The sequence below is a fragment of the Peromyscus eremicus genome, chromosome 2, assembly GCF_949786415.1.
Source record: "Peromyscus eremicus chromosome 2, PerEre_H2_v1, whole genome shotgun sequence".
In the NCBI taxonomy this organism is placed as follows: domain Eukaryota; kingdom Metazoa; phylum Chordata; class Mammalia; order Rodentia; family Cricetidae; genus Peromyscus; species Peromyscus eremicus.
Window position 1 is genome coordinate 88,732,229 of NC_081417.1, and position 72,089 is coordinate 88,804,317.

The 72,089-nt window shown below is 39.7% G+C and overlaps 1 pseudogene; it reads right to left on the reverse strand.

Annotated features, from left to right (window-relative positions):
* Positions 1-24,375: 24,375 nt before the first annotated feature.
* Positions 24,376-25,288, reverse strand: LOC131904789 (bifunctional phosphoribosylaminoimidazole carboxylase/phosphoribosylaminoimidazole succinocarboxamide synthetase-like; annotated as a pseudogene).
* Between the last annotated feature and the right edge of the window lie 46,801 nt (positions 25,289-72,089).

The following is a 72,089-nucleotide window of genomic DNA, read 5'->3' on the forward strand; positions in this document are numbered from 1 at the left end:
GGATGACAGAGTACATCTTGAGAGAACAAGATCCAGTGAGTAGTGACAGTCCATCTAGCAGTAGGGTCATTCACCTGCTCACCAGCTGGTTGGGATCACTGTAGTTGGAGTTTTCTCCAGTCCTGCCTGGCCCAGGGTCAGGACAAATCTCTCTCACCCGCCAGTCCCACAGCTGCTCAGACCCAACCGAGTAAACACACAGAGACTTATATTGCTTACAAACTGTATGGCTGCAGCAGGCTTCTTGTTATCTAGTTCTTATATCTTAAATTAACCCATATCTATTAGTCTATAAGTTGCCACAAGGCTTGTGGCTTACTGGTACCTTACATCTTGTTTTCCATGGCGGTAGCTGGCAGTATCTCTCTGCCTCAGCCTTCCACTTCCCAGAATTCTCTTCTCTCCTTGTCCTGCCAATACTTCCTGCCTGGCTACTGGCCAATCAGTGTTTTATTTATTAACCAATCAGAGCAACACATTTAACATACAGAACATCTCACAGCACTTCCCCTTTTCTTTTTCAAAAAGGAAGGTTTTAACTTTCACATAAATTACAGTTTACATAAATAAAGTAAAATTACAGATAACAAAACAATTATTAAGCAAGAATTACAGTTATAATATCTAGTCTATTTATAATAACTAGTCTATTTGTATTTGGCAAAATTAAAGAAGATATCCTATCTTTCTTATATTTGTGAGTCTAAGGTTTCATATCTAACTTACCTTTTATCATAAAGAAAATTATAACTATCTAGTCTTCAAATACATCAAAGACCTCAGAAGGATATAATATTACCTGAAAAATGGGAGAAGGATGCAAGCAACTTTCGGGAGTCTTGTGAGAGTAGTCAGAGACAGCTGGCAGCCTGGACAGTCACCTAATGTTCCTTTGTAAAGTTGGGGCATCTGTCTTCAGCCCACAGGCCTAGAGTCTCTCAGTCACTTCTCTCTGTGTCCTGTAGAATGTCTGGCAGTTTCCTCTGCGAAGCAGGAACCTGAAGGACCATTTTGCCAAGCACAGTTCAGTGATCACCTTCCTATGGGTCCTGCATGTCCAGTTGATCAAGCAGTCCAGGCAAGAACAGTTTCTTGCCCAAATGGCTATTTTTGCCAAGGTAAAGATAAACTTCATACGGAGTGACTTCAATGCCCATCCTCCTCTCTGAAGTAAAACTTTTCTTAAAGCATGAATTTTATATCAAAATTTACAAGATTAATATATATATATATTAAACTTTGTTAAGATATTAATGGTCATATAGAGTACTAACTAATTCTAGAAAAAAGGCTTCAATTAGCTGCCTATACATGTCTTTGTGTTCGAGTCTCTTATCAGTTTTCTGCAGGAAATCATGGCCAGGCCTAACATCAACTGAAGTCTCCAAGAAGAAGATGGGGCCCCACAACAACAATTCCACATGGACAATAATAATACCACTAAGCTGACAAACATCATCTAAAAATCAGCTTTGGACTACAAAGTGCTCAGAGCAATTTTGAGATGGCTAGCTGAGATGATCCAGTTTCAAAGACTACTTGAATAAGGACTTGAGATAAACCCTGAACTTTGGCATTATACACAGACTGGACAACAAAGGATATGGCTACCTTTCTTAGAATTTGACAATTAACCCCAAAATTTTTTTTTCAGAATAAAGATACCTTAGCCCATATCCAACAAGAAGCAATTTTAAGAACACAACTCCCACATTCCCAAAGAGGTGGTGTGGGGCGGGTGGCTTTTTTGGTCTTTTAATGGGTTTTGGGTCTGGGATAATTTTTATTGTTTAGGAGGGTTGGTTACAAGTTGTTGTTAAGGGTGAGGAAAAGGGCTAAGCAAAGGAGATTAGATTTAAGGTTCTTGTTTAAAAAGAAAAGACAATTACTAGTTTTAAATACTTTACATTGGATTGGATTTTTTATATTGTATACAAATTATATATATTGAGGTTGATATTGTTAGAAAATGCCATACATATATTTCTAATATTGTTCAAGATATTGTACTTACATCATTCATTTAACAATGTAATGCAATTTGCTGATCCTTGAATGTTATTATTACCAACTATTAGGATATAAAGAAATGAAAGTTAGTAGTTAGACATTACAATAGAACTTGTAGTCATATTAGGTATGTTTTCAGGATTGAGCAGATATATTTTAGATAGACAGGTCATTTTCTAACCCTTCAGAGAGCTACAGAATATGGCATTTAAAATGTTTTAATAACTTAGAAAATGTTTCTTTTTTTGTTAGGGCTATGAGACATGTCGGCTCCTGGCCGTACCGATCTACTTCAGAGAAAATATGGGCATTGAAGAAACTGCATATGGAGTTAACTTTCATTGTGGCAAAAGTTAGCCACTGGACAACAAATTATCCTCGAATCAACCGCTGAGAAACAGGACAAAATGGACAGACAGGACACGAAACAAAGGATTACCGATTCTTGCCAAGACAAGTGTGGTTGTGGCTTTATCAAAAGGCATCTTCTGAGGCCAGGACAATATGGCACCATCCCTGAAGTGGCCTTTGCAATCCAGAAAAGATACTGTGACCTTTTCTTCGAAGGCAGCTGAACAGGCAGTGGGCTGATGGCTTCTGATGTGCAGTGTAACAGCACATCAGAAGAGTAACTAAGCTCACACCTCTCAATAGTAGATTGGCATTTAAGAGAGGGATGTGGAGAAGAACAGGATGCCGAGATGAAACCACACACACACAGCCAAGAAGAATGGACAGCTGAATTAAAAAAACATCAACAATTTCCAGAATTTAAAATCCTGAATCATGACATGACACTAGTGGAATTCATGTGTTTCTGGTACATGGACTGCTCTCACCCAATGTGAGGTTGAACTGTTGACCTTGTGTACATCCTACTTCACAAATGAGTCTTTCAGATATGCTAAGCCTATAGGTTGAAGATGATGCCCCAACACTGTGGAGAAACCTCAGGTGACAGTCCAGGCAGCTGGCTGTTTCTGTCAACTCACATTTTTTTGGGAAGCTGCTTGTGTGCACTTCCTGTTTTTATTTTTGTTAGGTAATATTTCCTTCTTGGATCTCTGAGGGAGTTGACGATTAGATAGTTATAGTTAAAGTTTAGATAGTTGTAGTTTTCCTTGTTAAGAATTTCAGAAAAGAAACTCACTAAAGAGGTGTAAGTGTATAAATTTGAAAGACATTATAAGACAGTTCTGTTAGTAATATAAGTGAATCAGGTACATTTTGGACTTACCAAAATAGGATAGATAATGGAATTATTTTCTCTGAATTTGTCAAATGCAAATGGACTAGACATTGTTTAGGTATTTATTGCTTGTATATATATACAGGTGGAATTCATGTGTTTCTGGTACATGGACTGCTCTCACCCAATGTGAGGTATATAGTTACTGTACTTTTGTATATAGTTTTTCTTATATTAGTTATAACTTTTTTCCTTTTTCTTTTTATTAGAATAGAAAAGGGGAAATATGGTGATATTTTATTTGTACTGAAATGTGATTTTATTTGTATGTTAATAAATAAAGTTGCCTGGGGGTCAGAGCTAATAGCAAGTCATAGCAGAAGCCAGGCGGTGGTGGAGCACATGTTTAATTCTGATCACATGACAGACAGAGCTCTGTGTCTTCAATGATACAGCCAGTGTGGAGACACACGCCTTTAATCTCAATACCAACCATAGAAGACCTGGAGGTCTGTATAGACAGGCATTGACGAGGAGGTCATGTGGTTGGGTTTAAAGGTGTGCGCCACCACTCCCTGGCTTCTGTTATGACTTGCTATTAGCTCTGACCCCCAGGCAACTTTATTTATTAACATACAAATAAAATCACATTTCAGTACAAATAAAATATTACCATAGATTACTGTGGAATTTTCTATCTATAATTATTTCTTAAATACAGATAGAAAAATCTTGAGAAAATCTATAGTGCGTATGTTGGTTTCACATAAGGAAGCCTTTCTTCTTAGTGTTGGTTTTTTATAGTTATTGTTCTGAGACAATGTGGTATTTAGTCTACCTGGCCTAAGAGCTGGCTAAAACAGAGGATGATCTTGACATGGTGATCTTCCTAGTTTTACCCTTGGGGTTCTGGAATTGCAGGCCTGTTTGCCACTACCCAGCCTAGGTAGGTCTGGAGAACAAAGTAAGGGCCTCTGGTATCCTAGGCAAGAACTCCATTAAGCTATGTGCTGATTCATTTTTTCTTGTTTGTTTGTTTGTTTGTTTTTGATTTGGTTTTTTGTTGGTTTCACTTAAGGTAAGGTCATCTGGGAAGAAGGACCTCCAAATGAGAACATGTTTCCATGAGACTGGCCTGTAAGAAAGTCGATGGGGGCTAATATGTTTTATTTTATGTGTATAGGTGTCTTTGCCTGAATGTATGCTTGCATATCATTTGTGTGCCTGGTGCCTGCAGAGGTGAGAGAGCGCATCTCCTGGAACTGGAATTAGACATGGATGTGAGCCATTATGTGGGTGCAGAGAATCAAATCTGCATCCTCTGAAAAAGCAACAAGTGCTCTTAGCCTCTGAACCATGTATCCAGGCCCCATATTAAAATTTCATCAGGGAAACTGGGCCTAAGAACTTATTGGATACACCAGATCAAAGAAAATGTGTAACTTCCTTACCCAGACTCCACAAAGAGGTGACTGCCTAACACCATAATGTTCATTCAGGGTCCCTGCCAAACTGCCATCTGACCACTGGTATGTACATCTAAGACCAATACTCAGGACGAGCAACTATCCCCACGGCTTCAGCCTGGTTCTGTCCTTGCTGTTGGTGTAGTCCACTTAACTGCCATCTGATTATCCTCTTGTTCACCCTGGGACTGGGTTTTGATTCCTCATCCTTTTCCTGTGTCTGGACCTGGTTATACCCTTTCTCCTCTGCAGCTGGACTCAGCTCTGCAGCTTTGCTCGCAGACCAACTTCATTCATCTTCTTGCCTGAAGCTCAGTTTGAGCTCCTTACCTCATCAATATGTTGGGTATTATTATGTCCTTCTCAGTTTCTGCTTTGGTTTTCAGGCCTCTTAGAAACTTCTTGCCTCTTTAACCCCTTGTAACCTACACACACACAGAGACGCATAGGCATACACACACAGAGACGGAGTTACCATGTGATGTATAGTGTTTATTCTTAATTAAAATTACAATAAAAAGCCCAGCAATGTTGGTTTGCATCAGCTAGGAGTATCAAGGAAAAAAGGAATAGATGGCAGATTTTTGCCACTGAAATTGCTGCATCTAGAGAACATATTGGTATTCTGGAAATTTAGATTCCAGGAAAGATACAAATATGTCTGTCTATGTTTCTAACAGTACATACATAATAAGTCAAGCCCATGGGATGAGTTTATCCACATTCAGGATGGGTCTTACCTCTTCAGTTAAACTTTTCTAGAAGCACCTTCACAGACTGTGGTAATTTGAATGTAATTGGCTCCTATAATCTCATAGAGAGTGACATTATTAGGAGGTTTGGCTTTGTTAGTGTGGGTATGGTCTTGTTAAAGGAAGTGTGTCACTGTTGGGGTGAGCTTTGAGGTTTCCTATGCTCAGGGTACCACCCAGTGTCTTAGTCAACTTCCTGTTGCCTACAAGATATAGCATTCTTGGCTCCAGCACCATGTCTGCCTGCATGCCACCATACATCCTGTAATGACAATAATGGACCAAACTTCTGAAACTGTAAGCAAGCCACCCCAATTAAATGTTTTCTTTATAAGAGTTGCCATGGTCATAGTGTCTCTTCACAGCAATAAAAACCTAACTAAGACACAGACATATCAAATGTGTTTCCGTAGTGATTATGAATGTTTCAAATTGACAATGGATCTTCTTCATCATGCATCTTGAATCACAAAGACCATTTCCAAGTTTCTTCTTTGAAGGGAAAAACAGGTTGTGGTCACAAAAAACAGTAGCTACCACTATACATTAATTGCACAGACACACACACACACACACACACACACACACACACACACACACACACAGAGAGAGAGAGAGAGAGAGAGAGAGAGAGAGAGAGAGAGAGAGAGAGAGAAATATATATGTCTATACATATATATGCATGATGTATAATATGTAATCTGAAGTTTGTTCACAATTAAAGTTGGAATAAAAAAAACAAAAATTCTTGGTTTGCCTCAGCCAGGATTATCAAAGAAAGCAAAAATAGATGACAGATTTTTGCCACAGACATGTGAATAGATATAAATGTGTCTTGTCTGTTTCTGATATAGCACATGCATGACAACTCTAACCCATGTAATGGAATACATACATACATACATATATATATATATACATACATATATATATGTGAATATATCTACACATATATGCCTCATGTACATAGTTTTAATTTTCTATTGCTGTGAAGAGACAACATGACCATGGCAACTTATAAAAGATAGTATTTAATTGGGGACATCCTTAGAGTTTCAGAGGCTGAGTCCATGACCATCATGGTGAGAGCATGGAAGCAATAAGGCAGGCCTGGCACTTGGAGCAGTGGCTGAAAGACTGCATTTTGATCCAAAAGTTGGAGGCAGAAAAATTGAGTGCAGGCCTGCTATGGGCTTTTGTATCTTCAAAGCCCACCCCTCGTGTTACACCTCCTCCAGCAAGGCCACACCTACTCCAACAAGGTCACACCTACTCCAACAAGATCACACCTCCTAATCCCTCCCTAAACTAGGGACCAAGCATTCAAATATATAAGCCTGTAGAGGCCATTCTCATTAAACCAACATACACACATACACATTTTATACATACATGTATATATATATATATATATATATATATATATATATATATATATAAAACAGAACACATAAACCTTTCTGTCTGATCTGATTTTAGCCATCTTGGCAACTACTATTTTGCTAAAAAAAAAATCAGACAAGTCCTGACTTTCTATAAGTTGACAATGATAATATTCATGTATTTATAAATTGAAACTTCAAAAAGGACAAAATATGTTGGTTATACTATACTCAAAAGCAAATAAAAAACATAATAGTTTATGTTCATGTCTTTATAAAGCACCATATAAGGGAAGCTTATATTTTGTTCACTATTAGTTACTCATCAGTAGCATTTCAGTATTGTTTGGACAGGGTTCATGGTTTCTTCTTCTTCTTCTTCTTCTTCTTCTTCTTCTTCTTCTTCTTCTTCTTCTTCTTCTTCTTCTTCTTCTTCTTCTTCCTCTTCCTCCTACTCTTCTTCTCTTTCTCTTCCTCCTCCTCCTCTTTCTTCTTCTTTTCCCTTCCCCTCCCACTCCTCATCCCCAGCTAGATCTGAGCAGAGATGTCTACTTCCTCCCACTCAGTTATATTACCTCTGTCAATTTGCTGGGACAACTGTGCTGCTTTGGCCTTTGTCCTCAGGAAAGAGCCTTTCCCATTCTGCCTTGCCAAGTGCCATGATGGGGTGTGGAGTGTTTAAAGTCCTCTAGTAGAAGTAACCTCCTGGGGACTGAAAGAACACTGTTTGCTCACTCAACACAGTGGCATTGTCTTATGCAAGAGCTTCTAACCCCAGCTAGCTGTGTTGCCAGAAGCCTAGTCATTACTATTCGTTAATACATGCCTAAAATGTTGTGGCATGTAGTTGGTAGGACCGAATGCCTAAGCCTGGAAATGAGAGGCGAAAAGTTTGAAACAGCTGGGTAGGAAAAAAATTATTAGACATAAAGGACATCCTTTTGATAGTTTTCTCTCCAACATTATCCTTATAATCATTTCATGGATAAAATAAGACTAATTTTTACAGCAAACCAAGAACAATTAGTGACACCATGTGTTCCCTGTTTTGTTTTCTGAATCCCTGGTTGGTCTGGAATTTATAATCCTCCTGAATTCATCCACTTTTCCTAGCAGATACATGGCTCTCCCTAGTCTATTTCTGAATTTCCCAGCTGTATTACTAACAGTAGGCTTGCTCTGGATTAGGTTTGTCTGGGTTGAACACGGTGCTTTCTTTATTTGCAATGCATATTTGAGGTTCTAAAGTTTTGTGTTTCCAATTAGGTGACTAGTGTCAGCAGAGATACTTTCATTGACATATGACCACAATCAGGAAATGAGGTTATATTAAAACAAACCCCAAGTTAGTCTGTTTATACATGTCTTGTTTGTACAAATGAGGGCAGAGTCTGTCCATGTCCTAAAAATAGAGCAATTGTGTATTTTAAATTCAGAAGTGTACTCTAGTTTTTCATATTGTATTAAAGCACACCTTGATGATTACAGGACAGCCCATGCTTGCCTGCCTTTATTCCTGTAGCCCATAACAGAACTCTGTACTCTGCATTGGTGTCAGAAGGCACTTTTCTTCCTGTTTCTCAGGAGGTTCAGCTAAGACATAAAGACATTTCCTAACTTACTTTAAGGATAATCCCACAGGGAATTTGATCACTATGAGTTTATTTAATCTTGCTAGTAGGGTTATAAGATAAACATTTCTGGCCCACTCACAATAAATAAAGCTGAGAATAAACCTTGAATTTCTGATCCTCATGTGTTCTCCTTCTGAACGCTGTGCTTATATGAATGTGCCACCATGTCCTTCTTCTAGGGCTGGAATTTTTACTTGAACTTGTTTGTCTTTTTCCCCCTTCATTTTAAATCAGGAACCTCTTTTCATTTACATTTCCTGAAATAGGGCCTAAAGATACTAGAAAATTTGCAGACATTCTCAAGGGTTTTAAAGTCTCTATAAGAATTTAATTATGTGCTTTCATTTTGATGGTAATAACAAATAGCTACATATTTTGGTTCAATAGCTAATCACCCCAAGAGACAGCTGTCCTATCCTTTTAGCCATTGCATACTTGTCATTGTTTAAGATTTTTGTTGGCACTGTGGGCATAGAGAGGAAAAAGAGAGCAAGAGAGACTGACAGAAAGTGGGGAGAGACACATACACACACAGGCAGGAGAGAGGGAGAAGGAGAGAGGAAGGAGAGGAGAGGAATATGAGAATGAACATAGATTAACATTGTGTTCTTAGCAAGCAACAGCCACGTTAGCTCCCCACAGGAGGTACAAAGGAGGGTTCTATGTGATAGAGGTGAGATGAACTGTTGAGTTATTGCGGTCATCACAAAGCTCATGGTTGGCACACTGAAACCAGAAGAGCCTGGTGTGGACAAGCAGTGCCAGTTCATGCCATTGGGCATTTGTCTCACCATCTTGAAATTGTTTATCTGGGAGCTGGAGGGATGGTTCAGCAGTTAAATGTGTTTTCTACTCCTGCAGAGGCCCTCTGTTTGATTTTCAGCCCCTGTAAGTAGCTTACAAGCCCTGAATTCCATTTTCAGGGGGATTTGAAGTCTTTGGTCTCTTTCAGTACCTGCACTCATTGTGTGTGTGTGTGTGTGTGTGTGTGCGCGCGCGTGCGCGTGCATGCGTGTGCGTGCATGCGTACATGCGCGTGCTCACGCACCCATACATGAAATAAAAATAAAAAAAATCAGGCTTTTGAGTCTCCTTCTTCAGCTCATCAGATCACTTCTGTTTTGGGAATAGTTTTTTCTTTTTTTCTAAAATTTCTTACATCAGATTTTATTACAGTGAAGTACAATTTACATTTTTACAAATAGAAATGCTTTGTGAGTAGAATGAATTATTCTGTATAAGCTGGCTGTATTGATTTGTTCACTGAGTCTATACTTTATAGAATTAATCATAACTTTAAAATGTACTGGTTTATGAGGGGGTAGGAAGGAACAGACAGAAATTTACAAGCATAGCTAGCTCTAACAGTGGATCAGAAACATGAAAATACAAACCTGAGCCATGATGCTAATGCTAGCAAAATCTATTTTACAGGTAGAGAGCATTTTGGTTATAGGAAAAGATGAACTCTATTTTAAAGGGCTTTTGTGTGTACATGCATGCTTATATTCTACATACACATGCACATATATTTCATTCTGAATAAATCCAACATTAGAATCAAGATTACAAGACAAGTGAATTTTAACTAACTGGAGATCCCACCATAGGTTTTATTTAAACTACTCATATTCAAAAAAGTTCAATTCAAATAAATTTTAGATATTTACCATGTAAGGATATATGTGTGTGTGTGTGTGTGTGTGTGTGTGTGTATGTACAGTTTAAACTTAGAAAATAATAAACACTATTTGTTGTGAAATATTAATTTACGATGTGTTGCATTTATTTATGCTGTAGAACATTTGTCTAATAATTCAAAGATGTGTTGTATTCTTTTATGTTGCATTTGTAACTGTAAATCTGTGCTGCTTTGCCTGTCTAAAACACCTGATTGGTCTAAGAAAGAGCTGAATGGTCAATAGCAATGCAGGAGAAAGGATAGGTGGAGCTGGCAGGCAAAGAGTAAAAGGAAGAGAAATCTGGGAAGAGAGGATCAAGGAGCAAGAAAATGAGGAGAAGAGGACTCCAGGGGCCAGCCACACAACTACACAGCAAGCCATGGTGTAAGAAGTAAAGAAAGTTATATAGAATAGAGAAAGATAAAAGTCCAGAGGCAAAAGGTAGTCAGGATAATTTAAGTAGAGAAAAGCTGACTAGAAACAAACCAAGCTAAGACTGGGTATTCATAAGAAAGAATAAGACTCCATGTGTGTATTTACTTGGGATCTGGGCGGTGGGCCACCAAAAGAACCAAAGAGTTAAGAAAACCAACTGCAACTATTTTCTAGGACATACACACATGCACACACATGCACACACACACACACACGCACACACACACAGAATGGGAGACAGAGAGTGACAGAGACAGAGACAGAGAGACAGAGAGATGGATGGATAAAGAGAGAAATAAGTAAATGCAATATAAAAATGATGTTGTAATAAAATATTTTTCAGTGGAATCAGGGGCCCATGAGAATGTGTTTTTTCATTAAAATGTCAATATGGGCCAGGCATGGGGTACACACCTTTAACTCCCAGCATTGAAAGAAGCAGGAGGATCTCTGTTGAGTTTGAGCTAGCCAGGTCTACATAGTGCATTCCAGACCAGCCAGGGCTACAGAGTAAAACCCCATTTCAAAGAAGAAGAAAAGATGCCCACATGTTATTAAGTATGAAAAACATCACCACACCATTCACCTTCCAAAGACGTTCGAGACAAAAAGAAAACAGATGAAGGTTTATGTGCTTTCCACTTCACCCCTTTGTTCAGGCTACAGGGCATGTGTGTGACTTGGTTCATTCAGGGCTGGGTGTTTCTTCAGGTTTTTGAGTGATGGTGCCATGAGGTTCACTGAGCTTCACGTTCTTAGGCCTAGGCGGGATAGAGGGGGCACACTCATTGTAGGAGATTAGCTTCCGTGTCATGACTAATCTGTGAAAAGCAGCTAAAGAACAACACAGGAGACCATGCAGGCAACAGACATTTCAAGTACAGATGTCGTTTGTAGGATGCAGGTTCTGTTTATTCACTTGGTAGTAGAGATGGCAAAAGAGGTTCCGCAAACTATGTTGAGCTTCTGAGTGGTAACAGGAAAGTTGCCTCCATTGACAATCTTTTCAGCCAAATGTATGGAGCACAAGGATGCACAAAGATTGCTGGTTTTCTCTCTCTGGTTAAATATTTCTGATTTCTACTGTCCATTTGCCTGGCAGCTATGCCTGAGGAAATCTCACAAACCATCCAAGTTTGTAGGATTTTTCTAGAAGTTTGTGATTCAAGGGATGTAGTTTGCCAACAAAGAAGCACAGAGATAGCTTCCTTTGTCCTGAAAGTTCCACTGACTAGCAAAGTAAACCAGGTATTACACATCAGCCCCAGCAGCTAACTTCAGCTAAATGGTAGATAATATGTTGAGGGATGCAGCAGCTTGTTGTGGATTCCCTGGTCCCCTATTAGCTGACTAACCTCTATGGTTATTTGGTTTGAAACACATATATGTGTTGTGAAATATTCCTTTACACTGTGTGAAGATGTGTCACTGTGATTGGTTTGATAAAGAGCTGAAGAGCCATTAGCTAGGCAGGAAGAGGTTAGGCAGGACTTCTGGGGAGAGAGAGCACTCAGGGAAGAAGAAAATGGGGTTGCCAGGCAGATGGGGAGGAAACAGGATGGGCAGTGCAGTATAAAGGTAACTGAGCATTAGTAAAAGAATGTGGATTAAAAATATGGGTTAATGTAAGTTATAAGAACTAGTTAGGAACAAGCCTAAGCTAAAGCCAAGCTTTCATATTTGTGAGCTGGCAGTTCCAACAAGAAAGTTTGTCTACAGATATGTACAACTTAAAATCTAATATACACATATAAGAGAAAATATGCAATATTTGTTATTTTGGGTTTGTGTTACCTCACTCAAAATGATTTTTTCTACTTTCATCCATTTATCTTCACATTTTATTATTTTATTTTGCTTTTCATATCCTGTTTCATAAATGCACAACATTTTCTTATCCGTTTATCAGTTGATGGACACCCAGGCTATTTCCCATTCCTGGCTATTATGAATAGAGCAGTAATGAGTATGGATGAGCAAGTATCTCTGTAGTAGGACGTAGAGTCTTTGGGGGGTATATATACAAGGTTAAATGGATGTTTTGATGTTAGTTCACATTAATAAGTTACTTTAATAAATGCGTCATTCAAACACCAAAATTTGAAAGTTTTGGAATGCATTTTAGTGGCATTCAAACAGATACTGTGTTTTCATTATTGAGATGATAAGAGGCACAAAAACTAAGTCTGGTTCCTTCTTGGAGCCTTGTTATCTGGTATCAGTGTGGTCAGAGGTAGAGCCATGGAAACAAGAGGGCTATGATAAATGCAAATCAAGCATCTTTTAACTTCTGGTTTTACTTTTAGTAGTGTCTGCTAGGTCATTGTTGTGTCCACAGAGACACAAATAAAGTGTTGGCACTATGGACACTAAGGTAAAGTATAACTAAAAATTCATGACTATCTTTGAAAAGGTTTGCTTTATGTCCTGTCATTCTTTCTCAGGCATTCTGACACTGACACTTTTTGTCTTAGGAGTGGACATGTAATATCTAGGATCTCAACAGTATGTGAAAAGATAGATTTGGTTATTTAATGCTCTGTACATGGGGAAAGATAAACTGTATAAAGAGATTTATCATTCCATTCAATGATTGGTAATATGTAGTTGAAATTTTCTTTGGGCCACCAACCACCTCCCAAATAAAGATATGGAGACTTACTATTAATTATGAATGCTCAGTCTTAGCTTAGGCTTGTCCCACTAGCTCTTTTAACATAATTTAACCTGTTTCTATTCATGTATGTTTTGCCTCAGGGCTTTTTACCTTCTTTTCATTCTGTATGTCTTATTTTCCTACTTCTTCATGTCTGTCTGTCTGGCCCCTGGCATTTCCCTGTCATCTCCTTTTTTTTCCCAAGCTTAAATTCCTCCTCCTCCTTACACTCCTGGCCCAAAAGTTCTGCCTATACCTCTCTCTCACTATTGGCCATTCAGTCTTTTATGAGACCAATCAAGTACCTTAGGCAGGCAAGGTAAAATAACAACACATCTTTACATTAAACAAATGCAACACATTTTTACATAGTTAAATATTCTGCAACATAAACAAATGCAATACATTTTACATAGTTAAACAATTTTCCACAATAGTAATATCCAAGTGCGAAAGACCCTAGTAAGCATAATGATTTGGAAGAAAGAATTCCAATTCTAAATTCTAATTCAAGTAAAGAAATATGTGAATTCTCTAAATTGTGGCCAAGAGAAAAAAAATATTCCAGAGTGTGCCTCTTAAGGGAGGATCACTGGATCCCATACTTTAAAAGCTGAGAAAGCTGAAATATGGGAATATATATATATATATATATATATATATATATATATATATGATATGACATGACATGTTGCTCTGGATGAGGCAGACCTGCTCTATAGCAGGTCAAAAACTATTTCTGAGTGTGCAGAGCTGTAAGTAGAAGTTTAGGTTTGATTAGAGCCCAGAGCCCAGGACTTGGGAATATATATATATATATATATATATATATATATATATATATATATATATTCCCAAAGGCAGGAGCAGGAGAGTAAAATAGAAGAAATCAGTCAGTTGTCTCTAGAAGGAGATAGCTTAAATGAAGAGAGTAAGAAACACTCTCCCCTTCAGTTATGTGCCCTTTGAGTTTTATAGCAGATGAATATTTTATATGTCCAACAATACATTAGTAAAAACAATAGGTGTGTGCTGTGGTTTTCACAGCTGCCCTGGGTTCCTATTTCTCTAATCTTTGCTATCCAACTGGATGACCTTTAGCACTGAGTATTCCACTGAAATCACATTAATCAGTTTACAACTGTTCAACAAATTTTATGATGGAAATAGCAGTGTGAAGAACTGTTTTCAATTACCTTGCAAGCTGCTTTCAATTGATTACATTGAATCCATCTTGAATGACTTTCGTGTCTCAGGTACTGGGAGAGATGATGTTATGGATGAGACAGACCTGGTCTGTGTGGAGTGTGTAGCACGTGAAAAACTATTTCTGAGTGTGTAGAGGTAGGAGGTAGAAGTGTAGGGTGGATTAGAGCCCAGAGACGAGGGGTTTTCACTTCCTTTAGGAAATCAAAAACTTAGGATAAGGTAGTCTGTCATGAGCCTTTTGCAGTAGGATATGAACTTCTTGAGAACTATGGCTTTACTGAATGTCTTTGTTAGGATTAGTATTGCTGATATGAAACACTATTACCAAAAGCAACTTGGGCAGGAAAGAGGTTTCTTTGGTTTACATATCCTGAACCACAGTCTACTAAGGGAAGCCAAGGCAGGAACTCAAACAAGGCACCACAAACAATAACACTATGTTAAGTAGGGTGATTATTGCTATGGTGAAATACCATGACCACAAGCAGGTTGGAGGGAAGGACTTACTTGGCTTGTGCTTCTGTACCACTGTTCATCATTGAAGAAGTGAGGACAGGAATTCAAACAGCTCAGGAACCTGGAGGCAGGAGCTGATGCAGCAGAAACCATGGAGGAGTGTTGCCTACTGGCTTATGCAGCCTGCTTTCTTAGAGAACCCAGAACCAGCAGGTTTGGTGCTTACAGGCTTGCGAGCCCAAAGTCTGATTTTGTGGAGGCATTTTCTCAATAGAGATTCCCTTCTCTCAGATAACTGTGGCATACATGTCTAGTTGACATAAGCCAGTACCTTAGCCTAATTTGCCTTTTTTCTCCCATGAAAATTGGTGCTTTGGAGAGGAAAAGAATCTAGAAAATTCTTTTGAGCAAACAGGGGAGAGTCTGGGTTAGAGTTCCTATCATTGGGAGGAGTTTAGCTGCATGAGCTAGGAGAGGTAAAAGGCCAAGGGAAACCATGAGAGAGCATCTCAAGAAGGGAGTCATTGTCAGTGATGGAACCTAATGTCTAGAAGAGAAGTATTAGAGAAACCATTGGCTATGCTGACTGGACAGCACCTAGCATCTTCCAGGAAGCTCATTTAGGAAGTGACAGGGTGGAAATTCGACTGAAGTGGGCAGAGCATGGGAGCATGAGTAGGAGATATTGAAGTACAGTCTATAGTTGTTAACAACTCAACTTAGTCAAAGACAAATGGCCCTGGATGTGGCTAGCATTTGATGTGGGGTTTATGAAGAAATTTTTGAAAATAAGAGAGAGCTGAGTTGATAGGCTGAGACTGGATGACAGCTTGAAGTTAGACGGAAAGCAGAGATAGGTAATAAAGGTTGCCACAGAGTATATTGAGAGGCAGGAAAGGAAAGGTCAGAGGAGAGAGGCAATGGGTGTGAGGTAGGGGCAGAATGCCACTTCTGCAGCAGAGTGAGATGAGAGCGCTTACTAAGCACTTACTGTTGGCAAACAGCAAGGAGCATGGCCCCATCTGCAGGAGGTTGTAGTCTGTGTGCATGCAAGACATTTGAAAAAGGAGATTAATAACTGTCTGTGGTAAGCCATAGCTAGGAGGTACTAGTTTTCTAGACAGAAACAAAATTAACTCCTGGTGCTGTGGTCAAGGCAGTTTTATGAAAAGTGACATTTGGGACTTGAAAGTAAAATAGGATTTTACTAGCCAAGGGATATAAATGCTAAAAGAAAGTAAAGGGAAGCCATTTCCTGTGGAGGGGACAGCAGGAACAAGAGACTAACACTCTGTATTTCAGTTTATATATCAGCAATGAAGCAGGATTTTTTTTTCTTAAAGTGTATATTCTGACAGAGTATAGTAATTTGGAGAAATACAGAGAGCTGAGAGATGATCTCAATAAATGTTCTGATGTTTCTAGGTATGCAATATGAGATACAGACAAATGGAAATGAGTAATGAGTGGCTATTTAAATTCATGAAGTTAATAAATAACCTAATTGGGCCACAGCTCACCAAAGTTGCTTCTGTGATATGATTATTGTGCACATTGTAAGAATGGCGTGCAGTTCTGGAAAGCCTCACTTGGCTTTGTTGAGTCTAACACCACAGGCTGAGGAGTGATCCTACAGACTGTTGACTGTGAACAGAAAATGCTGTGCAGCCTTACTAAAAGATTTGCACAGAGACTTCATTTGAACCTGCACTGAGGATGCCCACTCTCACTACATTGATCGTTCCCACAGTACACCAGACTTACACCTGTCTCCTGGTCTTGGTGACATTTAATTCCCACCAACCAACATGAATTTGAAGAAAATTCTGTGATAATTCAAAGCATAAATTTAACAACAAATTTGCTGGTTTCCTTTCACTGTTAAAAGAAATTAACATACCACGGTTCAAAACAGCATGGGTTTTAATCACCATATCTTTCGGTCAAAAGTCCAAAACAGATCTTACTGGGCTAAAGTACAGGAGCAAGCAAAACTGTAGCCTCAGTCCCCTCACACCAACCTCTCTGCTACTTAACCCATGCTAATCTGAAACTCACTATATAGCTCAGCCTGGCCTTGAGTTCCTAAAGTTTCTGCCTCAGCCTCTGAGTGTAGTGAATGTCTTGGCACAAGCTACCTACTCAGTTTCTTTCCTGGGGAGCATAGGAAGGAATCTGTTTCTTGCCTTTTCTAGCTTTTAAAGACTGCCTACTTTCTTCAGCTTGTGGAGACTTCCTCCATCTTTAAGGCATCAACACTGTGGCTCTCAGAAACCGCTGTTATTCTCTGGTCATGGGTTGGAAAGGTTCTTGGCTTTTAAGGGCTTGTGTGATTGGATGAGGCCCATTCGGACGATCAAAGAGTTTCCTTTCAATGTTCTTTCCCTTAACAATATCTATAAACTCCTTTTGCCACATAAAGTAACCAATTTATAGGTTCTAAGATTAAAACAAGGACACATTTGGGAGCTTTTACGTTTCCCGCAAAGAAGGAGAAAAGGGCACATTGTGGATGATTAAAAACATGATTTGTAGATAACTAGAAAACAGACACAGAGAGACATAAATTCATTGCATTTCAACAAATTTACTTTCCTTATTTAAAGCGTTACAAGCAAAATAGATTTGAATACAGCCAGAAACAGATTCACTGTTCAATTTTTTTCTCTTAGGCTATTTCTATGGCAAGGTCAAGTGTCAGGTGTTCACATATCAAGTGCCACTCACAACTTAGTACACAACTGATAGAAAGTGGGAATGGACATGAACCTCGATGAAAGTTTCCTGGGGAGGTCATCTTTCTCTGTTCACAGCATCTCCACTGTGACTGGGATGAGGACTGTGAGGTGAGGTATATCAAGTCCGCAGGTGGTACACAGGAGGGTCAAATATCAGAGTAAATTCCAGTCAACTAAAAAATCAAGAGGAAAGCAGTGAACTACCACAAAAGTGAATGAAGTCTTAAAGTCCAAGGAAAAAGTTTTTCAAAGGCAGGACCATGATATCACTGTGTGGGAAAGGGAGAATCTGCATTAGGATACATAAGACTAATGGCAACATTTTCTGAGCAGTCACCATGTGTCACAAGTGGCTTTACACATGTCAGACATTTTCACCATCTTAAAAAAAAAAAAACAATAAATGACCAGGCATGGTGGTGTATCCCTTTGATTCCATTACGTAGGAGGGAGAAGGAGGTGGGTTCTCTGTGAACTCAAGGCCAGCATGATTCATATAGTGAGTTCCAAGCCAGTGATTACTACATAGTGAGAATCTTGTCTCAAAAAACCAAAATAAGTAAATAAATATTGATAAACAAATGTTTTATTTTATACAAATTGTGGTGCAGAGGCATGAAACAACTAACTGGTTAAAGATCACAAAATCAGCTGTCAGTATAGACTGGGTATTCTCAGGCCTGGACCCATTTAATGGAAGAGGGGCATTTCGGAGACAAGGAGTTGTAGCTTTGTTTTTTAAAGTGGAGTGTCACAAAGAGAAAAAAAAGTATGTGGTACCTTTTCCATTTTGGGCTCCTACTTTAAGAAGTGCTTTGTGAGAGAGCTGACTTGTGTGCACAAGCGTGGGGCCAGGCACCTATGCAGACTGCACATAAGGTCATGTACAAGGTAACTGAGCAGACTGAGTACACATACTTGCTATTTTTTTTCAACTAGCTAGATACAAGCTAGAGTCATCTGAGAAGAGGAAATCTCAATTGAGACAATACATCCATATGATCAAATTATAGGCAGACAAGCCTGTAAGGCATATTTTTCTATTAGTGATTGATGGGGGAAGGCCTAGCACATTGTAGGTGGTACTACTCCTGTGCTGGGTGATTCTGAGTGCTATAAGAAAACAGGCTGAGCAAACTGTGAAGAGCAAGTCAGTAAGTAGCACTCCTCCGTGGTCTCTGCATCAACCCCTGCCCCTAGGTTCCTGCCTTATTTGAGTTTCTGTCCTTTGATGAACAGGGATGTGGAAATGTAAGCAAAATAAGTCTTTCCAAGTTATTTTTGGTCATGATGCTTTATCACAGCAACAGAAACCATACATAATATAGAAATTGGTGCCACAATAGTGGGGTATTGCTGTGACAGACCTGATCAAATTCTGTTGGGAGGATTGTGGAAGGACTTTGGAATTTTGGACTGAAAAAGCTATTCAGTGGCTGGTCAATGAGTTCTGCGGATCTGACTGTCTCAGCATAATTTCTTATCCCCAGTGGTGAAGTTATATATGTGTACCTTTTTATGTTCATACTGGTCAAGACTTTTCCTACAGACCTACAGAACACATGTCTACTTACCCCAGATATGGAGCCCATGACAGACCAAAGTATTGATAACATCAAAGTCCAACCTGGTTATCTAATTAGTTTTACTTGGGTTAATTACAGGAATATAGGTCAGGGATAACTAACAGGAACAGAAATGACTCAGAGTCAGTTGCATCACCAAAGCCCATCCTAGCATGGGTGACAGCTCTCAAAAACTGGGAACCTGGAGCACACTTCTTGGCCCATAGGCTGTTCAACAGTTTGGAGAGTGTCCTTTTCAATTTATTCAGTTGATCTAAGCCTTTTCCCGGCAGCTTGGCTAGTTTCTGCTTCTTCCAGGCAGTCAATCTGGCCTCAGAGTCGTCTTTGCAGCTGGGCTCATCTGAGAGTGATTCTCAGCAGTCTTTATTGTTTACTCTTGGGAGGGAGGGGCTTAGTGAACCTGCTCAGTTTCATGGACTTGCTGAAGCTATTTTGAGTTATTTACCTTCTGTCTTAAAGTGCTTCCCTATAGGATGGAATGCTTGAATATGGAAGGAAATGGCTACCCAGTCAGGGATATAATCTCAGGTTCTTATGCTTGTGCTGTAGACAGTTTGCCAACTGAGGCATCTCTCCAGGCCAGAGGAAGATTCTTCACTGCAAAATGTACAGTAAGAAAGAAATGGGAAGTTTTCTAAGTTGGCAGCAACAACTGTGAAAAAAGACAATTATTAAGTATCTTGTTTTATTGTTGCTTGGTTTTAGATATTTTGAAAGGATTGGAAACAATTGGAGCTTCAGGAGAGAGTGGAGCGCTCAACAAGACTGATGAGCAATAGGAGAGTAGAGTGGGAAAGTCTCTTGAACATCCTCACTCACACTGTCTGCAGTGTGAGATCATTGTTATCGGTTAAGACCAAGGCTGGAAAAACTTGCAAATAGGCAACAGTGTTGCCGAGACTGAGTTATTGGCAAGCCTCAAAAGAAAAAGCTCTGAGAGATGGAAGAGAAGAAAATATATTCAATTGAACACAGCATAGAAATGTGATGGCCTTGCTGTTAGGTGTCAGGGATGGACCTGAGTAGGGAAAGGAGAAAGACAGATAGATGGACATATGAACAGAAAAGCTGGGTCAGGTGGACTGGGATCTCTGCTGAAGAAACTGCAGCACCCCAAGAGTTCAGAGTATTTGTTATATATTGTTGAACAGGGAGGCAAATTATTTCATACAGCTGAACAAGGAGGCAGGGTCATTACATACAGATAAGGCCCCAGGGTTTATAGTATACAGCTGGCTCAAAAAGATATATTTAGCTAATCTTAGTAGGAACAGTCTGTATAGGGAAGGGAACAAACAGTCTTCAGGCCTTAAATATCGGATTTGTTGCGGGGAGCTATGGTGGATATTTTCTACACACACTGTCAGCATCCACACATGAACCAGAAGACAAGGCTTTGCCATTCTCCTCTGTATCTGAGGCTAGGGTCCTTGATGTGGTCATGCCCATGTTAATGACACACATTCAGTCAGGACCTTACATACTTGGGTGTTCCTCTGCCCCCCACAGTCATTTATTAGGTCATTATTAATTCCTTAGTCTTCATTAGTTGAGATAGTGTATTTAGGTTATCATTGTCAATGTCTGCCATTTGTCTGTATGCCTGTGTGTCATCTACCTTAGGGATTCCAACTATGATGGACTGAATTGTAGCTGACCTCCAGTAACTCAAACTCTTCAGTTCATCTATTTTTGAGTCTGTATGGAGTGAGTATGGTTAAGTGGAATCATACAAGTGGAACTCTAATCCCACAGAACTACGTCCTCATAGAGTCCTCTTAGAAGATGCATCAAATGGATTCCTTGGCCCCCTCTCTCCTTTCTCCCCCACACATAGGAAGGCCAGAGGAGAATGCAGCAGGGAGAATTGTCATCATGCAGGAAGAGGGATTTACCCAGACTCCCCTCAGTGGCTTCACATTCTTAGATTTCTAGTCCCCGACCTGCATGTAGAGAATGAAGACATTTAAGACAGGACTGAACTACATGGTCAAGGGAGGAAAATCAAAAGAAACAACCCAGAACTAATAGTACATGCCTATAAAACAGCACCGAGGAGGCTGAGTCAGCAAAAATATGAGTTCAAAGCCTGCCTGGGCCTCTTAGCTGCATTCTTCCCCGAAACAAACTGAAACAAATAACACTTCTCGTTGTTTGGCATAATCAAAGCCAAGTGGAAGAACAAGTACTTAGTTGATTGTCATCATTGTGTTGGTGAGTGTTGTGACAACCTGGACTAGGGTGCCATGAAATCAGAGGAACGATGGTCATATTTTGAATGCTGCTCATGGAGGGCAAGAAAGGAGAGGACAATATGGAAACATTGGGCCAGAGCATGGCTGTGGGAAAGCTGAGATGCAAGGACCTCTGGATTGTTGGATTTCCAGAGTCTTTTAGCATGAGAAATGAAGCAAAAATAAATATATTCCAAATAGAGAAACAAACACCTCTGCTGTGGTTTGTATGAAAATGACCCCCGTAAGTTCATAGGGAGTGCCATTACATGAAAGGATTAGGACATGTGGTCTTATGGGGGGAAATATGTCACTGAGGGTGGGCTTTGAGGTTTCAGATGCTCAAGCCAGATCCAGTGGCTCACTCTTTGTTTCTGCTGTCTGTGGATCCAGATGTAGAACTCTCAGCTACACTTCCTGCCCCCGCCTCCCTGCCCAGCACCATTTCCTCCTGAGTGCCACCATGTTTCCTGCCATGACAATACTGAATAATGGACGAAACCTCTAAAACATAATCCAGCCCCAGTTAAATGCTTTCTCTTATAAAAGTTGCTGTGGTCATGCTGTCTCTTCACAGCAGTAGAACACTGACTAAGACACCTCCCTCCAAAAAAAAAAAAAAAAAAAAAAAGATAAAAACCCCAACCAAACAAAGGAGATTCACTTACTCATAGTCTCAGCTTTCCACAAACACTGATACCAGGATGTTTTAAGTTTTTCCTCATGATGAACTGAGCAACTGTTCTGAGGTGCTCATTCAAATCAACGTCAGTGAAACATAACTAAAAGTAAAGTGGGATTTCAGGTAGATGTCTTGTGTGTGCCGAGATGCCTGACCTAGGCAGATGCTCCATGGTTCAGCCTGGAGAGGGTGCACCAACCTTAATCAAAGCAAACTTCCTCCATTGTGCTCTTGTGTTTGTTCTTATGTGCAGATGAACACAAGGCTTGCAGACCTCATTTCAGCCGGGAGCAACAATGCAGTATTGGCCACGGGCTCTACCACTCTGCTTCCTGTGGCCGTGTTTTGTGTAGCCAGAATTCTTTTCCAATAGTTGCTGGGGCAGAGGGAACTTGCCATTCTCCCTGTGGGAGCTGATTGCTGAGTCTGAGAAAATAAAATGGGTGTTGATAGAGTATGAAGAAAGACACACATGTATGAATGTTTAAGCAGCTACATGGGAGTCACATGAGGTGAAACTCAAAGAAGGCCAGATGGCTGACACTTCAAGGTGGGGGGAAGTCAGTCCAGGGCACCCATGGAAGGAGAAAAAACAATTTTTTTTTTTTTTTTTTTTTTTTAGTGGAAAGTGAATAGGTCTGAAAAGCAGACTGCCTGGGACAGAATCTGCCACTCTCCTTGGTGTGTTTTCAGCTTCCTTCTTGCAAGTGCCTCTCTGGAGCTACTAAGAGAGCCCTGTCTTGCTCTTTAGAAAGAGATGGGGGCAGGTCAGTGAGATCTTGTGGCAGCTTTTTAACTCAGCTTCTTTAAATTGCTTTACTTCAAAGTGCTACTTGTAGGGCTCTCATTTTCCGGGTCCCAGCCTAGTCAGTAACACGCACTTGCTGTCTGAGTCTACTAAGGCTGTTACAATAAAATACCACAGAGTGGGAAGTGGCTTCAACAACAGAAATGTATTTTCTCAGAGTCTGGGGGGACAGTCCCCGGTGAAACCAGCTTTGGTTTCTTCCAAGGCCTGTCTCCTTGGCTTACACAGGAGTGTCCTCTGGTTATATCTTGTTTATGTTCACACATTGTGGATGTGTGCCTTCTAAAGACTCTGGACAGACTGGATTAGGGCCGGGCCCAATTGCCTCCTGATTTAATCACCTCTTTAAAGGCTTGATTTCCAAAGCAGTCAAATCCTTGGTTACTGAGGTTAGGGCTTCATGCTATGTTCTTTGGAGGGATAAGGTTCAGTCCCCCAGATATATATTCAAAGTTTTCTGTCCCTGCTACAAAATCAGGGTGCTATAATTTCACTAAGAAAACTATGAGTATAACTTCACTTCTTGGAGGATGAGGCCTTGTGCATGATTACATTTTGGAGAGTCATTCTAAGCTGTGTGGAGAGCTGGAGAGATGGCTCAGAAGTTAAGAGCACTGACTGCTCTTCCAGAGGTCCTGAGTTCAATTCCCAGCAACCACATGGTGGCTCACAACGATCTGTAATGAGATCTGGTGCCCTCTTCTGGCCTGCAGTCATACTTGCTGTATACATAATAAATAAATAAATCTTGCTGGGTAGTGGTGGCACACGCCTTTAATCCCTGACAGAGCCAGGCGGATCTTTGTGAGTTCAAGGCCAGCCTGGTCTACAGAGCGAGATCCCGGAAAGGCGCAAAGCTACACAGAGAAACCCTGTCTCGGAAAAAAAAAAAATGTGTCTGGGCTGGAGAGGTGGCTCAGAGGTTAAGAGCACTGACTGCTCTTCCAGAGATCATGAGTTCAATTCTCAGCAACCACATGGTGGCTCACAACCATCTGTGATGAGATCTGGTGCCCTCTTCTGATGTTCAGGTACATGCAAACAAGCAGAACACTGTGTATAGATAACAAATAAATAAATCTTTTTTTAAAAAAAAAAGCTGTGTGGAGAGAGATGACCAACATGAGCAACATATCTGTTAGGAGCACAGAACAGTACACAACAGGCTTTCTGTGGAACCTGGGTGAAAACATCATTGCCACTTCAGAGAACAAAACAATCTTAAGCGGAATAGAATTCATTCTAAACACTGGGTATTTGGGGAATGCCTCCTTGACCTAAGCTGTGTGGAAAGAGGAATCAGGGTTGTGAAAACTAAAGAATTTGAACTAAATAATTCTCTTACTGTAAAATGGCAAGCACATTTGCATACACATGCACTCATATTAGAAGGGTATTTTGTAACAGTTTTCATTTAACATTTGATTGCCAGTGGAAAGCAATATCCTTGTATCACTTAAGAAATTACTAATGTTACTCGAAGTTCACATGGAATCCCAAAATTTCCACAAGACTTCTTAATTTTCTCACAGTGCCCAAGGTCTGAAGTTGAACCCATCAGCACTATGACCATGCATTGACTGTTGGACTTCAGAAGCAACTCCACTCGATCTGCAACCCACTCAAAGTTTTTCTTTACCATCTGGAGTCCTTCTGGAGTTACCTCCTTGAGGTCATGGTAAGACTGTTTGTCTTTCTGCTGGCTCCGATCTCCTGATGGCCAGAGTCTCCAGGAATCATTATCAATAACATCAGCAAGAACAATTTCTTTGGTGTTTACATCAACACCAAATTCAATCTTCATATCAACCAGTGTACAGTTCTGGGGCAGCCAAGATTTCTCCAGTATTTCAATATACTTGTATAGCATGACTCATGATGTCCACTTCAGTCTGGCCTATAACAAGTCCAGTAAAACAAAATTTTGCAATATTGAGTCGCTCTTCAGACCACTGTGGGTCATTATTGGTATCATCCTCAAAGAACATCTCCACTTTTGGTGGTTATAACTTATACTCCTCCTTTACACCAGGATTCCTTTTGAGAAAAGATCCAGTTGCTATTCTTCAGCACACCCATTCAATTGGAATCATTTCACATTGGGGTGCAATGAAAGAAGTCTTCCCATATTTCTTGGTGAAAGCAGTTTTGATACCGGCATCCTGTAATAACTGAAAAAATACAGCTGGTGATCTTATTGGAGATTGCGGCTTGCCTTCCAGGTGGTTCTTTCTAGCTGCATTTCCTGCTGTAATCTGGTCTTTGGACTGCAGGAGGACTCTTCCTGGATTATCTAACAATTCGTAGACCTCTTTTGTCTTACCCTTATAGAGTTTTCTCCCAATGTTCAGTACCTCAGCTGTCACCATTATCCGAGGTGGGATGGAGGTGTAGCCTGCATGGGAAAGAGAAGCAGCGCTCTCCATCTGCCCATAAAGGACCAGATGAAACTTTAAGGATTAAAGCAGAATATCAAGGGGATGACATACAAACTGTATTTGTCGAAGTGGCAGGCAGAAGCAATGATTTGGGCCCAGTGATGTCTGGTAATACTGCATATCCAGTTATCAGCTGTCTCCCATCACACCAGACTGGGGTGCTCAGGATGTCTGGTCATCTCTTCGATTGCCCAGTGGTATTGGTTGTTCAACTATACTTTCTCCAGAAGGATCTGCCCAGTTTGCTGCTCAGATATTTGGGTTAAACAACCATTTGGTGTGAGCCAAACCTCGAACCAGCGTATTGAACACATGGGTAACTTTAGAGCAAGCTGACAAGAAAATCAGAGAATGCAATTTGTAAAAGTAATTTAATTTTTAGAAGAAAGGTTACACATTCTTTGTTTGGATTAAAAAGAAAAGAATTCAAGCAAAATGATTTCACATCAGAGAAAACAATTCAATTTACTAGTGAACAAATGATCCTAGATGTATGGGTTGACAGATTGTCAGTGAGTATTTGTTACTGATATTTTCTAGCTCTGAATAGTGATGTATCCCTGTAACCTCATTACACCAGAGGCTGAGGCAGAGGATCTTTATGATCCTATTGAAAAAAAAAACTATAGTTAGTAAAACTGGTATGACACTATTAAATTATATACCACCTACTATATAGTCATTGTTGCGCAGTTACATAACATTAGCAAAGAAATGTCATTGATGGAGCTGGAGCTGTGGCTTTCTTGCAGAGGAACTGAGTTGGTTCTCAGAATCCGTGTGGAATGACTCACAATCACCTGAACTTCTAGTTAAGTATTATTTCTAAATGCTAATAAAGACTCTTTGTAAATCAGTAGTTGCTACTTGATCTTCTGCAGTTCATGATTTGAAAATTAAAATATTTGTATTGTTTATGCTAAAAAAAGAAATTACTAATGCCCACAGTGCAAAGTCCCAGCGTTCTACATTTGGAGGAGGGCACAGTTGTGCAGTTAGCATAGAAAGCACATGTATTTCTGAAGGACTATTAAATTTTCTCTGATTATACAGGGTCAGCACAGCTCATTGGCACCAAATTGGTGACTATGTACTGGCTACTAACTGTTGTCTTTTCTCTAGATAATCATTACATGCTTTAATTTGAGATGTACATTTTAGTACTTATGAAGTCATGCTGAATTTTGAAATGAGCATGATTTTTCACATTTTTTATCCTTCTTCTTTCTACTCCCTGGAAATCCCTTTTAAAAAGTTTACATACATCACAGATAGTGTATTAGTTTTTCATTACTGTAACAAAATGCCTAAAGATGGGTAACTTTATAAACAAAAGAAGATCATTTAACTCACATTATTTGGGTTCAAGGGCATATATCTGGTAAAAGGTCAAGATAGCTTAAGATAACTCTTAGCAGGAGTCAAAAAGCTGTGAGTGTATCTCTTCTTACCTCCCCCTCATCTTATATGGTCATCAGTATTCAGTCAAGGAGGATGCACTTTAATGGACTTTTCTGATCCTAATCAACTCTCACTGCCCCCACCACATAATGAGGTCATATTACATCCCCCACCTCTCCATATCTCACAATGGACATTAAATACCAAAGTATGTGCTTTAGGGGACTCATTCAAGACATATCTAATCCACAGCAGAGAGTGCCTTCAAGGAGAGGTCACATATTGCCCACCAAGTTTGAAGTCATGGTGGAGCATCATCTCTCATAATGTCTCAGGCTATTTCTCATCAGTTGGTTGAGGTAGATACTAATAATTTTCCCTCACTGGAAGGAACCTTGGCAGATTGTGTATAGCAAGGACTTAGGGATGCTTTGCTGAGAAGCTCTGTGGTTCTGGGGCTGCACATGGTTGGTGGGTAACTCAAAGCAAAATAAAAACTTGGCCCCCTTGCTTTCATTTGCTCTGTTTTTGTTTGTTTGTTTGTTTTAAACACTGCTTTAAATTTAGGCTCAACTCTGCTACAAATGTAGCATGAATTGTTAGAAGGTCTTGCAATTCCTCAGCTGATCCTGTTTCCTCAGACTGGAAGCCTCTGTGTCCTCATCCAAATGAATCTCCACTGAACTGCTTCTCGAAAGCCTGAAAGCTTAACCAGCTCTAGTTCCTTGTCTTCATGCCTTAAATACCTTTTTGCTTCCTGCCATCACTTCCTGGGATTAAAGGCTCTTGTTACCATGCCTGGCTGTTTCCAGTGTGGCTTTGAACTCACAGAGATTCAGAGGGATCTCTGCCTCTGGAATGCTAGGATTAAAGGTGTGTGTGCCACCATTTTCTGGCTTCTATATCTAATGGCTGTTCTGTTCTCTGACCCCAGATAAGTTTATTAAGGTGCACAATATTTTGGGAACACAACATCACCACATACAGAGACATAGATCATTTAAGGGTCCATATCTAAGACGGGTAAACACCAGTATGATAAGTATAACTAATGTATTTTCAGGTTCCAGGGACAGTAGGCTTGCAGGCAGATCATGTCATCACAGACTGCCTGCTCAACTGGAGCAGTCTTCACCACTGGAGCTGAATTGCCCACGTCAGCGATCACAGCTTCCCCTACACCAGAGGAAAGAAGAACCTTGTTGAACTATACAGTGGGACAGTGATCAACCAGATCATGTTTAAAGAAGACAGCTTAGCCACACACATATCTTATCCCATGTCCAGTTTCTTTCCACAAAGGGACCTTGTTAGTACCCCAGGTGGAAAAGACTGAGGACTCCTTCCTGATTTCCCACATCATCCTAGTACGATACACAAGAAACCTCTTTCCTACTTTTGACCTGACTTTCCCCACTTGACTTTTGGGGAGAGTGGGTCAGCACACACCTTAATGACGCATGTACAAGATCTGAACTTATAGATCATAGAGTACATTTTTTTTACAAGCATGTTCTAGTGTCTGACTAAGGTTGTGTGATGTTTTTATAAATACAAGATAATGCAAAAATTCTTTCTTCCAAATTGATGGAGGTTTAGGTTCATTTCTGTTTTGCAAAGTAACATACTATGTTGCGAGTGTGTGTATAATTTCTAACACAGCATGTAAAGGTCACCCTCTTCTGTTAAGTTAGAGTAGAAAAAAAAAAGAAACTTCTCAAATCATCAGATATGTTAAAACAACAACAAAAACCCCCAACCAAAAACTGGAGTACATTAAAAACAGTCTAGAAATTAGGCTTCTGGAACAATCTGCTTCCTAGAGTAGTATAATAGCTTATTTGCATAGATGCTATAGATGCAGTTAAACAGAGACGGTGTGTGTATATAGCATATGTGGCACATAGCATTTTAAAGAGTCAATGTAGTTACTTCCTATGAGAGAGATAATCTCACTGTTTTTTACAACATCTGACAATCTCCTGATCTTTGCAAACCCATCCAAATCAGCATTTGAAATGTTTCTCATGTATTGTAACAGAAAAGGACTGAGTAGGAGAGAGAGAGAAAGAGAGACAGAGGCAGAAAGAGAGAGAGAGAGAGAGAGAGAGAGAGAGAGAGAGAGAGAGAGAGAGAAAGAGAGAGAAAAAGAGAGAGAGAGAGAGAGAGAGAGAGAGAGAGAGAGAGAGAGAGAGAGAGAGAGAGACTGAAGGCAGATTAAGTTTCCTTTTGTCCAACTTTGTGTCACTTTCTGCCTCCACAAATAGGGAATGTGTGCTTCTTGTACACGTTCATCTGCCAAACCAATTAACACTTCCCAAATGTTATCTTAATTGCATTTATTAACATAACATTAACATAGTAGGAAGATAACAGTCATTTGGGAGGTATTAATTGGCTTGGCAGACATTGGAATGGGGAGTGTGGAGAAGGGCCCTTTTCCGAAGTAGCTTTTATTTCCTTTTAAAATTTTATTTAATTTCTTTTTATGTTTTTGGTGTTGAAGAGTAAATGAAATTACACTGCAAGAGGAAAAAAAACGTATCTTAACTAAAATGGGAGCCAAGTCACAGGACCACACTGCAGAGAAAGGCATGTGGTACACTTGCTCTGCCAGTCCTCCTGGGTTCCTTCCCTCTGTGGTGTCTGTGTCGCCTGGGATGGTAGGGGCTCAGATGTTTCTAGAAATGTCCTGAGTGACACTGCAAACTGTTCATATTATCTCAACTGCTTTACAGATAGCCAGAATGTGTTTTTGTGATGAGAATGAGGCTCTTACTGGTGCACAATCTTCAAACCATGCACTATTCTATATGTGTACGTTCATTAACTTACTCATCAGTTATTAGCAAGTGCCTGCTGTCATCCAGCTTTCAGAAATTCTGGGGTTCAGAGATAAACAATGTTGAGTTCTTGGCTCAGGAATTGGATACAAAGGTAACGCAGGTGTTTGGGGTACACTAGACACACTGTATTTGGATTATAATGGAATCACTGTGACTTTTCTTTTCCTGTGATGAAATGCTATGATCAATGCAACTTATGAAAGAGTTTATTTAGGCTTACTGTTCCAGAGGGATAAGAGTCCATCATGTCAAGGAAGCATAGTAGCAGGAACAGAAAGCTGAGAGCACACATCTCAACCATAAACATAAAGCAGAGTACAAACTGGAAGTGTCTGGAGGCTTTTAATCTAAAAGACCCCTGAACCCTGCCTCCATGGGCTTCCTCCTGTAAGGATGTGCTACCTAAATCTTCCCAAATAGCACACCAAATGAGGATGTTCAAGTGCCAGATACTGTGGGGGTTATTTCTCTAATGTATGTCTACTGACTTTGTTGTGAATTGATACTTCTGTGGCTCTACAATATTGGTGTGAAGGGCAGGAAGTGTGGGTATAGGATGTGTAGAGGAGAGCAAAACTGAAGATAGATGACTGTAAGCACTGAAGTGTTTGAGGGCTGAGTCAAGGCAGAGACACTAGGCACAAAGAAAGGTGGATAAAGAAGTCTTTTATAAGAGCAGCTACTGACATTATTGAGGGATTGCTTTTTGCCAGGCAATGCTCTTAGCACTTGATGTGAGTTGAAGTTTCTCACCGCAGGATAAAGAGGTTCTGTCCATTTTAAAGATAAGACAAGTAAGCATGGTAGGCTGAGTATGGCCACCTAAAAGGCTGTCCACATCTTAGACCCCAGAACCTGTAGGAACGCTACTTTAAATGGCAAAAGAGGCAGGTGGCAAATATGACTGAGTAATGGATACTCAGACGATGGTTTGTCTCTTTGCTTATGTCATAACAAGGTCTTTAGACAAAGGAGCTAGCAGATCAGAGTCAGCAGAGATTCCTGAAGGCAGAGGTAAAGGTCAAAGAAAAAAGAAGCTGTCACCAGCCACCAACTTGCTGGTTTTGAAGAGCTCTTGAAGCAAGGAATGTAGTGGATTTCTTGGCATTCTGTATAATGAGATGCCTTTCTTTCATTTGCTTCCAAGTTCACTTTCTTAACAGCATTAGATGAAAGTCCTTTGTTTAATTACAATTATACAACACAACACACAAGACTTATTTATTTTATGTCTATGAGTATTTTGCTTCCATGCTTTTTTGTTCACTATGTGTGTTACTGGTACTTGTAGAGGTCAGAAAAGAAATCATATTCACTGGAGCTGGCATTACAGGATATTATGAGCTTTCACGTTCATGGTGTGAACTGAACCCTATCACAATCTTTGGAGAGCCTACTCCAAGACCTCACCCAGGGTATGCAAAAAAAAAAAAATCCATGATGTCAGCGAGAAGTAAACTTTTTCCATCTGAGGGGTAGGAAAGGAGCACACACGTTCTGATGGCAACTTTCTTTATTACTGCATCTTGAAATCTCTTCTTCCTTTGTCTTTACATATATATATATATATATATATATATATATATATATATATATTGCCATTTAAAGTAACATTCCTACAGGTTCTGGGGTCTAAGATGTGGACAGCCTTGTAGGTGGCCATACTCAGCCTACCATGCTTACTTGTCTTATCTTTAAAATGGACAGAACCTCTTTATCCTGCTGTGAGAAACTTCAACTCAAATCAAGTGCTAAGAGCATTGCCTGGCAAAAAGAAATCCCTCAATAATGTCAGAAATCTCTGGACAGTATATAAGTTACATTTTGAGGGTTACATTACATTTCCCAAGTAAACAATAAAAAGCAGAGCCATTCTGATAACACACGTGAAGTCACAGTTTCTCTCGGACTTAGAATGTTATGTTGACCGGGCAGCCTGCGTGACTGGGATTGACTGTCAGTCAAGCTCCATGTTGAGCAGGCAGGAGGCACATAATGCTCCAGTGCTCCACAATTACTCAAGGGTCAGTGACCTTAAAAGCATCCCAGGACCAAAACATAAATAGTTAGTTGGCTGAACCTTGAGTCTTGTATCAAAAAATTGAGATTAGAAGTTCATGCAGACAGTCAATTGCTGAGAGAATATATGCAGGAAGTTATTTCTTTAATGTTATCAGTCAGATTTTCCAAGTGAAGAACTGGCACTAAAGTTGCTTCATGCCTGACCTTAGTTCAACAACCAGACACCTGGGAATCTGTCCTTGTGAGATTCATTTGCAGGGACATGATCTGATTACCAGAAACCCCCTTGCCATAGCTTTGGCTCTGTTAAAATTTCTCCAATTGTCCACAATGGTCTCAGTTCTCTCTAGAGCTTCAGTACTGAATTTTGCAATCCCTCTGTCATCATGTCTTAGCCATGTTTAGTAAAAGCACTTCTCAAATATGTCTTACCCTTGCTTGTCTGTAGGCCTTTGCCTGTGTTGTTCTTCTGTCTGGATCATGTTTCCCTTTGTTGCTAAAGTAAATCCTCCCACTTCTCATCACCCTCATTCTGTATGGATGGTTTGATATATCTCCCAAAGCTTCTTACAGCTTTCTGCTTGGTTCGTTAGATAAGAATTGTGTTTATTTTTCCTTCTTTAAAACAATATTCTTGAGCAACTTCATACATGAATGAAATGTATTTTGATCATATCACTCTTTCTAGCCCTCTCTCATCCCCTTTGTACTCCTGCTGAACCTCTTTTTCACAAGTTTCCCTCCTATATCATGCCTTTTTTTAAAAAGCGACCTATTGAGTTTAATTTGTGTTGGTTAAATGAACATGGATGGTATTTACTGGAGAATGGGCAACTAACCAGTATCAATATTATGGAAGAAATGACTTTTTTCTTTAGTTAAATAATGACTCCTCATGGAGATAGGGATATGGGACTCTCAAGTCCCTCCTCATTCCTGAAAATTTTGTTGACAAGTCCAATATTGTGTAGGTCTTGTGTTGGTAATCACAGATACTGTGAGTTCACAACTGTAATGGGCATGCCATGTTCAAAAGATAGCATTTCATGACACTCCTCACCATTTTCTTGCTCTTACAATCTTCTTATACCATCTTCCCTAAGGTTTGGAAAGAGGTAATATAGATTTTCCATATGAGGCTAAACACTAAACAGTCACTGATTCTCATGATTTTACCAGTCTCTACATTAACATTGCCCACTGTAAAAAGGATCTTCTCAGACCAAGAGATTCAGCTGTGAGCATAAACTTAAATATTTTGAAGATGGTTTGACACTATCTCTGTTTAGAAAAACAAGAGTAGTAAGTGTATGTGTCTATGTCCCCCAACTGTACCCCATGATCTCTGATCTCCTTTAGTTGTGTTTTTTTTTAAATAAATCAGGTTTAAAATACCAGGTATAAATTCCCTGAGGAACAGGCCTCCAATCCAATAAGAAAGTGGTTTGTTACTACTACAACACTCATATACCCATTGCTCCTATGAGCACATATTGCTTGGCAGGTCTATATTCAGTCATGAAGTCCACAATTGGGTGAGACTATTGATGACTTTAAAGGGTGGCATTATTTTAAACTGCCTTTAAACTTGAGTATCAAACTACCATAGCAAACTTCTTATGCATATCTTCATTCCCACCAACTGACATAGGAACTAAAACAAAAGTATTTGTTTTGGTTTGGGAAACATTTTCTCAGGATGAATAAATAATTGAAGTACCATAATAACCCTATTATTTAGGCAAGATATTTGGGGCACACAAGCTACATAGCATTGGGTTTGGTTGGTTGCATATCTAACACTGCTTATCAGTGCCTCAGTTCTGAATCCACAGCCCTTTGAAAGTTTAGTCATGACCTCTGTGACTTTGGGTCCTGATGAGGGTGACAAGGAATGAAGAAATGATAGAAATATGTATAGAAAAGTTGGGATCAGGTGGGCCATGTGTTCTGAGGGAGATGTAGCAGCAGATCAGGAACTCAGCAAATTTATTATATAGAGCCAAATGAGCTAATCTCTGTAGAGGTTCTTTATAGAGCATTCTTAGTCTGCAGTAATCCAAGAGTAGGAAGCCATGGTTGATACTTTTTATACATATTGTCACCATCTTTAATCAGACCAAGGGAAAGCCTTGCTATTCTCATGGGCATCACTGGAGTTGGGAGGGGGAGGCCTTGCCATTACATGGGTCTGAGGTATCTTGCCATGGTTGTGCTTATGTTAACAATATACATTAACTCAGGACTCAGACCTGCTCTCTACACTTACTCAGTATTGACCTCTATTTTATATATTAGATTGATGTGGTCTCTTATGGAGTTCACTGTCTAGAAAGAAAGAAGATAACAAGGAAGTAAAAAAAATAATTTTTGAGGCTAAGGACATGGCTCAAGTTGTAGAGTTCCTGCCTAGAATGCACAAAGTTCTGGAAACTGTGCATAATGGCATATAGATGTTACTGTAGCTCAGGATGATCAAAAGTTCAAAGTCATCATCAGCTACATAGTAAGTTCTGATCAGCCTGGACTACATGTGACCCAGTCAGAAAAGCAAGCAACCAAACAAGTAAGAAAGAAGTAATACTATTGAGTAGAGAGATATCCTATGAAAGAAATATAACATTGATACAAGATAGAGTGAACATATATATGCGAGAATAGATTGGTAATGGAGGTTCTCATTTGTAATTTAAGCACTTGACAAGTTAGGGCAGGAGAATCCATTGTTTGAAGTTACATAGTGATACCCTATGTCCTGGTTGTGTTTTTGTCAACTTGACACAGCTGGAGTTTTCTGGGAAGATGAATTTTGTCATAAAATTGCCTCTATCAGGTTGGCCTGTAGGCAAGACTGTGGGACATTTTCTTAATTAATGATTGACATCCAAGAGTTCAGCCAACTGTGAGTACTTCCATCCCTTCTCTGACAGTTTTGGGTTGTCTGAGAAATCAGGCTGAGTAAGCTGTGAAGAACAAGCCAGTAGGCATTACTCCTCCACGGCTTCTGCTTCAGTTCCTGCTTCCAGGTTCCTTTTGAGTTTCTTCCTTGACATCATTCAGCAATGGACTGTCATCTGTGAGTTGAAATCAACTCTTTCATCCATAGATTGTTCTTAGTCATTGTGTTTTTATCACAGCAATAAACATCCCAAATAAGACAAAAATTCTGTGATGGACTTGACCATGTGTTTTTTTGGATGATTATGGTAGCACTTTAACTTTGGTCTGGAAAAGCCATTGAGTGGTCAGAGCTCAGTGGGCTATTCTATGAAAGCGTGGAATATAAAAATGCTAAGACCAATGCAGGTAATGGAGGCCCAGCTTGTGAAGTTTCAGAGAGAGTACTACTGGGGCCCTTTGAGTAATGTTTTGAATAAAAAAATCTGTGGTTCTGATCAGTTCGGACTGAAGAATCAGAAATGACTTACAAGAGACCAGTAGTGAAGTAAAACCTATGCTTTACTGGGACAAATGATTCTGGTTAGCTGGAGTTGAGAAATTAGTGATTAGAAAGAGACTAATATCATTGAAGTGAATTTTGCTAATATTTCCTCAGTTCAGTATACAGAAGCTGTGGTCTAGAGAGGACTAAAGCTGCATCTTATTCAGGCAGTTGAACTTGGAAATGTGTATCACTCAGGTGGAACTATTTCTGGTCATGAGAGTAGCTGAGGTCATTGAGAGTAGCTGAGGCTTGACACTGTGTGGTAGGGCTGGAGTACCTGAAAAAGGGGGCCACTGGTGAATGTGGAGTCTCAGTTGTGATGGGGAACTAAAGCACCTTGGAGATTACAGTACTATGGGATGACTCCTAAGCATAGCAACAGCTGTGGATATATCAGATCTGAGCCTATGTGATGCTTTGTATGCTGTGGATGTCAGACCCAGATAGGTAGAGCTGGCCAGGCACTTTGGAACCTAGACATCAAGCATTGAACTCCCCCACCGCCAATATTCAAGCTTTACTAGTATTTTCCATATATATTCTTTAAAAAAATTTATGTTTAAGATTATAATAGAATCACAACATTTCTCCTTTCTCTTTCCTTCATCCAAATCACCCGTGTACCCATTCTGACCCTCTTTCAGATTCATGGCCTCTTCTTTCATTGTTATGGCATGGACTCCTGTATATACATATATATTCCTAAATATGACCTGTCCAGTCCATATAATATTGCTTATAAATATGTTTTCTGGGCTGACCATTTGGCACCTGATAGCCAATTGGTGTGTTCTTCCCTGGGGAAGACTATTTCTCCCATTCTCAGCTTTCTGCAATTGCCTATAGTTCTTTATGTAGGGTGGAGGCGTCCTGGAATTTTTCTCATCCACTTTGGCATGTACACTGATGTTGTCCTTGTTCAGGCCATGTTTGGTAAGTCATGTTAGTGAGAATTTATGCTTCTGACATTACTAGATGATACTGCCAAGAGACGTTTCCTTGATGAGGGATGAAGACTACACTTATCTGTGGGTATAAAGAAAAATTGTTGTTTATAGAGTATTGTTAAGGATTACGTTGGTTTAGTAAATTAGTGGTTGTAGATTCTCCTCCAACCATGACTTCACTATCACTGAGTAGTTGTCTAAGTTCCAATATCAGGTATGATCTCCCTCCTTTTGAGTTGGTGTTAAGTCCAATTAGAGAGCTGCTGGTTACTGCATAGGTATGCAAGCCACTATTGTGTTACCATGGAAGCTAGTCTTTAAGGAAAGGTTAGTCAGGTCAGTTCCAGCTGGGTCCTGTTCCAGATGTACATGGTGTGACTTCAGCAAACTAGGAGCTTACCTTCCACCTCTAGGGCACATCCAAGGGCAACAATAATAGCCTGCATGTTTTGGGAGTCTCTTGGACAACTTTGACCAACAACTCAAACGAGGGTTTCCCATGTCTCATAATTGGATTTTTATTATGGGGTTTTTGGCTCTTTGGGGGAGCATTGTCAGCTCAGATGAGAAAAATTTATTAAAACTATGTGCATTTATACACAGATTACATGTAGGTTTTTTTGGGTAAATATAACAGTATGATTCCTTGTGTGTTTTTCAGATATCCTTATTGTCATTTTACCTTCCTCTCTCCTTTTGTATTTACTCTTCCAACACACACAAAAAAGAGTTTGCCCTTTCCCATTTCCCTGGTAAAATCAACTTGTATCCTGTTATTCACTTTTCTATTGCTTCTCAATACCCCATATCCTGACAATGATCCCATTTTACTTTCCTACTTTCTGTAGTTACTACAAGATACATATTCATTTCTGAAGATTTTGAGCAAGGAGCCTCTGATGAAGAAAACATGTGATGTTTGTCTTTTGGGATCTTCATTTCCTCATTTGCTATCATCTTTTCCAGTTTCATTTATTTTCCTGCAAAGTTTATGATTTTATTTTTCTTTACAGCTGAAGAATATTCCATATTGTGTATGTACCACCTTTTCACTATCTATTCATTGGTTGTAGGAGGTTTAAGCTGTTTTCATTTCCTAGCTAATGTGAATAAAGCAGCAATGAACATGGCTGATGAAGTATCTGTGGAATAGGAGGTCGAATTTTGAAATATGCCAAGGAGTGGTATAGCTGGGTTGTATGGTAGATTTATTTTTTAGCTTTTAGCTTTCTCTGAATTCTTCACAGTGACTTGTTTAGTTGATGCACCAGTTTGCAATCCCACCAACAGTTCCCAGCATTACCTCTAGCATTGGTTATTGGTTGTTTTTTTTGTTATTGTTTTTGCTTTAAATCTTTGTCATTTTGAGAAGGGTAAGATAAAATCTGAAAACTGTTTTGATTTTCATTTCTCTAATTACTATGGATGGTGAACTTTTTTCAGATATTTCTTAGTCAATTTTGTTTTAGTTGTTTGTTCTTTTGAGAATTCTCTGTTCAGGTCCATTTTTCAAATAGGTTATTTTTTTTGACTCCTTGAATTTTGAGTTCTTTGTATATTCTGGATATTAATCCTCTGTCAGGTGTAGAGCTGGCAAAGATTCTTTCCCATCCTGTGGGCTTCATCTTCACCAGGCTGATAATTTCTTTAGCTGAAGCACTGAAATTTTTGCACTAGTGAGTTTTGGTTTTGTTTGATTTGATTGTGACTATACCCTGATTCTTTTTTCTTGGACTAAGAAAGTATGTAATGTATTTTTGATTTTACTGGAACCCACAGTTATGGGATGGAACTTTTAGTGATGTTGGATTTTTAAAGAGTCTTTTAATTTTTAAATGTTTGAATTTTTTAAAGCCTCTGAGCTTTTAAAAGTTATTTATGTTTCTTCTTCTTCTTCTTCTTCTTCTTCTTCTTCTTCTTCTTCTTCTTCTTCTTCTTCTTCTTCTTCTTACTATTATTATTATTATAAATTCTTGGGGTAAATGAAAAAGAAAGGTTATGATTTAATAGTAAAGTATTGATGTGTCAAGTTGACAAGGGATTAATTGTTCTGGTTGTTGTTTTGTAGGCTTGGCACAAGTTATAGTTATTCATGAAGAGGAAGTTCAACTGAGAAAATATGTTCATCAAATGGCCAGTGGGGAAAACTGTGGGATATTTTCTTGTCTAATGACTGATGTAGGAGGGCTCACCTCACTCTAGGTAGTGCCATCCCTCCCTGTACAAGTGGTTCTGGGTTATATAAGAAAGCAGATTAAGCAAGCCATGAGGAAAACACAAATAATATAATAAAAAATAAAAATCCTAATTAATGTACCCTGTCTCCAAAAATCAAAGCAAAACCAAACTGATCCAAAAAGCAATGGGGATCATGGACGACTTGGTCTTTTTGTAGCTGTCACACCCAGGGCAAAAATCTGAAGCCTGGCTTTATCTATCACAATTCAGATACAGAACAAATCATTCCATTCACTGAGGAAATTTAAATATTTATGTTTTTATATTCATATACAAATAATATGTACAAAGTGATTTTTTTATTTGGTAGGTAAACTGTTGATTTTAAGGTTTTTTTAAAGACAATGTTTCATGCAGCCCAGGCAAGCCTCAGTTTTCCATGTGCTGGGATTACAGGCATGTGCCAATATAACTGTCTCTAGAATGGCTTTTGATCAATATAAGAAAAAATTTAATATATTTTTAAAAAATTTACTCATCTTGCTCTATGTCCCCCCCCCCCCGTGTGTGTGTGTGTGTGTGTGTGTGTGTGTGTGTGTGTGTGTGTGTGTCTGTGTGTCTGTGTGTTCATGTATCCATAGAGGTCAGAGGTGTTGGATTCTCTGGAGCTGGAGTTCCTGGTAGTTGTGAACCATATGATGTGGATGCTGGAAACAAGATCCAGGTCCTTTGGAAGACCAAGAAATGTCCTAACTGTTGAGACATCTCTCAATCTTCACCTTAAAATGATTTAAATTGTCCTATATGCTATGTATTTTTAAATTCAGTTTCAAAAGTGGATACACACACAGTTACCAAGCAAGGTAATACACATTGATAGATTTTGATATTTATCTTATTCTTTATTAATAAGATTCATCCATCTAGTTATAATTGCTACCCCATGTGGCTACCATTAGTAGATGTGAGTATTAATGCTTGCAGAAATATGTATGCTATGATTACTTATTTCATTGTAAAAAGTGGACCGTGACATGTTCTGTCAGGTGTTTACAATTTATCAAATACCCCTTTAAAATATTACTGTTTAAAAAATAAGTTCAGTATTTGTTCCAATATTATATTGTAAAGATTTTGACCTCTTGGATTCTGAACACTCAGGATTGTGGCATTTGGGATGGTTGCCTAAACATCCATTAGACAAGCCAAGGACAAACCCTCCTGGCAAAGTGAAACACATATACAGAGCCCTGCAATGGAGAACTCTGTGTCCAAAGTTAGATCAGAGGGCTGGCACTAAGTAATGGGGGAAAGTGAGATAATGTCAGCCTGGATTCTGTAGCTGGCAGGGTCTAGGCAATATTGGATTTGTCCTAGCTGGGACTCTAAGCAGGGCTAGAAGCTACTTAATTCATACTGTGCCAGAGTGAGAGTCCTAATGGTTAGAATTTCAGGAAATAAAATCCCACATAATTGGGAAATGCAAGCTAGCGTGATAGAGTTCCAGAAGCACTGTGGATGTAGTGATTTTTATCTGGAGAATTATAGGTTCCTTTTTTAAATCATGGTAATATTTTCATTAATACCTTTATATTAATAAGTGCTGTATCAGTCAGTGTTCTCTTGAGGAACAGATCTGATAGAATGTATATATGTGGTGGCTTGAATGAGAATAGCCCCCATAGGCTGATAGATCTGAATGGTTGGTGGCACTATTTGAAAGGATTAGGAGGTATGGCCTTGTTGGAGGAAGTGTATCACTGGTGGTGGGCTTTGAGGTTTCAAAAGCCCATGCCAAGCACGGAGTCTGTCTGTCTGTCTGTCTCTTTCTCTGCCTACAGATGAGGATATAACTCTCAGCTACTGCTCTTGCATGCTACCATACTCCCTAACATAATGATAATGGACTATTTCTCTGAAATGGTAAGCAAGCCCCCAATTAGGTGCTTTCTTTCATAAAAGTTGTCTTGGTCATGGTGTCTCTTCACATCAACAGAACTATGGCTAAGACAATATATGTATGAGATATACTAGGTTGACTTACAGGATATGATGTAGACAGTACAACAGTGTCTGATAATCCAGTAGTTTTCTCAGCTATCTCTAGGACTTTTACAGCATCATCTAAGGAGGCATGCACCCAAGGAGAACTATGAATGTGTCCAACACAAAATTGTAAACTTACTTAAAACATTATAAGATTCTCTTCCAATTGATTGTGTAGCTCTAGAAAAAAACTTTGAAAAACTATTTTAGCACATATTTTTCCAACAGAATATTTTTATTGATTATTTGGGAATTTCACATAATTTCCCAATCACATTCACTTCTCAGTCTTCCCAAACCCCCTGCCCCCACTTTGTGACCTCCTCCCCACATCCAAAAAAAAAAAAGAAAATAAAAAAATACCAACTTCAATTTATGTTGTCCATTTACTCACTGGAGCATGGGCAAACTGCGAGGGGCCAGCCACTTAAAGAAAACTGAGTCCTTCACCACCCCTATCCCTGCCGGAAGCCATCAACTGTGAAGAGCTACACTTCAGGAGCCCTATCACAATTAAGAGCTCTCTTCAATGGCTTCCTGTCTAGACTGTTTCTTTTTTGGGGGAGGGGTGGGGGAGGGAGATTGTCACAGAAGCCTTCAATGTCGCTCATTCTCAAGTATGAGTCGACAGTTGTTACCACTGCAAAAGTAGCTTCTTTGCTCTTTGCAGTCAGTGGCAGCAAGAATCATGGACTTTTACATGCTTTCTGGTGACAGCACAGACTACGGACATCAATACGGTCCTTCCCTTGGTGACGGCACAGGCCAAGGACATCAAAATGGCCTCTGGCAGCAACACAGGCCATGGACATCAACATGACTTCAGGTGTCAACACAGACCATGGACATCAACATGGTCTCTAGTGGGAGCACAGACCATGGACCTCAGACATCAACATGGCCTTTGGCAGTAACATGGACCACAGACATCAATATGGTTTTAGGCAGCAGCACATACCATAGACTCACATGGCCTTCAGTGGTAACACAGGCAACTGACACCAACACGGCCTTTGGCAGTGGCAGCACTGGCCATGAACCTTAACATGGCCTCAGGCTACAGCACAGGCCACAGACATCAACATGGACCACAGAAACGAAGATAGCCTCCAGTGGTAGCACAGGCCATGGGTGTTCACCTGTCCTCCAGCAGTGGCATGCGCCACAGACATCCACATGGGCCTTCGGCATTAACACGGCTTGAGGTGGCAGCACAGACCACAGATACCAGCACATCCCCTGGCTATAGCATGGATCACAAATACCAACATGGCCTCCGGGGCCAATATAGACCCTGGAAGTGTTTTGAGGAGTCCCAACCCAGAAAGCGAACTGTTCCCACATTCACACCCACCTTAGCCTTCTCCCACAGCTGTCACCACCATTATATCTCTAGTTCCACCTCTTCCCATCTTTCACATGCTGTTCCATTCCTTCATCTTTCCCACCTCTCCATCACATATTTGTTCACTGAAGTGGCATTGCAAACTGCAGTGTGTCTCACAGTACACACACACACACACACACACACACACACACACACACACACACACACACACGTTTGCCCAAATAGCTTTACATGCAAATACTCATGGCAATAAGTCATTCATTGGTCTGGTTTCTGGTTTGTCAAGCACCATAAACTCTGGATCATTGCAGAGACTTGTCTCACATATCCTGCTGTTTTCCAGAGTCGGGGTGGTCTTGCTACAAGCTCCAGGCTGCTGCCTCTCTCGCTGTCCTTGGGGCTGGCCTCTCTGAGGCTCACTGGGAATGACCTTTGTGCTTTCAGCCTGTGTGCAGTGTCTTGGGCCTGCCTACCCTTCTCCCAGTACAGTAAGCTCCACAGGCTGCAGCTGCAGGGGCTCCAGGCTGAATAGGATCGGCCCTATTCAGTAATGCCATGTTCTTTCCCACCGTGCCCACACTCTCCCATAGCCCCACTCTCCCATATCGCTCCCATACCCTTTGCAGCCGTGTCTCCCGTTTCACTATTCTCCGCCATGCTCTGTTCTGCCGTCGCTCCTTGCAATGCTGTGAGATCACTTTTAAAAATCATCTTCCCGTCAGACCCGCCTTTTAAAAAAGTTGTTCCAGAGATACTGTGGCGTCTGCAGACGCCTTCTTCCAGCAGGGCAGCGCTCTGTGCTTGGCTTGAGCCTGGGTTCTCACTGCCACAGCTCCTTCATGGCAGAGGCAGGGCTGACAGGGAGGGCAGGAAGAGGCACTGGATTGCAAGAAACACTTTTTAAATGACAATGCTGTGTCACAACATCAAAAGGCTGGACTACACTGTTTCATTGTTATTTTTTAAATTACAGCTATATTGAGTCTATTTTTTTAATTTTCTCTTTATGTGTTTCTTTATTTTCTTATTATTAAACAACCAAAATCTTATCACCTAATGAAAAGCCAAAGTACATACTTCTAGAACTTTCTTTTATGGTTATGTCAACATGGAAAAACTTATATATATATTTTTTAAACTTGTTACATTTTTATTCTTACAAAATTATATCTTTTTAATTGATTAAATTATAGACCTTTTTCTGAATATATGGATACACTATAATTTATTTAAACAATTTCTCCTCCTCCTCCTCCTCCTCCTCCTCCTCCTCCTCCTCCTCCTCTCTCCTTGTCTTCTTTGTCAGAGCTATTGTACATGCTAGGTAAGTATACTACCATTGAGCTATACTAACTGTTTGCAGCAATTTATTTTCCTTTTCAAAATAATTGGACACCTTTCTAGATTTATATACATATATTTGGTATTTATCTCATTTTCCTTCATTTTTCCCAGTAGTTTCATTGTAGTATTTTCATACATGTACATCATTGTAGTTTATCCCAATTTGTTCTCTTCCCTTACAGCTGTCTGACTTTCTTAGGAAAAATTTCCTTAAAATGCTACCCTCTCGCCTTTGCCCTCCCTCTCTTCTCCACTCTCCTTCCCCGCCTTCCTCCAGTTTTATTTTATTTTTTTTTATCATGCTAGAAATTGAACCCATGGCAAGTACTCTAACATTAGAATCACAGTTCCTTAAAATACAATTGTTTTTTTTTTTTGTTTGTTTTTTTTGAGACAGGGTTTCTCCATGTAGTTTTGGTTCCTGTCCTGGATCTCGCTCTGTAGACCAGGTCGGCCTCAAACTCACAGAGATCTGCCTGGCTCTGCCTCCCAAGTGCTAGGATTAAAGGCGTGCACCACCAACACCCAGCAAAATACAATTCTTGATCACATGTAAGTTTTAAAAGATGTTTTTATTATTTATAATTAGGTTTTATATCTTTTTCATTTGGAGATATTTTGCTATGAGATATGAGACAATGACCTAAACTTTACTTTTCCTAAAATCATTGGTCAACTTTCTTAATATAATTAATACTATAAAGCAAATTTTATCCAGTGATTTGAGATACCAGCTGTCATACACCAAATTCATGATTTCATGAAATATATATATATATATATATGAATATATATTCTATAATGTATATATATATATATTCATTTTATATATATTTTTTTCCTGGTAACTATGAAGAATATATCTAATCTAGTGTATTGATCTGACTGCAGATTTGAGCAAAGCCATACTGCTGTATTGAATCTTTTTTGTTGGGGGTGTGGGCTCATCCTAATTTGCTCTCTTTTCCTCTTCCTACCTTGAGATTAATCACTTCTACATTTTATTTTCCTAATAGCACTATGATACATTCCATCAGGTATTTAAAAAAAACACAAAGTTTATTGTGGTTTTGTAGTGATTATATTAAATTTATACATTAGTTTGAAAATTAGCACCTTGAGAACTATCCTTCTAAAACAAATTTAGCCTCATTCGTAGTCACTTAAAAATCTGGTGCTTTTAGGCAGGGGAATGTAGCTCAGTGATAGAACACTTGTTTAGCAAGTTAATGTTTTGGATGCTATCCCTAGTCCCACAAAACCAAACCAACTATTAAAACCAGTGCTGAGCTTCTAATTCAGTTGTTGGAGTGCTTTCCTAGCATGCACAAAGCCTTGGGTAGGGTCTCCAGCACTACATAGACCTCATGAAGTTGTCAGAAGACCATCATCTCAGCACTTGGGGGGTGGGGTGTACACAGAAGAATCAGAAGTTCAGGTCACCCTTGGCAGCATAAGAGATTTGAAGCCAGCTTGGGCTACATATACACTGTCTTAAAAAAAACAAAAAAAAAAAAACAAAAAAAAAAACCATAAAACTAAACCGTGATATCTCTTCTGAAGGAACACACCCTATTACTTGGTATGGTATATAATACCGTAAGTAATTTGACTCCTTCACTAGATTGCAATACCTTAAAACCTATAGAGTTACTATTTGAGCTAAGAGACAGAGAGGGGTTGAGGAATAGAAGATGCACTGCCAGATGGAAGTTAAGAACTGTAGTCTTTATTTGTTTTGCTTGTAGTTGTAGTTGGAGAAGGGACTCCTCATGGGCTTGATTGCATTTTGGCCCATAAACCTAGCCAACAGAAGGACATCAGTTCAACACTTAAGCATACAAAATCAAGACCATCTTTATTATATGTCTTTGAAACACTGTAACTTTCTGCATTATGGCCCTTAACACTGAAGAAGAAAATTCAATGACTGCAATATAAACAACTTACTGAGCACTCAGATCTAAATGGGACATTTATATCACCTGTTCCTCTACAAGCACAGGGAACATTATAGCAAAATGTGGGGCTGAAAGAATATAAGAGTCAAAGGATAGGGAGGAGAGCTATGAAATGTTGTCTCCTGCACATGACATGGTTGTTGGAAATTGTTAAGGAATAAGTAAAAGTATCCTAAAGCAGAACAATTTGGCTGTTTTCTCTTTACCGGTAGAACTGTCTCCAAGTTCTGCTCCAGTTCTGACTCTGTGAGTTCTCATTCTCTGTTGGTGGAGATCCAGGTCAGTGATGAATGTGGTAGAAATAAGATGACACAAAGAGAATCTTATGGAAAATTAACCAGGCAATGTGAAAACTGGATGAGAGAAGCCTTAGCTGTATCAATTCATTTAAAACATCACTTATTTAAATTGTACAACATAATTTTCTCAACTGCCCTTTGAGATACAAACGTAAGAATTTAGATGCAAACACCCTTTTAAGATAGATGCTCTCATTTTAGTGAGATCTAAGTGGGATCCTGGACAGTCACAGAATACTACCGTATTCTTGCTTCCTGGAAGATCTTATAAAAATTCAGCCACAAGATCAAAGCATTGACTTGTCTTTGTTCACACTGTGATATAAAAATGGCTCCTTGTCACTTCTGGTTGGGAGAAAAGTAACTGCATTGTCTTTGAACTGAGAACATTTAATTTACTGTGGTCAGTAGATTAAACTTTTCCTAAATTTTTATTTGAGAGATGCTAAAATAGGTACCATCATTAAGCTGCATGTTTTCTTTGACCAGTATTTCTTTGTGTCTTTGTTAACTAAAGTTGGTATTGAAGACAGTCAGGGAAAGATCATCCCAACAAAACCAGAAACAGGAGAAAATACACACGTTACTTACAAATTAGATCATTGACATTGGACTATCAAATGTTTGGCATTATAATCCATCTAAACTGAAATTGGATTTAGCAAAACTTCATATTCTATCCTGAGATTGACTAACAGATTTTTAAAAACAATTGTTTGAAACTTCACAAAAGATGTTTTTTTTTCCTCTTTGGTGTGTGTGTGTGTGTGTGTGTGTGTGTGTGTATGTGTGTGTGTGTGTGTGTATGTGTGCGTGTGTGCATGTGCATGTATGTGTGCACACACATGTGTGTACACTTGTCCCAGTAATTGTGAAGATACAAAGTTGACACAGGACACAAGATGTCCTTTCTTCTATTGTTTCTCTATATGTGGGTTCTGAGAATGTGAACTTTTGCTTTTTTAGCATGCTTTTTTTTTTTTTAGTAAACACTCTATGAGCACAGTCATCACACAGGTACCATAACAGCTGGTTTAAACCCATAAAAACATAATTATAATATAACAACAACTAAACATAAAAAAAGTGAAGGGAAAAATAGCATGTAAAATATTGTTGTTGGCCCTAGGAAATGTAACAAACTTTTCCACTTTCTCACCTTGAGTGCAAAAGCTAAGTCATATAAGCAGGAATAATGATTATTATTATTATTATGATGATGATGATGATCATGATCACAATAACAATCACCACATCATTCTTCTCTCCTAATGTCAGATCATGAATATAGAGCTTGGGGTTCAAGAACACTAATTGCCTTCACAGTTCTGCAAGGAGTTGAACTGAACTCTGTTGGAGGTCACAGCTGGGTAGCAGAAGACAGAAGGTAATGAGATATCTGGACTGTGGGGCACCGGTTCATTGGCTGCTCATTTGAGAAGTCCTGGTGTATGGTTGAAGACCTTACTCTTAAAAATAATGAGGCAGACAGGAGTCATTGATTGATCTTGAAGCAGAAGCACGGGGAAGGACAAGCATGAGGCCAAAAAAAATCTCCACGTGATGGAAGTCATCTGAGACAAAAAACAGTCTTTATAGCTGGCCTTGCCTAACCTGGGCTAAAATGTTAGAAATATTCTTTTGCCTGTTGTTTGCCCACATATACAAAGGGAAATTCTAAGAGCTCATAGACTAGGGCTGAGGCATACACACCAGTTAGTAAGTTCTGGCCCTCGCATAGAGTAAGCAAAGTAATTAATACTATACAACCTATACCCCAGTGTAGTGGTTTTTCTGTTATGAAAAGGATATATCAAACATGTACAAAATAGAAAGTAAAAAAGTCATTGCCCCTCATTCACAGCCTCCATAATTGCCAGCACTTTATCTATCTTTGAGGAAAATATATATACTTATAAGAGTGGCAGGAGGAGAGAGGTCTGAAAGGTGAATGACATCTTAAGAGGGGAAGCAAAGGTAGTGCTGTCACTGGGGCTCCCTAAGCCCCTCCCTGGTGACACTACCTGCATGGAGTGTTAAATGAAGAGTGTTGCCTCTGTGAATAATCAGGTAATCAAAAACTAGTTACTGCTTTGACTTTTTATTACAGGTTCTTCAGCCACTTACATTTAACATTTTTAAATGTATCATTATTTTAAACACACATCATTATTTTAATTATAACCAATTAGACGTGCCTGCATCTCCTCAGCATGCATCATTATGCACCTTACCAAAAAGCACTTTAATCAAATTGCATACCAACATTCTTTATTATAATTTATGTGCGCATGTCTCTAGCTGATTTGTATGTTTTAAGAATTAATTTCACTAGATATGGAACTGAACCTGGGTTAGCTTACTCTAGCATTCCTAAATTCATGATATTGTTGTCATCTCAGATACCATTTTATTTTCTTATCCCAGGAGATAACAGATACATGACTAGAAGTCATGATGGTTCTCCAAAACCTTTTGTGCTGAAGCCCTTAAATCATTACATTTGCCTTGGGTCCTTTGAAATCTTCTGGATACTGGCCTCTAGTTTCTCAAGACTCAGTCACATAAGAATAAACAGCTAAGCTAGACGAATGTAGAGACACAGCCTTAGTTATTGCCCCCAGTTGTACTCAAAGGATTTTAGCTTCTTTTAACCATTAATTCTTCACTTTTTATGTTTGGGTTTGCATCTCTCAGATTTATAAGGAAGTCTTGCTACATGTATTTGCAATATGGTTGAGTATGCAAAGATCATTAAACTACTTGTGAATTTATCTTTGATGCTGAAATCTTTGCCTGTTTCAATCTCTTTGTGATAGTTAATTTAGATTGTTGTGTTGGTTGGATTAAGAAATACCTATGACTCTTAATGTTGCATAACTTTGGGAGTGTCTGTGAGGGTGTTTTCTCAAAGTTCTAAATGAGGAGAGCAGATCCATCCTGAATGTTGGTGGTGCCATTCAATGAGCTTGAGTCCTGGACTGAATAAACAGGGGGAAAGGAGGAAGCCAACTTTACTGCTCTAGAGGCAGTGGGACCTGGGAGAATGGAACAAATCAATGAGGTGAGCTAAAATCTCATGCAATAGCCAAGTTTATTCAGAGCATCAGACGATGTATACTCTGAAGGTTAAAAGATTCACATGATTAAAGGGTACAATCACAAGGGCTAGTCACACATGTCAGGCAAGCTGCATGTGACAAAAACACATTTTTCAATAGAGGCATATAAACAAATAACACCAGCCAGTTGTAACAATTAATCTGAAGTAAACTCACTCCTGTCTGCTACACCTGGGAGGGGCATGAAAACATAGTCCAAGAACAATACTATGTTTTTGAAGAAAACAAGGTCACAAGACTTGAAGCACTTAGAAATCTTCTCACATGACTCCATTCTTAGACAGTGTCCTGACATGAACTGAGTCCTCCTTTCAAATTTGCTATGCTACTTGTCTCCATTCTTTCTCTGTCATGGGAGTCTGTGTCCCCTTAAACCTGGAGCCAAAACAAAAATGCTTCCTTTTTTTTTTAAGTTTCTCTTTTTTTTCTTCTTTTCCTGTGTGTGTGTGTGTGTGTGTGTGTGTGTGTGTGTGTGTGTGTATGTGCAACTGTTCACATGAATATCAGCCGATGTTTGTGTGTGGATGCTCATGCATGTGGAGGCCTGAAGTTGATGTTGGGAATGTCGACCACTCTTCCATCTTACACTTTGAAGCAGGGTCTGTCAGTCAAACTCATAGCTGGTTGATTCAGCTAGTGTCATTAGTCAGCTTTCTCTGGAGATCCCCCCATTATCTGCCATCTGAAGGGGAAATTACAGGTAGGCTGCCGTGTTTTCTTGGCATTTATATGGGTTCTGAGGATCCAAACTCCAGTGCTCCTGTTTTTCCAGCAAACACACTTTAATCGTTGAGACATACCCCCAGCCTTTTAAGTTGTTTTCTGTCAGCTATTTGGTCACAGCAGTTGGAGAAATAATTAATACAGGAAATGGATGCAGAGGATTGCTGGCATAAACCTATGTAGTTTGCAGGCCTTCGAAGTTCTAGGGAAGCCTCAGAAAGCTGTAAGCAAAGCTTAAAGGGCCATTCTGCTGGGAGTCTGGAAGACAAGAATGTCAATGAAAATGTGGACAGTAAAAATTGTGCTCACAAGGTTTTGTAAGCAAATAAGGTCCCTATAAGGAATCAGGATGGAGGCCATCCACATTTTATTCTGGAAAAGTGTACTGCTGTGTTTTGCCCCCATCCTGCATTTTTGAGTGAGGCCGAATTAAAAAAAAAAAAAAAAAAAAAAAAAAAAGAACAGTCAATTACAGGGCTGAGGACATAACAAGGTCTTAAAAGTGCTTGGCACACAAGGACCCAAATTCAGTCCACAGGACTTGCTTAAAAAGCTAGATGTGCTTCTAATCACAGCGATGCTAGGAAGGCAGAAGACACCAAGTTTCCAGGACTTACTGAGCAACCTAGGCTAATTGAAAATCTCAAGGCCAGTGAGAAATTTCTGTTGTCAAATCAGCAATGGTGCTGCTGCCGCCGCCGCCGCCGCCGCCGCCGCCGCCACCACCACCGCCACCACCGCCACCACCGCCACCACCACCACCACCACCGCCACCACCACCACCACCACCACCACTGCCACCACCACCACCACCACTGCCACCACCACCACCATCACCACTACCACCACATAAAACAAGGTGGACAGCACCTGAGGAGGAGTGACTCCTGAGGTGGTCCTCTGGCTGGTCAAGCATGTGCACCTATCATAGACATATACACACATGTGCACCTACCTACAGTCTCCCCCAGCACAAAATAATAGACTAATAATAGACTAACATAACTTGAAGAAATGTCACGACAGTGTAAAATTCAAGCTGTGATGTAATTGTTGCTCGCTGCATTTATTGAGGTTTATAATGAGAATTCAAGGAAGGGGGTATGAAAAATGAGCAGTTTGGCAAGGAAAGGAGAAAGGACATGGTTAAATTTGCAGGCAAAGCATCAGACAAGACAGAGAAGTGCCAACAAAGAGGCTACAATGTCTAAAGAGATTGGTGCCATAAAGGAGAACTCATTGCAATGGGACAATAGGAAGACCAAGGCCTCACCCATCAAAGGCCCCAGCTTGTAAATATACATTCATTTAAAAATGAAAGTGTCAGAACAAGGAAAGAGATACCATGATAAATGAAGGCACCATGGGAATAGGGAGAAGCAGTGTGCTAGGGAGGTCCCCAGGAATCCACAAAGATGACTGACTCCACCATAGACTACAGGCAATGGTCGAGAGGGTGCCAGAGCTGACCTACGCTGGAGATCGGATGGCTGAATACCCTGTCACCATAGAACCCTCATCCAGTGACTGCTGGAGTCAGATGCAGAGATCCACAGCCCGTTCCCAGGCGGAGCTCCAGGAGTCCAATGGACAACAGAGAGGAGGGATTCTATGATCAAGAGATATCGAGACCACGACTGAAAAAAGTACAGAGACAACTAGCCAAACTAGTGGAGACACATGAACTGGGGACCAATAGCTGAGGAGCCTCCATGGTACTGGACCAGGCCCTCTAGATAAGTGGGACAGTTGTTTAGATTGAACTGTTTGAGAAGAGCAGGGTGAGGGAAAGAAATACTTTCTTTGTACAGCATTATCTCCAAGACAGTAGCCTAGGACACTCTAAGTGGATGGTGGGGATTTTAATTTTGCTTTTTCCTTATTAGGTTGTATGTGGTGGCTTGAATGAAATGGCCTGTATAAGCTCATATGCTTGGTCCCCAGCTGATAGAACTGTTTGAAAAGGATTTGGATGGGTGGTGTTGTTGGAGGACATATGTGACTGGGCTAGACTTTGAGTTTCTGAAGATTCATACCAATTCCAGTGTCTCTTTCTCTGCCTCCTATTGGTGGATAAAGATGTCAGCCCATGTCTTTGAGGATGTGGCCTCATGTAGGATTTTTATATTCCAGTTAGTGGTCCCGCATCCATGCATATTTGGGCACACTAATTGAGCAGGAAGTTATCAAAATAAAAAAAAAGAAGATATGAACTTAGGAGGAGGCATGTTGAGGGGCCTGAGGGAAATGGGATTGGGTATATATAATCATATTTCATTGTATATATTCATAAAATAACAGGAAAGAGAAGAGAGATAGATAGCTCAGGAATCAATATATGAATCAGTGAAAGCACAACACTGAGAATGTAAAGTGACTTAATGACAGAGACAGAGACAGAATGAAACAACAGACTTTGTTCTAGAATCCAAAGTGACTTCTCTGAAGTGAGGCAGGAAGTAGTTCTGATCAGGGGAGGAAAGACAAAGATGTAAATGTAGTTTAGAAATATGGGAGAGGATTTCATTACAGTTCAGGAGAAATAACTTTAAAAAAAGAAAGAAAAGTATATAAGGTCTTTGATCTTAAAATAACAAATTTATAATTATTTGAAAAGGGATAGTTTTCGAGTGCTTAGGGGAGCGGGAGATCCCAGCTGGATCAAGAACAGAGAGGGAGAACAAGGAATAAGAGACCATGATAAGTGAAGACCACATGAGAATAGGAAGAAGCAAAGTGCTAGAGAGGCCCACAGAAATCCACAAAGATACCTCCACAATAGACTACTGGCAATGGTCAAGAAACAGCCCGAATTGACCTACTCTGGTGATAGGATGGCCAAACACCCTAATTGTCATGCTAGAAACCCCATCCAATGACTGAGGGAACCGGATGCAGAGATCCACGACCAGTCCCCAGGTGGAGCTCCAGGAGTACAATTGGCAAGAAAGAAGAGGGTTTGTATGAGCAAGAATTGTTGAGACCAAGGTTGGATAAAGCACAAGGACAAATAGCCAAATGAATAGAAGCACATGAACTATGAACCAATAGCTCAGGAGCCCCCAACTGGATCAAGCCCTCTGGATAAGTGAGACAGTTGATTAGCTTGATCTGTTTGGGAGGCATGCAGGCAGTGGGACCGGGTCCTGTACTCAGTGCATGTGCTGGCTGTTTGGAACCTGGGGCTTATACAGGGACACTTGGCTCAGCCTGGGAGGAGGGGACTGGACCTGCCTGGACTGAATCTACCAGGTTGAACTCAATCCTCAGGGGAGTCTTTGCCCTGGAGGAGATGGGAATGGCAGGTGGGCTGGAGGGAAAGTGCGGGGGAAGGAGGGGGAAGAACAAGGGAATCCATGGCTGATACGTAAAATTAAATTAAATTATAAAATTAAAAAAAGAAAAGGGATAGTTTTCAAGAAAAATATAAATTAGCAATATTATTTCAAAAGGTGGAATATATAGTTATTTTAAAAACCCACAAAAACTGGGTGCAGTGCCTCATGCCTATCATGTGAGCCCTTGGAATCCTGGGGCCAGCTTGGACTTCACAGTGAGTACCAGGTAATTTGTCCAGGGCTGCTTAAGTGAGACACAGTCTGGAGAAGAAGATAGAAAAGAAGGCCAAGCAGAGAAGGAGGAGGAGGGAGAGGGAGACGGGGAGACATAAGGGAGGTGAAAAGGATGAGGATGAGGAAACAGTGTTGGGGAAGAGGGAGAAGAGAGTAGGAACAAGATGGGTGTTTCTTAGAGAGTAAAAAAGAGTTATTATAATATTAAAAAGGAAAAGACAAAATATCTCATTTTATTATACATCATTTGTTTATAACATGCCAAAGGAGCAACTGGAAAACATTTGACTTCCAATTTTGAGCATCCTGTAAGAATAAAACTATCAAGTTGCAAAGAAATAAGTTTACCTAGACTTCCACAGTAAGTTTCAGAGAGCATTGCAAAAACATCACACTAAAAAGGAAAAAGGCCTCTTGATAAATGTACATGCCTCTGTAAAGGAAATGTACCATTTAACTAGTGGTTATGGAAGCTACTTAAGTGTAAGAGAAGGGCCATTACTTGGTTTGAAAGCACCCAATATTTAAAATGTTAGTTCTTTCAGCTTATCTGTAAACTCAAGGCATTTTGGATAGTAACTCCAACTGGATCCTTTATATAAGTAAGTGCACTGGCATTGTGTTTGCTTTCATTTCATTGGTACTCTTTATGCCTTATATATACTGTTAAACTCATGTGTATCTATTTGATGTGATACAGAAACACTGAAATGTGCAAATCAGCTATGAAGAACTTGCAAAAACCAATGAATTATAACTTGTTCTATCAGACATCAAAACATACCATGTAGCCATAGCAAATGGAGCTTGTGGAATGATTGAAGAAATGATAGGATGAGATCTTCATGAGTAAACTGGTGGTGAGGGAGAGGGGTAATAGAAGACAGGGGATGGGGAATGAGAACGTAAGGGAATGGGATGGTCGAGCTGGAACAGGGATGGAGTGGGAGAGCAACAAAAGAGATACCTTGATAGAGGAAGACATCATGGGGATAGGGAGAAACCTGGTGCTACGGAAGTTCCCAGGAATCCACAAGGATGACCCCAGCTTAGACTAGTAGCAATAATGGAGAGGGTGCCTGAGCTGGCTTACCCCAGTAATCAAATCAATTAATACCCTAATTGTCATCATAGAGCCTTCATCCAGTAACTGATGGAAGCAGATGCAAAGATCCATAGCCAAGCACCAGGTTGAACTCCAGAAGTCCAATCAAAGAGAGGGAAGAGGGATTCTATGAGTAAGAAGCATCAAGATCATGATTGGGAAACCTACAGAGGCAACCAAACCAAACTAGTGGGAACTCATGAACTTCAGACCAACAGCTGTGGAGCCTCCATGGGACTGGACTAGGCCCTCTGCATAAGCGAGACAGTTGTGTAGCTTGATCTGTTTAAGGGGACCCCTGGCAGTAGGATCAGGATCCATCCCTGGTGCATGAGCAGGCTTTTTGGAGCCCATTACTTATGGTGGGACACCTTGCACAGCCTTGACGCAGGAGGAGGGGCTTGGACCTCTCTCAACTGAATGTACCAGGCTTTGCTGACTCCCCAGTGGGAGGCCTTACCTTTTCAGAGGAGGGAATGGGGGGTGGGTTGGGAGGGAGGGAAGCTGGGAGAGGGCAGGAGGAGGGAAGATGGGGGGATCTGTGTTTGACATGTAAAATAAATAAAAAATTTCTTAATAAAGAAAAGAAATGATAGCTGTATAATTGCAGTGGGCAGTAGAGGGTCCTGAGAGTGCTGAAATAAGCTCTGTCTAGAGAGACGGCCCAGTAGGTATGTGCACTTCCTGCAAGAAGCACTTCCTGCCAAAGCAAGAAGACCTGAGTTAAAATCCTCAGCACTCATGTGAAATAAATAACCAAACCCAAGCATGGCTGTTTATGCCTATGAACCCAGATTTTGTGTGTGGAGACTGTTGGACTCCCGGAGCTCTTTGGTCAGTCTGACTAGTTGAAATAGCAAGATTTAGCTTCAGAGGGCGAGATACCCAATCTTCAAAATTTTAGAGGAAAGAAATAGAGGAAGACTCCCAATGTAGTTTTCTAGCCTCCACATGGGTACATACACCTGCATACACACGTGGTGCACACACACACACACACACACACACACACACAATGACACTTCATACTACAGATTAGAGAGCAAAGCATGAACTATTTAACAAATTAACAAGTGGTACCAGGAATATGTATCTTTTATTTGTAAAAAAAAAAAAAATAGTGAGGCCTATCTCTTAGGCTCATAAATAAGATTTCCAGAGGCACTGAAGAGTGAAATATAAAGATAAATATAGAAGTAAACAAAAGTCCTAGAAAGTATAGCAAAAAAGAAGTAACTTACAGGAGAAAAGATAACCTAATCACTTAGTGATTAAACAACAAATAGTTACAAAATATTAACATGTTTAATAAAGTAAAACATAGAGCCGGGTGGTGGTGGTGCACACCTTTAATCCCAGCACTCAGGAGGCAGAGGCAGGGAGATCTCTATGAGTTCGAGGCCAGCCTGGGCTACCAAGTGTGTTCCAGGAAAGGCGCAAAGCTACACAGAGAAACCCTGTCTCAAAAAACCAAAAAAAAAAAAAAAAAAAAACCAAAACCATAGAACTTCTATAAGATAAAAGGACAATGATAAAACACTTATAAAGCTTGATGTGGTGTTCCACACTTATAATTCCAGGACTTGAGTGGCTAAGGCAAGAGGCTAGCCATAAGTTCTAAACCAATCTGGACTGTAGAGTGCGACCTTGTGCCAGGAAAAAAAATATATATTTACAACATACGTAATTCAAAGTTGACTCTATTCAGTAAATAAACTAAGACTAAGTTTAAATGTTACAAATAAGGAATGAGATGGGAGGGTATGGTAAAAGAGGGAGTATGGGGAGGGACAACTGAGACTAAAAGCTTTTTGAAGAGCCCTATGGAAGCCTACTACTATAGAAGCTTCTTAATAGTATATACATATATGACAGGAAGTTAGATGAAGTCATTATATAATATGAGAGACAATGCATCAATTAGACATCTATGTCATGAAACAAATGTCCAGGGCAAGAAAGAGGCTACATTTTGGTGAGTTGTTGGCTAATGGGGTTCCCATAGACACCCCCCTAAATCTCCAAATATCACAGGCTATTGTCAAGGCTATTGGTTACTCTTCATAACCTGAGGGTGAGACCCTGTTGCTGAAGGCACTACTTATGTCATCAAACATGGAGAAATAGACCTGGTGCTGAACTAGAAGCTTCACATCTATGGACCAGAGTTCATGGTATGGGAAGATACTATGCATGCTACCAGAGAAGAAAAGTAATCATCAGTTTCTCTCAGCTCTAGACCCTGCAGCCTATAAAGAGACCTGATTGTAAGATATACTAGTGCAAAGTAACACAAATGTTTGAGAATAATGAAACACTTTTTGGTCAGATTTAAGGCCCACTCTATTAGATGGTACCCATATCCAACACTGATAAAATGGCCAAGAACTTGAGTCTAGATAGGCCATAGGTTTAGGGGAAAGCCAAGTTCTATTATTCTGCTAAAGGAATATAGCAATAAAATGACTCCAGATGACAAATTACTATACCCATAGAGCAGAGACTAATTTAATCCTCTTCAGAGAAGCTTCTTCTTGCAGTAGATGGAAAATAACACACCACAACAGGACAATGTTCAGAGAGTGAGAGGTTTTTTAGCACTTGGCCATAAATGGGATGTCTTTATCAACAACCCCCTCAAGGCTCAGGGATATATGTGGAAGAGGAGGCAGAAAACTTGTAATACCTCGAAGTGGCAGCTGCCTGCAAAGGATAGTGTTTTCCAGACACTATATATATATATATATACTGATGCTTATATGAACTCACAGAGACTGTGGCAGCTAGACAAAATTCAAGCACTGAGAAGAAGTGGACATAAAATCCCACCCCTAACCAAAAAATTATTTGCAATTGATGCCATCTGGTAAAGGAAAAATCAATTTTCTCCAGTGGAGTGTTACTGGTATAGCAACTACTCCCCATTCCCAAGAGTAGTTGGCCAATACAGAACCGATACCAATGCTTTTCATGTGTGTGTACATTTTGGGTTTTCTTTTTTTGTCTTATTGATTTCATTTTTAATTTGTCTGTTTTGATTTTTGTGAGTTTTTATTGTTGTTTTTACTGTTTTTTTGGGGGGAGGATGAGTAGGGATGTGGAGGAAGAGCTGGGAGGAATTGTGAGAGGGGAAAGAATATGTTCAAAATATATTGTATTGTTAAGATCAATTCACATGAGTCTATTTAATAGGTACTAGGGATTTAAAAAGATATAAATTGAGGAAATACACTCACAAATACAGAACTGAGCAAACTGTTGAAGCCGTCCTCTTTTCTGACCAGGAGTGAATCTACCTGGCTGTTAAATCAGACCAGGAGGCAGGCAGCAGGGAGAAAGGGCTCGTGATCATTTTCCCTTACATTTTAAGAGGTCACTACTAACTGTTGGAAGCATCGTCTCCTTTGGGCCCTATAGACCAAGGTCGTGGGTGGAGCAAATACCACTACAATTCTCCTTTTTGTCTAAATAAGAAGGTTCTAAATTTAATGCAAAATATATACAATAAGAATGATTACCAAGTATTGTCCAGGAAAAACAAAGGGTAATAGCATAAACAAAAATAGAACTATAACCAACAAGAACAACATCAAACAAGAAAGACATGCTAAATGTCCAGATCATAAATAAATGGCAAATACCAAGATTACTCTAATAGTTGTCCTATCCTGAAAATTCTAACTCTAGCACTTAATATGTTCCTGCTAAGATACAAGAAGATTGTAACTGTAACTATCTAGTCTTCAACACTATCAAAGACCTGAGAAGGAACATAATAATACCTGAGAAAAATGGAAAATGCAAACAGGCAATTTCTGAAAATCTTGTGAGAATAGATAGAGACAGCTGGCAGCCTGGACAGTCACCTAAAGTTTCTCAGCATTGTTGGTGCCTCCAATTTGGCTACAGGCCTAGGATATCTGACAGACCATTTTCAGAAGCAGAGATTTTGAAAGACCATCTTATCCTGTCTTGGTAAGGTTTAGTAGTCGCTTTTCCTTGTGTCTTGCTTATCTGGAAAGGACAGCATTCATACTGTCAGCAGTTGAGGCAAGGGCAGTTCTTTGCCCAGGAGGCAATTTAGTCCAAGAAGAAGACAAACTTCCAAATGGAAATGTCTTAAAAGCCCAACATTCTCTTAAGATCAGAATGGCACTGCCAGGAGCAATTGTGTCTCACATCAACAGAATTGATGTTAGGCAGTGAGATATTACCCTGTAGAGTATATTGGTACCAATAGGTCATTCTCTTCTACTGAAGACATCTAGGTGTCTAAGGACTTAAAATTTCTTGAAGATGGGTATTTCTATTATCCTGTAAAGACAAAAAACAGAACCCTACCCTGACCCTTGTCTGTTGAGTTTTTCTTACAACTTGTAGAGTTGTCACATTGGTGGGTGGATGAGGATGAGCTATTACTTCTCATCAAGGGGTTTATCCTGTTCAAAGTAAATTTTTATTAATTGTGTTGGTATCCATAGCTTTTATTCTCCTGCAGAAATAAAAGCAAAATCCCCTTCCCCAATGTAGGACATGTCTTCATTTCCATTCCAAAGTCAACACATCTTTAAAGTAAACTGGTTGGTTTTTCTGTTGTCCAATATCTCTCTGCAGCTGTTATCCCTTTCTTATCAACACTGAGAAAATTCAAGCTTAATAGAGCATTATATAATCTATTTCTAGGAGTCATTATTATCTCTTTCTGTTTGTTTAGTATATCCTTGGATCTTCTATGACTGCTTGGCCTGTGGGATTGTGTGGTATGCCTGTAACATGCTATATATTGTAATAAGAAAAAAAAACTGTCTCATTTTATTTGAGCCATATGCTGGAGCATTGTCAGTCTTAATTTGTACAGGTATTGCCATACTGGCCATAACTTCTAATAGGTGTGTCACAGAGTCAGCCTTTTCAGAACTCATAGGAGTTGCCTATTGAAATCCTAAATAGGTATCAATAGTATGGTGTACATATTTTAATCTGCAAAATTCGGCAAAATGAAACACATCCTTCTGTCAAATTTCATTTCTTTGTATATTTTTAGGATTGCTTCCTGCAGGTAATGGAGTTTGATTATAGAAGAAACAAGTAGGACTTTTTTTTTTTTTTACAATTTCCTTGGCTTGTCGCCAAGTGATGGAAAATTCTTTTTCAAACTTTTGCTATTTACATGGTGTTTCTTATAAAATTCTGAGGTTTCTAGCACCTTACCTATTAATAATTGATCAATATCATCATTACCTTGTGCTAAAGGACCTGGCAGACCCATATGGAATCTGATGTGATATATATATATATATATATATATATATATATATATATATATATATATATATATGATATATGATATTTCCTATTTCTGATGATTCCCTGTAATTGTATAAATAGTAAAGTTAATTCTGTGTTATCAGGAATAAATTCAGCATTTTCAATATGTAAAACAACTCTCTCTGCATATTGAGAGTCAGTAATTACATTGAGAGGTTCCATGAAGTCCATAGTACCATAAGAATGGCATATAGTTTTGCCTTTTGTACAGAATAGTAGGGGATTTGAACCACTTTATTTAAATCTCATGGTTGATATCTTGCCTTTCCTGATTTATTTATATCAAGTATAGAATGTGGGGACTCCAGCAATTGGTTTTTGTCATACAATGTGAGAAAGGACCCATTCAGTTATTTTTATGAATTCTATTCTCTTGCTTTTGAGATTACAATGCTAATCTCTCCCAAAAAGTCACTGCAGGCTCTTAGCCACTATTCATTATTTTTCCAGAAAGATGAAATTTCCTCATTAGTTGAAGGTACTACAGCTTCTTCTGGGTCCATTCCTGTCAACTGACGAAGTCTTAATTTTTCCTTTTATAATCAAATCAGAGATATTTTCTCCATAAATCTTTAGCTTCTTACTCAGTTTATATGGTAGAAATATCCATTTCAATATAATATCTTCCCTCTGCATCAAAATCCCTGTGGAGGAGTGTCTGGAGGGGAGTATGACCAGAACGCAGTTAAGTTCTGGAATCACATGATCCACATGTACCTCTTATATTTTCTTTTCTACTAGAGCCAATTCCTTCTCAGCTTCAGGTGATAATTCTCTTGGAGTATTTAAGTTCTTGTCCCCCTCTAGGGTATGGACCAAATATACCAGTCCATCTTTAGGTATTCCAATGATGGTCTTTAAGTTGAAAATGCTTCCTAACAATTTTTGAAAATCATTAAGAGTCTGCAATTGATCTCTCCTGAGTTGTACCTTTTGGGATCTAACTTTTTTTTTTGTAGATTTATCTTATATCCTAAGTAATTAATAGAATTTCCTCTTTGTATTTTTTCAGGAGCAATTTGTAGTCTCTAGCAAGGAAAAATTTCTTTACTTTTTTAAACATGCTTTCTAAGGTACCTACCTAACTTTGGATCAGCTAATAAGGTATTATCCATATAATTGTAGATCATGGATTGTGGAAATTTTGCATGAATTATTTCCAATGGTTTTTGCATAAAATATTGGCACAGTTAACATTCCCTGTGGGAGGACCTTCTGTTGATATCTCTTGACTGGCTAGCAACTATTATAAGTAGCTACTGCAAAGGCAATTTTTTCTCTATACTTTTCTTGAAGATGTATGATAAAGAAACAGGCTTCTAAGTCAATAACTATAATAGGCCATCATTTAGGTAACAGAGAGGACAAGGGCATCCTATTTTGTAGGGAGCCAATAGGCTGAATTACTTTATTTATGGCTCTCAGATCTGTCAGCATTCTCTATTTACCAGATTTCTTTTTAATAACAAATACAGGAGAATTTCAAGGGCTGGTAGATTCTTCAATGTGTTGAGCATTTAACTGCTTCTGAAACAGCTGTTCTAAAGCTTGTGGTTTCTCTTGTGTCATAGGTTATTGTCCAACCCAGACAGGTTTATCAGTTAGCCATTTTAAAGGTAGGGTCGTTGGTTCTTCTGAGAGCTCAATAGCAGTTATGTTCTGTTTGTGTAAAGTCTGAATGTTTGGTAGCTATTATTCCCAGAAACATGAATTGGTCTGTATTCCATTTTTGAGATTGGAGGAATTTTAATCTGGGTATTCCATTGTTATAACAGATCTCATCCCCAAAGATTCACTGCTACATTTGCCATATATGACTTGAGCCTTCCTCTTTGTCCTTCTGGCCCTATGTTAACCCACCTTGAACTTTGTTTTACCTGAGATAGGGTTCCAATCCGTAGAAATTGGACATCTATCTCTTGAAGAGGCCAATTCACACACCATGATTTGGGTGTAAAGTCACATCCGGACCTGTGTCCACCAGTCCTTCCAGGAAAATGTTGTTAATTCTTACTCTCAGCTTTGGTGTTTGTTCATTTATGGAAGTTTGCCAAAATATTCATTTTATGGAATTTTTGATCCATCTATCAAAGTTGTTCTATCATCCAGTACAGTATCATTCTTTACATTAGGCACTGGGTCATTTAATTGTCCTGGGAAAGAACTTCCTCTACAGTGATTGGAAATATTTGGGCCATATTTGATTTGGGAGCCTGCAAGAGCACATACCCCCCTCCCACCCCTCCCACCCCCCCACAAGGCATTTCCTGCTAGTAAAGGATTGCCTCGTATATCTCTTGTTGATCTTCAATCATTGGTCCAGTGTCGGCCTTTGCCACATCTTCTGCATAATCCAGAAGGTTAGGGTCTCTTGTTTAGGTTATTTCTAGAAGAAGCATTGTTTCTAGGAGCACCCTGTGTATAATTTCTTCTTATATGACCTGATGTACCAGAGTTAAAACATTTCGTACTCTGAGGCCTCCTTCTACCTTTGGAAATTACCTCTCCTATCCAAGCCTCATTACCATAGTTAAAAGACTCAATACTATTTGTATGTTGAATCCATTCCTCTGAAGGTGCTGACTTGACGTTTAAAGGTGTAAGTATTCTTCTGCATTCTGTATTAGCATTATCAAAAGCCAAAGATTGAGTTAATACTTTATTGGTGAAATTATTAAGGCCACTCTATGTAGTTAAAAGGAAGATTTATTTAGTGGGTAACTTACAAATGAAAGGATAGGTAGGTCGCGGGGTCTGGGGAAGGTGTATCACAGTCCATTGGTGTTCTCTGGAGCTCTGCTCTGTCAACCTCCACCGTCCAGGGTCCCGGAACAGAGAGAGTGCTGGCCCATCCAGATCTCGGGTCTCCAGGGACCTCCCTTGGCCAAGCCTTGTAGGCGTGACAGTTGCCGAAGCCTCAATGGGGATTGGAACTTCCAGATAAAAGCTAGAATGGTTACCCACTACATCACTTGTGTTAATTATTGGTCAGATACTGCCTTGTTTATAGCCTTGGTCAGTCTTTGTAAAAAAATCAATAAATGGTTTTTGAAACCAATGGAAGACTTTCTATAGCTCAGTTGGTTTCCCTGGCTCTGGAATTTCTCCCCAAGCATTTAAAGCTGCTGTATGGCATAGAGATAATGTATGCTCATCAAAGGTAGCTTGTACATTTATATCAGTAAAATGGCCCTCACCAAGAATTTGATCTTGAGAGAAATCAAAACCTCTGATCTTACCTTGTTGTTCAAAGACTTTAGCCTCTTCTCTCAACCAGCTTTTCCATTGTAACTGCTGGCTGTATTCTAATATAACTGAGATTAACTGATTCCAGTCATCTTGTATGACTCTATTTGTAGAAGACCACATATTTAACACCTGTTTTATATATGTTGAATATATGCCATAAGTAACTACAGCCTACTTAATGTGTTTTAAATCCCTCATATAAATAGGTTGCCAGATATATTCTATATATTCTTCAGGATGTGTATCATCTGCTGGCTTCTCATGCATGGTGACAGGGTAAGCCATTTTATAAGAGCCACCTGGCAATGTTATTATTTGTATGGCTTTGCCCTTCTGCTTTTCAGTTTCTATATTATCTTTACTGAGAGATTCCTCCAGAGTTTGAAATTGATTAACTACCACTTGTTACAGTGTTTGATCCTCCTCTGTTGTAAAGGATTCTAGAGATTTCATATAATCATTCAATTTTTTATGTTGATCTGAAACATGATTCCCAAGACTTTATTCTATCAATTAGTGATGATCTTTCCTCCATAGAGATTATCTGAATGGCATTAAGATTGTGCTGAAGGGTTATTGTTTTATCCATTAAGTATTTGTATCTATTATCAATAGAATTAAATCTGGTTTGTCCAGTTATTATTAATGAACTGAAGTTTTGTGGTAAATTAACAGATTGCAAAGAAATAATCCTTCTATTTAAGTCCTCATTACCACTTTGTAAAGCATGTATCAGTCCCACTAATGCCTCATTTTTGCTGTTATTATTTAGCCAATTTTTCAATAATAAGAGATGAATCACTATGCTAATTGCTAGTATGATGAACATTGTATACATCCCAGGAAGGTCAATTATGTCCTGTAAAATTTCATTCATAGTACAAACAAAAAAAGTTTTTTAAATTCCTGAGTGGTGATATTGTCTGCCATTTTTTGAGAAATATTAAAAATTTGTAAAGAAAAAATTTATTAATTTGTTTATTTATTAATCAGTTTAGGTGTAAAATTATTGAGGTTTCTTTCCTTCCTTCTTTCTTTCTTTTTCTTTCTTTCTTCCTTCCCTTCCTTCCTTCCTTCCTTCCTTCCTTCCTTCCTCTTCTTTCTTTCTTTCTTTCTTTCTTTCTTTCTTTCTTTCTTTCTTTCTTTCTTTCTTTCTTTCTTTCTTTCTTTCTTTCTTTCTTTCTTTCTTTCTTTCTTTCTTTCTTTCTTTCTTTCTTTCTTTCTTTCTTTCTTTCTTTCTTTTTTACCTCAGAGGAAATCCTTGAGAGCTAATTAGTCCTAACTCACCTAGGTTTTCCAGAAGTCCCAGTTCTCACCATGGTTTTGGGGTGTAGTAGTGATGTTTGGCCAGCAGGTGTCCCAGGTGTAGCGTACAAGGCAGGTCTGGTGTGAGCTGACTCAGCTCTCTGAATGAGCTCTGTGAATCAAACACTAACCCAGGCAACCCATACCGGTGAGCACTGGGCAGAGCTGCCAGGATCACAACAGATGAGGCAATACACCAAGCAAACAATTAGAAGTGCTGCCTGGGACACCTGCAGACACTGCGGGACTGGCTAAATGTGTTGTGGTGGCTGCACACAAAATGGTGGCGGGGTAGCGGTGGCGGGAGTTTTAAAAGATGTTATTGGCAGCAGCTTCACTGAACTGTTTTTAAAAAAAATAAACAGTCTACTGGGTAGTCTCTAACCAGGCGGGGGTCTGTAACCCGATCCAGCTGCCACAAGCATAGAACTAGAAAGGTGCCTACTACAGGCACTTTTCTCTCTGGAAGAGAGAACGCGCGTGCTTCTGGGTCAGGTAGTTCCTGGAGGGTTTGGGCTGTGGCTAAGCTCTGTAGGGCGGAGAAACTCACAAGCAGCTGCCCCGCATGTGGTAGCATTTTAGGGTTTGGTCATGTGAGTAGTAGCTCCAGTAGGGGCACATGGGGCTCAGATCCTTGTGACTGGGACGGAGTGGCCTGGGGATGCTAGCAAGGCAATCTTGCAGGGAGCACACAAGCCTCTGAGCAAACCTGCCGCTGCTGCCATGGAGGCTGTGGGCAGGAGCCACAGGGAGTGTGGGGTCTTTTTTCATGTGGGTGCCACTTCTTAAGATCAATCCATGTGCGTCTGTTTAATGGTTAATAGGGATTTACTAATATAAATTGAGGAAATACACTTACAAATACAGAACCGAGTAAACAGTTGAAGTCATCCTCTGTTCTTACCTAGAGCAAATCCACCGGGCAGTTCGAACAGACCAGAAGGCAGGCAGCAGGGTGAAGGGGCTTGTGACCCTCCTCCCTTACCTTTTAAGAGGTCATGTACAAAGGCTGGAAGTACTGCCTCCTTCTGGCCTTATAGCCCAAAGTCATAGACAGAGCAAATACCACTACATTATATGAAGAAAATCAAGTTAAAAAACAAAAAACAAAAAAAATGTTTTAGAAATATAGTAAACCAGCAACTTTCTGTAAAAGGAACAGTGCCAAATTAATAAAAAATTTAAGCTGGGCGGTGGTGGCGCACGCCTTTAATCCCAGCACTCGGGAGGCAGAGCCAGGCGGATCTCTGTGAGTTCGAGGCCAGCCTGGGCTACCAAGTGAGTTCCAGGAAAGGCACAAAGCTACACAGAGAAACCCTGTCTCGAAAAACCGAAAAAAAAAAAAATTTACAAATTTGAGAATTGCCATTGTGGGTAAAAAGGAAACAAAGTTTTAGCCTACATCATAGGTGGAAATATAAAGTCTATAGCAGTGGCTGTTAACTTAAAAAGACATTTCACAAGTACATGCCATGTCTATAACGTAATGCACACATGAATGGTTGTGTCATGTGTCACTGCTGATAACAATACGCTCAAGCTGGAATGAACCTCCATGTTCATCAATAGAAAATTCTATTATATTATCTATGGAACATCCATTCTCCTGACTGTTAAGTGGAAGTTAAACAGAGTAAAGTATTGGTTTGTCTCTCAAGCTGAGAATATTGGATATAGGATATCAGAGAAAAAAATCCAAAGCCGGGCGGTGGTGGTGCACGCCTTTAATCCCAGCACTCGGGAGGCAGAGCCAGGTGGATCTCTGTGAGTTCGAGGCCAGCCTGGGCTACCAAGTGAGTTCCAGGAGAGGCGCAAAGCTACACAGAGAAACCCTGTCTCAAAAAACAAAAAACAAACAAACAAACAAACAAAATCCAAAGTGGTAAAATCAGTAATAAAGACTTCATTTATACAGTAAATCAAACAAAACTAAAGCATTCATTTATGCACAAAACTGAAAAGAGGCAATCCTTCTGGTGTCAGAAGAGAAAAGATTGTAGGGAGGGGAGAAGATATTTTCACTAGTAATATGAGAACAAATATTTAAGAAAATTGGAAATACATTGGTCATTGTATTGCTTGTGTTTCTAAAAAGCTTATATCTCCTTTCATACTTCTAATTATTACAGAGGAAAAACATGAACCTACTAGTCCATCTGGTCCATATTTGATATGTTTTACAGATAATACACCACTGCAAAGGAGAAGTGCTGCAGCCTTATACCTGGATTATATTATGTTAATTGTTTCACTTGCTATTTATTGGGTGCTCAATACATACATACACCACCGTCCCCAAGCACAAGCAGGGAAGAGTGGCCCCAGGCTCCTTGCACCATGTTGATTTGCTGACAAGCTGCTGCATACTAAGAATATCAAGCTCAGGCACATTTGCAGACCTTAGTTGGTGGGAAAGGCCTGACCAGGGCTGTTTTGCATATGGCTGGTGGGACCAAAACTTCCTTTGACTTTACCACATCTAAGAACCCCATGTCCGTTTGCTCTTACATCTTGCAGGATCTGCCGTTAGTAAAAAGGAATCAGGTCATTTGACATAATTTACTCCGTAACCATTCTGTTGGTTCTTTAGTGCTCTGTACCCTTGCCTGGGATAGTAACAGGTTTGAGTTGACCAGTGTACAATTTCCACAGTAATTTTTCTGTCTTTCAAGCAAACATTCATATAAGCACTTCTATTTTTTCTGTTACATTATTTTTGGTTCATAATTGTTTAACTACAGGTATTGCCAATTTAAATTCCATTGCATGCAATACCTTTTCAGAGAAAACAAAACAACATATTAGAATACTTTGTGTTCCTCTTTCTCTTCAGTAGTTCAGTAGTTTCTGAGTTGAGGCACAGAGATAGCACATAGAGTGGCTGCATGAGGCATAGAAAGGTGTAAACTTGAGGCTTCCCTTCCAGGACCATTGGACATAATCTTGAGTCATCACTTTTTGTCAGGTATAAAGTGGAGAAAGCTGAGGACTTTGAAAAACGTAAGGTGACATATTAGCACAAGCTTTACCCAGCTCCTCTCCTTTCTGCACACCACCACCAGCTATGCTTAAACTTTGGATTTCCGTCACTTTTCATTTACGGATTCTTTAAAAGCCTTCATTTGACTTTCTGTTACCACAGTCACTCGTACCCATAGACCTCCTCAACACCAGAGGCCTGGAATTGACTTAGTTCTGTTTTAAGTAGTATCTGGCCTCTTCCCGAGTCATTTAGCTGAGTGCATCAACAGCACAGGATGCTTTTCTTTTGTTCCTTTAACCCCACTCTCACCCCTTCTAGAACCAGATTTGAAAGATCAGGCCCCTAGAAGGCTTGTGGTATGTAAATATTTAGCCAGTCAGATAGGGATAGAAAGCATTTTCTCTCTTAACACAAAACATGATGTTATTTGTTGATGCTGAAATCTTGTTTGATAATCCATCAGTTTATTATCAGCTATGTGCTGAGACTGAATGTCACAGGGAGATAATTAAGAACGGTACCTGACATAATAGGGCTGATTACAGTGACTGAGGGGAGTCTTCTGGAGAGGTTGTGTTAAACACAGCCTTTCTGTTTGCAGTTGATGTTTTCCATGTACTTTAAGCGCACTGCTCCCAGCTTAGGTATGTAGGTCATCTGAGAATCATTAGAGAAGAGCTTTGCAGGTGCAAGACCAACATGTGTCATTACTAGGCCCTGTTAAGCCACTGTTTCATACTCAAAGTATTTCTGAGTCAAAGGGAAAGAAAGATGATGGTGGTTCATTGAAGGGATTTTAAAACAAAACTCAAACTAAGCAAACAATAGAAAGGCACCAGTGAAGAGCAGAGAATGAAGTCTCTCAACTCCATAGGTAACATGGTGACCTCAGCTCCAATTGTTTGGTTTGGTCACCTGATTAGTGAATTGAGATTTGAATAAGGCATTGATTTATGGAACAATCAAGGCTGTCAACACTTTGTGGATTCTTAACCAAGGACAACTCCATTCTAGGGTGTCTGCCGAGACACCCCTAGTCAGGGCAGCATGTGTGTAGGATAAAGAAGAACAGCAGTACTCTTCCTTTCCATGTCAGGAGACACAGAGACATTTAGTTCCAACTCTTATCCTTGCCTGACCCAGTCTTCTCTGTCTTAGTTTATCTCTTCAGGGCTCTTCACTGTAAAGATGCATCTATCTGCAGATCCCACCTCCTCGAATGGACCCGTGGTTACTTGGTTACTTTTTGGCTACTGAAATAGAGTCAAGTGGCTCTGGAATGCTCTGCACTATCATTGTTTTATGTTTATAGCCTCCTTTGAACCTTCCCTGAGATAAGATGAGGAGACAGAGTTTCACAGAATTTTAGTATCTTGCTCAGTTTTACACAAGCAGTGATCTCCCCTGCTTTCTATTGTTCTATATTTTCTCTTTTTCTTTCTTTCTTTCTTTCTTTCTTTCTTTCTTTCTTTCTTTCTTTCTTTCTTTCTTTCTTTCTTTCTTTCTTTCTTTCTTTCTTTCTTTCTTCCTTCCTCCCTTCCTTCCTCCCTCCCTCCCTCCCTCCCTCCCTCCTACCTCCTTCCTTCCTTCCTTCCTTCCTTCCTTCCTTCCTTCCTTCCTTCCTTCCTTCCTTCCTTTCTTCTTTCTTTTCCTTTCTTCTCAAAACACTGCTTCTTTTAAATGTAGACTCTGATCAAGGCAGGGTGGGGCATGGCTTTAATCCCAGCACTTGGGAGGCAGAGGTAGGTAGAATGCTGAGTTCAAGGTCAGCCTAGTCTACAAAGTAAGTTCCAGGACAGCCAAGGATACACAGAGAAACTCTGTTTCAACCCCCTACCCCCTGCAAAATAAAAAAAACAAAATAGATTCTGGAGCTATGTTCTCGATTTTAAGTCTCTGGCTGTGTGGCCGTGCAAGTCAGTGTGTCTTGCCATTCCATGGTCCTTAAAAATAAAGTGTGGATAACACTGTTGTCTATGTCATATCGAGAGGATAGTTCATGGAATGGTTACTCTTGGTGGTCAATTTTATTATATCTGTAATTAACTAAAACCTGCTGGCTATAACTGTGAGGAATTTTTCTTGATTCTATCACTTGAATCAGGAAAACCCACCTTAAATCTGGGTCACACCTTTTAGCAGCAGCCCATATAAAAGATATGGAAGAAGGAAGTTTTTGCTCTTTGCCTGCTTGCTTTCACTCTCACTGACAAGTTCATTCCTTCACTGGCATTAGAGCTGACCTCTTTGGAATTCCAATGTATACTGATGACCAACTGAGACATCCAGCCCTGAGGACCAAACAGCAACTGGATCCTTACATTTTCCTTAGGAGACAGCTATTGTTGGAATAGTTGGATCACGGCCTGTAAGTTACTCTAATAAATCCCATTTTTCCATATAGAGATTCATTCTATCAGTTTTGTTTCCCTAGAGAATCATTACTAATACAGTTAACAAACTGTCCTGTTCTAATGCATAAGACAAGATCTGGCACATGGCAAACTCTCAGTATGAATCTTGGTCACTATTGTTATTGGTGCTACCTTCCATTCTTCCATCACACTTGGGTGTCTTCTCTTTGATGGGCATTGTGATAGGCTTCAAGGATAAGTAGAAGAATAACCTGTGCTGTGAGACTCACTATCCACAAAGAGGCAAGGCATCCGATAAGTACACTCCTTCGTTTATTCACAGATGAACTGTTTGGTGCTCACGGTTACTAGGGAAAGGCTCATAGAGATTGGGAGCTGGTGTTGAACACTGGAGATTTCCCAACTATGAAGGGATAGACATACCCAGCAGAAAGATCAGTAGCATGAAAGAAATGATGTGAGAAGTTATGTTGATTTGTCATAAAATAATACTACAAATGGGAGAGCTCTTAATAATTATTTCCTCAGGTTTTAGAAGCTAGAGATCCTAAAGGTATCAGCAAATTTGGTTTACTTAGAGACCTCATTTATTGACTTGTGATGGTTGGCTTCTCTTACATGTTCTTACATGATATTTCTTTGTGCACACATTCCTGGTGTCCTAATCTCTTTTAATGAGGTCACCAGTCATACTGAATTAGGGCCTACCTTAGGATCTCATTTTACCCAGACTACCCCCATTCTATCTTTAAGTACAGCCACATTCTGCAGTGCTAGAGTAAACCAGTTCAGTGTATGAATTTGGGGAACACATAACAGAAGTATTTCTCATGTTTGGCTGGATTCAGATATATGTGAATAGGTATTTTTGGATGAAGCCAGAATACCAAGCAACATGAACATGTTAGAAGATAGGACCTTTGGGATATCTAGCTTTCAGGTGGGTATTTCCACACTTAAGATTTCCTGGCCCCTCTAACACTGAGATAAAGTCTGGTAGAAACTATGTTGTAGCATGTTTGATAAGACACTAGGTTGAATTATCATTCTTTTCTACCATATCTCAGCGCCTCTGTGGTAGCTAAAGGGAGACAGTGACTCTCCACTAAGAAAAAGTTAGATCATAGCCTGTCAGTCACTCCACTGTGACTGTGTAAGTCTATTGTGAACTGGGTGTGCATATGTGAGGGTTGGTGGAAGCTGGCAGGAAGAGGCAGCCATAGGTACATGGCTGGCACTTCAGCATCAGCAGGTGACTTGTCAGCAAGAGAAGAACACATCACAAAGTGAGCTGATCAGGCTCCACATTCCCCTTGAACCCAGAAGTCCCCTCACAAGTTCTGAGCATAATTCTACATCCTACAACCATGCTTTGTGCATGAGTAAATGGTGTCCCTTCTGTTCTTCTGTCAGATGGAAGTACACAACAGCTCACTGCTACTGATAGAGAATGTTATCATCCATCTCCATATCAAATTGCCACATTTGACTGCTTTAAGGGGGTGTGGTATCATCTAGTTTAGTGGCCATTTGGACAGGAAGCCTAAGACTAGGTCCTGCTCTGCTTTCTGCTTCTAATACAACCAGATGGGCAGATCACTTCATCCCTCTGAGATTTAGGCTTCCCCTTTAAAAAGTGGAGATACATTATATGTAAGTGATTAGGATAGTGGGAAGATTCAGTAAGATAAGTTATCCTAATGTCAGCTGAAATTTTGGGGAGTCCCTTCATGGTCACTAGATGATGCCAAGGAAACTGGGATTTTCTCTTGGGGTTCCTAGTATCATTAATGAAAGAATTTAAGAAATGATTCAAACAGAAGCTTGGAGAAACTTTTATTGGAGTTTGAAAGAAAAACCTCAGAGTAGAAAAGCTATAAATCTTGGGAGCTACTCAGTGTAGGAAAATAGGGAAAAGAAGGAAAAAGGTCACATTGCTTGAGTTAGGCTGACATGGAAATCAAGTACATGGGCCGTGAGCCACATAGTAGGGATGTGAGCTTCAGAGAAAGAACAAGGAAATACAAAATGCCAGAAAGAGCATTCTTAGGCTTTGGCCAGCATCCTAAAGAAAGAGAGAAAAGGAAAAGAGAAAAGTTGTATTTTATTCAGAAAGGTGGATAGACCTGCCAAACTTCATGGTGTCTTCTAGGGACTGTGCTTGGGGGTGGGGTGGGGATGGGGGTACAGAAAGTCTGGGAAGGAAAAGTACAGTGTCACATTAAAGAGATAATTATTCCACTTGTCTCTTTAGTATGGCTTAAGGTAAATCTGCCTCTCTAAAGTTGGTCATGCCTTCCTGATAGGTGGTCTTTTTTAGCCTTAGTCACCTATCAGCTAGATTAACTCTTAAGGGAGAAGACAATGACATACATATCTCCACCCAGAGGTAGATCACATTCTTTACTGTTGCATGAAGAGTCCTCTGAGGCTGGTTATGTACTACCCAAATGGTCAGTCGTAGGTTTTAAAAAGATTCATCTTACCAGAATGATTCAGGGTGCTGCACCTCATAATTCTAGTGATTTGATGTCTTAGAAGCAGGAAGTCAGCATCATTGGTTCTCAGCCCGTCTTTGACATGCCTTCTGGCCTCAGGGAGGGTGTTCACAAACCCAGGTTGTTTCTGTGCCTCTCCCCCTTCCTCCTCACCCAGCAGTTCTGTCTGACAATTAACCAGATGGTGCCCTGCCAGGAGGGGAGAAACATGCAGTTATCATCTGAATGGGCCAGTGAGCAGCAGGCTCTTTTTCCTCTGCTTTTGACAAACTGACTGCCAGCCCAGCACTGTGCTTAAATAAGTTAATAGGTATGTTCCCTGACAGAGTAAATGCTTTAATTATGAAATACAGTGTGCATGTCATTGGCTTTTTGAGATTTTATTGAGTACTACTGTCTTGACATATTTTGTTTGGCACCAACCTCTAGTTACAGTGGGCTAGTGGTTGAATAGTTTGCAGACTTTGTGAAACAAAATCCTCATTTAATGGCTTAGTTTGGCTCCCGTTTTGAAAATATACAAATACATAATGTTCTTTTACTTCATGGGGATTTTTTTTTTTTAAACTGTGGTTTGGTGTCTTGTTCTTTTTTGTTCCTTGGTGCCTTTTCTTTCCTCTTTCTTTCACCTATCC